Raw genomic sequence first — 62,675 nt, 5'->3', positions numbered from 1 at the left:
GCCCCGCCCCTCTCCGAGGTGCCGAAGCCCTGGCCCCTTGGCCCCAGGTTCGCCCCTCCCCCCAAATCCCATGGGACTCTCCCCGCGCCTGCAAAGCCCTCAGTGGCCAGGGTGGGCTTTGCCCGCCCATACAAGAGCTGGACCTAGATCCAGGTTATCAGGTAACTAGTGCCAGGGTTCTTTGCCCCCCCCCAAAGCAAAGGTAGGATAAGGGGGATTGTGGAAGATAGCAGAGAAAGCAGGGTAGTGGACTACAAGGGCAGTGAGATGTGGAGTTAGATGGCACAAAGTCTGCCTCTACATGTGAACAGGCAGTGGGGTCCTGAACTAAGTGAGTGGGCAGCTCTAAGGCTTGGTATCTTCGTCTGTGAAATGGGGACAATATCCCACCATGATGGTTGTGAGGAAAATAGAAATGTCTGTGACTGGGGGCTGGGGTCACCCACTCCTGCCCTTGGGGCCCAGCTCTCACCTCACTCCTGTCCTGAGAGCCTCTCCCCAAGAATTCTCCCTAGAGGCCTTTTCTGTCAAGATTGACAAGACCTCCTTCACCCCAGCTACCCATAGTGAACTGAGCCCTGCACTTGGCTTCTCAGCTCTTTGAAGGCTCCTTGAGCCAGGAATTTCCCAACACTTTTGTTTCCAGGCTTGTCTAGAAGTCACTATGTAGCCCAGGCTGACCCTGAATTCAGGGCAATCCTCTTGACTCTTCTCCTAGGCACTGGGATTAGTGTGAACTCCCAAGCTCTGCTCATCAGCACTCGGTGCATTCCAACTCTACTTTCTGCAGAGCACTCCCTCTTACACACCCAGACACTCCTGAGCTGGCTTCTCCCACCTTAAGCCCTGGGACCTTTCCTCCTGCCCCAGGATCAGCTTCTTAGGAGTCTTTTGGTTGTTTCCATTCTCTCTGCCCTTGCTAAGTTTGGCTGTGCTTTTCTCCTGGTTCCAGCTTAGGTTCTCTCAGAGTGTGAGCTGCCAAGACCAGGGCTCCAGCTTTGCTGGGTCAGAGCCTCCAAGTCTCACCACTCCTCTGGTCACAGAGAGAACTATGGAGACACTCCACAGGGCTGGTGGGCATACTCTCTTCAGCCTGTACAGCCTGTGGAGTCCTGTTTGCAAATCTCAACTGACAATAGGGCACTCTGGGCCCCCTTTCCATGTGGTACCCACCAAGGAGCTCCAAGCACCGACCTTGCAGTGGCCAACCTCCCTGTACCAGTCCAGAGAACATCCCAGAACTTAGGCTGCTCTCCCTCCCTGCTACTGGGTTGGGAAGTGGTGTGGTCACTTTAACTTTGCTGCTCTTTTGGCTCAGGCCTCTTCACATTCGGCTCTCAAGTAACCATCTGCTGTTCTGGCTCCTGCCTCCTGCCTAATTATCATGACTAATGCGTGTTTGTCTCAGCTAGGCAGCATCCCCAGGAGGTCAGGGTGTACATCTGGGACAGCTCCCTCTTCCAGAACCTTCTGCTTAAGAACAAATACATCTCAGCTTCCCCAGCCAAATAAAAGCATCATGAAAAGCTAGGGGTGGAGGGCTGGAGTTGGGAAAGGAGACCATCAGGACAGAGGGGAGGTCAGCAGGAGATGGGAAGTCAGAGGAGAGATGGGAGGTCAGAAAGAGGGGAAGTCAGCAGGAGGGGAGGTCAGGAGGAGAGAGAGGCCAACAGGAAGTCTGAAGTAGAGAGGGGAAGGCTAGAGAGAGGGGAGGCCAGCAGGAGCTTTAGGCAGAGCCATGAAAGGCACTCAGTTCATTCACGGCTCTGCCTAAAGCGACTCCCCTTTCTGCCTCTGTAGAGCAGATTGTGATTTCCTTCGGTTTTGCCTGAACCCCTTAAACCACCATGAACAACCATGTGCACAGCGCTCTGGCCAGGTGGCCTGAAACAGTCAGCATCCAGGTCTCAGGCTTGACTGTGTCTTAACTATGCCACCTAGAGGGCATGAATACTTTCCCAGTATATGTCATAAAGGATGGAAGCAGGACTGGGCCACAGACTGGTCCCAATCTGGAGATCTAAGCAGGCTGGCAGGTCACTGTGAGGTGGCACTCAGGAACTTCGTCCCAGACCCAGAATGCTCTGTATTGTTCTGGCTGACTGACCCCAACTTTGACCAAGCTCCGGGGCTGGTGCCAGCCTGTACAGTGGGAGCTCACACAGCCTCCTCTAAGGAGGAGTAAGGCTTCTGGCTCCAGCAGAACCAAGATGGCCTGGCTTGAAGCTTCACTCAGGCCTAGCCTCAGCAGCCCTGGGTCCCTGGGCTCCCACAAGATTGACAACACAAAACACAGCTTTACTCAGACAGGATTGGACATTTATAAAACAAGTAAATATTCATAAACAAACCATGGGAGAAACACACTTACATAGCAATAGCAAATCTTTATAAAGTGCATTTTGCCTGCGACCATCTCTTCCCCCTTGCAGGGTACCAGGAGCAGAATATGGAACACTACTCTGTGGCAGCTCCCAGAGCCACACAGGCAAGGCGGAGGAAGGCATGAAGACACCTTGGGACTCCAGGCAACTCTACCCCATAACTCTTGGAGGAATGGACTGCTCCTTTCCATTGGAAGGCTGTCCTGGAAATGGGCCAGCATGCCAGGGACAACGGAGAAGGGGAACCTGTGCCTTCAGAGGAGAGCCATCATCAAAACTGCAGGGAAGGGTACTTTCCCAAGAGCTGAAGGTACTGTGAAATAAATACTGGACCCAGCCCTCAGCCTTTGATCTTTCAGACCAGCTCTCCAGGCTGGTTCCACTATCCCTCCAGCAAAATTCCCTGGCTCTTTTCTCTTGGCTAGGGCTGAGGAACAGGGAGGCCCACACCCCAGGGTTCTAAACACACACCTATGCCCTGTTTCCCCACACGATTACAGGGTGTTTCTAGTGAGGGTGATGGACATATAACAACAGGTGGACTCTAAAGGCAGCTCTCTGCTGAGAAAACCCATCTCAGGAAGAAGCCTGTCATGTTGGACAGCTGGAGGAGGCAAGAGCCTGACCCCCAAGGTTCTGGTCTGAAGACAGACAGTGAGGCCAAGGCCAAGGAAGGTAATAACTCTGAGGCTAGGAAAGGTCACAGGGGAGGTAGAGAGGAAAAGGCCCGGAGGCCAGCTTCATGTTACATGTGAGAACAAAAATCCAAACAGGAATTAGCCTTTCAGCTGTACACACGTATACACATACACACACTCACTCACACATGCACGCACACATGCTGTGGCTCAAACGCAGGCCACGGGGTGGAAGGAAGACTTGCTCTGTTGACCACAGTCCTTCTTTTCATAATTCTTTTGATGATTTCTTTCTTCCCACTGCCTGGCAGTGGGAAGGAGAGTTAGACCTTCCTGGAATGCAAGGTTTGGCTTCTCTGGGCCAAACTTCCCACTGCCCCTGGGAAGGTTATGGTGTGCCAGGTGTGCTCTCTATTTGATCTCTGCCAACTGCCTAGGCAGAGCCCCACCCCTTAGTCCCTCTGTCTGAGTTCCTGTAGTCCAGCTGCTGGAGAGCTGACATGGCAGAGTGGGCACTGAACAGTCCAGGGTAGGCCCTGGAAACCTGCAGAACAAAGACTGGCCAGCTTCCTTGGCTAGGTTTCAGCAGTTCTCACTGAGCATGTGGCACCTTGGAGTGTGGCCACAGAAGTCAGGGGCCCTTAAACCACAGCATCTGGTTTCCTCCTGGTGGAGGGACCAGCTTGGACCCTGGCCCTTCCATAGCTCCTGGATAGGCCAAGACTGGCCTCCAGCTGCTAGGGAAGGCACAACAGACTAGGAGTCTATTCCTCACTTGGCTTCCAGGTCTGACAAAGGCAGAGCCGCTGTCTGGGCTGCCACAGATAGGACTGGGCACAATGCACACCAGCTGGGTATCTTAGTGCACTTCCATATGAAACTCTCCAGATCTGTCTACAGTTTTGTGCTAGTCCAAGATAGCTAGGAAAGGGTCTAGTAGACTCAGTGGCATAGGACTTGAAAATCAGAAGACTGGCCAGTGGCCTAAGTCTGGACAGGGATCATCTATGGCAGTCTGCCCTGCCAAGGGTCAGAAAGTGAGAACTCAGCAGGACTCTGATACCTGTAGACTCCCATGCTTTGGACAAGAGCTAAAAAATGTGGTCCTTTAGCTCTTCAGTCTGCTGAAAGGGAGAGACATCTAGGGAGGCAGAAACCAAATTCCAGCTAGGTTCCTACCACTATGTTCTACTGGGACGCGGAAGGGGGCTCTCAAGGGCAGGTCACTGTTACAGCTTCTAGCCTCATGTCTGGAGGTCTGGAAGCAGCACTGGTGGTTGGGATTCCTCCAAACCAGGCAACATTCCGGATGAGAGTGTAAACAGATGCATGCACACACAAATGGCACACCATGCCTTCCTTTGCACACACGCACACACACATTTCCTCCATCTCTGTTGGTGATGAGCTTCTCTTCAGGCTGCACTCTGTGGCTGTGGCAGCTTGGGCACCCAGGCTTTGATCACGGAGTAATGGCTCTGCAGCTGGAAGAGAAAAACAAGTGCAAAGAGGCATTCAGGAGGCTGCTCAGTTGCCCAGAGACACCAGCTCCTCTAGCTGCTTCCCTAGAGATGCTCAGACTGGGAATGGGAAAGGCCCAAAGAGCAAGCTGCATAGGCCACAGTCCCAGCAGCAAACTGCTGCTGCTGGGCAACCACAGGGGTGGCCGAACACTGCATCTATGATGTGTGAACTCAGAACAAGTGGGGTTGAGGGCAGTAGAGGACAGGGCTACATGGCTATCACATAAAACCTTCAGGGACACTTGCTCACATATGACAAGAGCATAGCTCTGCTTCCAGAGACAGAGGGTGAGAAAAAGTAGCTGCATGAGAAGTTGCCTGGTTCTGGTGGTTTTGTAGAGCGAGGCAATGACTGAGCTTAGAACTAGCAGGTGAGCAAATTCCTACACACAGACCCAAAAAGCCTGGTGCAGAGAACAAGAATGGGGAGCAGGGACATAGGGGGACTCATTTTTAAGATTTAAAACATCCTGTGTCTGGGGCAGAGGGAGAGATGGCCTCATCCACAGCAGGGTAAGCCTGTGGTAGTGCTGGGCTGCCTGTAACAACAGGCTGAGGGAGTGACTGCAGGTCACGCCTACACACTTGTCCCGACTTTCATGTGCTCAAGTCCTAACTCAGTACTCAGGCTGTGACCCTCTACTTTTTAAATGTTTGTTTTTGAAGACAGTCTCACTATGTCTCTCTAGCTGGACTAGAACCCTCTCTTTGGACCAGGCTGGCCTTGACCTCACAGAGATCCCCTGCCCCCCAAGTGCTTGGATTAAAGGTGTGTGTCACCAGGCCCAGCAGGCTATGATCCTCTTCAGAGAGTCTCTTCAATTAGGTAAAAATAGGTGACTAGGGTGACCATAAAATCCAATATAGAAGAGGAATTTGACCCAGACGGTGGGGTGGGGGGATTCATGTAAAGGAACAAGGGAGACGCCATGATCTTGAACTTGAGCCTCCAGAATTGAGGATGTGCTTCTGTAGTACTCAGCTATGGCGGCCATCACAGAGTAAGACAACTTGCCATCCCATTAGCCCTCCATTTTCATAGATCATGAAACTGAACTGGCAAGAGTGCCCATATATGACAGTCAAGACAGGAATGCCAAGGCCTTCCTGATTCAAACCTGTGGGGTTGCAGTGGCACACACCTTTAACCCAAGCACTCTGAAGACAGAGGCAGAGGTAGGCGGATCTCTGTGAGGTGGAAGCCACCCTGGTCTACCTAGCAACTTCTAGGCTGACTGGGACTATAGGGAGACACTGTCTCAAAACAAACACCCCCCCACACACTCCAACAACAACAAAACATCTGTGGTGTTGTTTGCTGTTGCTGTTTTGTTTTTAACCAACAAGGAACCTTTAAATTATATTATTCCTCACTAAGACTTTTATAAGGTGTAAAAAGAAGTTCAACATAGTGGCATAAAGATTTATGCTCAAGCAAATTAAATTGGGAGTTATTAGAAATGAGAAAATGCTCTTAAAAAGTCAGACACACTTGAAGATGTGAATCCAAATCATTTGATCCTTTGTTCACTTTTAGAGACAGGGCCTCATGCAGTCCTCATGCTCCTGCCTCCAAGTCCCAGGTTTGGATCACAGGGGTACGCTCATGTCATCCTTTTAAGGTGACATCTAAATCTGAAGCCAACTGTATCCTGGGGATATGATACTTTAGCCAGAAGCTGGGCAGCAGCAGAAATGGGCACAGGAATGGGCACTACCTGTGGTCAATTCTGAGGGTCTTAGTCTTTAAAGTCACTCTAACTGTCGACAGTCTTGCTGTTTAAGCATGTGCTGCGGTAACTAGCCATTCTTTTCTGCTACAAAGAAACCACTTTGTTGCTAAGGTCTACCCACATTTGGGAGACAGGCTGTGGGACACTTCCACACAGAGCCTCGCTGGTAACCCTGAGATGACTGTTTGGAAGCAGGAACTCCAGTGGGGGCAACCTCCATTTGTTTCTTCCACTCGAAGGGCTGGGAGAGGTAAGGAGTGCCTGCAGGTCCCCTAGAACGAGGGCTTGTTCTTGGAGTCCCTGAACCTATTAGGAGACCAAGTTATGGTAAGCATAGGGATGGTCCATGAAGACTGGAGTTATGGGCATATTTTTAAAATTAAATTCATTTTAATTGATACGTAAAACATAAAATTGTACATAATTATACATTATGGCATACTACATCGTTTGCTGTTATTTTTTGGTTCTCCCTCCCTGCTTTCTTCCCTCTCTCTCCTTGTCCCTTCTTTCTTTTCTTTTTGAGACAAGATATCTTTTTTCTTTTTTTTTGGTCTTATTGAGACAGGGTCTTCCTATAGCCTCAGATGGCCTGGAACTCACTATGTAGATGAGGCTAGCCTTGAACTTGCAGAGATCCACCTGCCTCTGCCTCCCGAGTGCTGGGATTAAGGGCATACACCACCATGCCCAGCTTTGAGACAAGATCCCATATACTCCAGGCTGGCCTTGATTTTGCTATGTAGCTGAGGATGACCTAGAAGTCCTGATCCTTCTGCCTCTACCCTTTGCGTGCTGGGATTACTGGAATGCACCACCATGCCTAGTTTATTATGTGATGTTTTCACACATGCATATATTGCTTAGGTCAGTTTAAGCCTATCTATCTCCTGGAACATTTACCATTCCTTTTGTAAAAAAAAAAAAAAGATTCATTTAAATTTTATGTGTATGTGTGTTTTGCCTGCATGTATATAAATGTATTGTGTGTGCAATGCCCACAGAGGCCAAAAGGGGGCTCCTGGAACCGTACAGGTGTTAGCAGTCATGTGGGTGCTGGGAAATGAAACTGAGTCCTCTGAAGGTGCAGCCAGTGTTCTTAACTGCTGAGCCATCTCTCCAGTCCCAACATTTATCATTTCTTTGTGGAAAACATTCAGATTCCTTTCTTACAACTTTAAAATATTCAGTGTATCAGTGTTACCCAGAGGCTCTTTCTGTGCATGCCAGAACCTACCTGACGAGCACCTGGGATCTGGTATCTACCTCTCCCTGTCCTCCCTCCCCTCCTCTGCTTCTCAATACCACTATTCTGTCAACTTGTGTGAACACGTGTAGTGCTCTGAGAGAAGCTCTATCTTCTACCAGCTTCTTCAAGATGTGAAGCCCATACGGTCTCCACTGAGAAGAGGGTGAAGTGCAGCCGGGTAGAATGCTTACTGGGACTATGTTGACTTGGGTATGGTTTAGTTTGGGGCATACTCATGATGGGAAGTACTGTGGGCTGGCCTCAGATAAGCCCTAGTCACCCAAGTCCCTTTGTGACAGATTCAAAGTCACTACCACAGACCACCAAGGTTCAGAGAGCAAGCCTGCCCATGTCTACACATCAAGTCAAAGGTCTGTTCAACTAGCTGCTCCAGCTGCTTGATCAGCATATAACTGCATTTCCCCAGTGAGGCAGGGGGCTGGAAATGATGAGCCTTACAGGAAAATGATGACAGAGGCACCAAAGGAAAGGGAAGACTAGCTAGGCCTGAGGCACCATGGGGGAAATCAACCCCCGGCTGTCCATTTTGCAGCTAGAACAGAAAGGAAGTTCTGACTGCCTCCCTCTGCACCCCGGGTGAGTTAGGATGGCCTCATGGGTACCTTGGCCCTCACAGCCCTTCCCATCCATTAGATGCTACCAAGAAATCCCAGTCTGTCAACCACCTTCCTTGAGGAGCACAGGTACAGAGTGCATTGCATGCATGAGCTGGTACCAGCAGAGGAACTTCAGCAGCAGGAGGGTGCAGGGGTCTTTGGAGACTGTCCTTGCGTCTCAAGGCTTCCTCTCTTACCATGTAAGGTGACGCACAGTGGCTCAGAGCCTGAGTACTGAGACAGGGCAGTCCAGCCCTGAACAGGGCAGAGAGTGAACCTTTCAGTCCCCTGCCAGTCACGCCCTCCCACTTCCTGCATCATACAAAAAAGGAAGGCCAGCAGTCAGTCAACAGCTACTTAGTACATGCCAGGGAAAGGGTAAGGGGACCTGGGTTCTCTTTTTCCCTTTCCAGATCAGGAACTGAGAATCAGAGAAGTGAGACAACTGAAGTCGTGTGGCTAGTGAGTGCAAGCCCAGGACGGAGACTTGGGCTTGAGTGCAGAGCCAGGGTTGCCTTGGCCTCCTATCAGAGCTGTGCCTGTCACATAGCAGCTGAGGGAGTATATGCCTGAACAAGTGTCAGGGTGACAGTGAGGGGAGCCTGTGAGTGAGGTGAAGCCATGGTGCTAAGGAAGCATGGCCAGGGAGGGGAAGGAGCACAGGCAAATGGAGAATATGTGCTGTTCCCCCATGGTAAAACAACTGGAGTGGTGGACAATTAGAGGCTAATGGAATCTGAACAGTCAGCCACTTGGGGATTATGGGAACCAGCTGACAAGATAGCTGTTTGGGATCTTGTTTTTTTTTCCCATTCAGATTAGTGAACATTGTAAAAACTAAATGCAGAACATTCAGTTGGCATGGGTTTGAGGTGAGCATGGAATCTACGGATCCCAGACACAGTTTTCTATGCTATCACTTTAAACTGTCAAACTGTCCATAATGTGCACTGTGACAAGCTGGAGGTACCAGAAACAGCAAGATCACAATGTTATGGAGCCCAGAACCTCAGATGATAGGAAAGAGGGATTGATATTCACACCTTAGCTTGTGGCTCAAGTCACATGGCTAAAACTAAAAGAAGGGAAGGGCACAGCAAATCTTCTCACCCATACAACACTATCCACTGGCCCATGGCCTCCTGTCTGTGGTCCACCAGTGCAGGGCAAGGTTCTGACTGCCATATAGTCACATGGTCAAAGTCACTCAGAAGTATGTTAGGTGACACTGTGCTGGAGACTTTTCAAATAGGGGTTTTCATTTTCTCGCCAATGTATGTACTACACACGGTGGGGCAGGTGACAAGATGCTATAGCTGTGATTAGCCATCACAGATGAGGTAGTTAATCTTGGTTGTCAACCTGATTGGATCTGGAAATCAACTAAGAGACAGGCCTGTGAGGATATTTCTTGAAAGGATTCACTGAGGATGACTCTCCCCAGAATGGCAGAACCTTCCAGAGGCAGCCCACACAAGGAAAGGCCTGAGGGAGAAGCTATGCTGTCTTTTTCAGGCTTCTCTTTTTGTTGGTGAACACATCTACCCTATTGCTGCTGCTGCCCTCCTTTGCTCACATCAGATCCCAGCTTCTTTGGCCTTCTAGTATGGACTGGAGACCAGTTGCTCTCGGGAATCCCCTGGGCTTTTGGCACCAGGTTGGGACTGTTGAGGCATTCAGCCTTGTGGACTGAGCAGCTACTGGATTCTCAGTCTCTCTAGTATGCAGATGGCTACTGTCCGATGACCCAGCCACCATCCTGTGAGCCAATCTAATAAATCCCCCCTGTAACACATACTCATGCTATAGGCTTGTGTGCTGGATAGCTTTAGTTTTCAACTTTACACACCTGGGTAGAGGGACTCTCAATTGAGGAATTATCTCCATTGGATTGACCTGTGGCCATGTCTGTGGGGTATTTTCTTGATTGTTGAGTGATGTGGGTGGTGCCACCCTGGGCAGGTGGTCTTGTATTGTATAAGAAAGCAGGCTGGGGGCTGGAGAGATGGCTCAGCAGTTAAGAGCACTGACTGCTCTTGCAGAGGACCGGGATTTGAGTCCCAGCACCCACATGGCGGCTACAAACTATTCTTAACTCCAGTTCCAAGGGAATCCAAAGCCCTCTTCTGACCTCTGTGGCATTGCACAACATGGGTACACTCACATACACACAGGCAATACACTTTTACACATAAAATAAAAATAATAAATAAAATATTTTAGAAAAAAGGAAAGCAGGCTAAGCACAGGTCAAAGGAGCAAGCCAGTAAGTAGCATTTCTCCATGGCCTGTACTTCAGCTCCTGCCTCCAGGTTCCTGTCTTGAGTGCGTACCTTGGCTTCCCTCAGTGATGAACTGTGACCTAGAAGACACAAGATAAACCCTTTCCTCTCCAAGTTGGTTTTGGTCAGTGTTTTTCTCACAGCAATTGAAAGAAACCAGAACAGCTCAGCTCCTCTGAGAACCCTGTTACAACAGAGGGTGCTCATCAACTCGAGGCCTAAATGACCCAGTCAGTGCACGGAAGGCAGTGCATTCTTTTTCTTTAAAGCCATGGGGCTCCCCTGTCTGTTTCAAAGGGATGTCTGCCCTGACCACATCTTCTGAGCTCTTGGTCCTTTCCCTATTCCACCTTCAAAAGCCTCACCTGGCCCAACTGCCCAAAGAGCCACTGTTTGAAGATGTAGAGCTCAGACTAGGAGAAGCAGACCCTGAGATCCCAGTAGGCCAACACATGAGCACCTGGACTAGCAGGCAAGAGACACTCCTCTGCACTGCTGTGACGTCACTTGGCACCAGCACCATGCCTTTCAAGTAGCTCTTGCCCACCTGGTCCTCTACAGGGCCCTGGTCCAGTGCTTAGTCTCCCCGCCCCCCCGCCCAGTGCCAGTCTGTATGTCCTTTTCCTCAGCTTCTTCTCTCCTACAAAGCCCCCAAGGGACCCCTGTGCCTGGGCTAACGGTCTTCAAGATCAATTAGACCAAGGAAAGAATAATCCTAATCCCCATCCCAGCAAGAGCACTGTCTGCCAGGACTTCTGAGCCAGGCCCAGGCTGTGCACCCTGTATACCGTGACATTATTGGTATTCACTAGGAGCTGCACTTCCTAGTTAACTCCACCTAGAGTTTGTTCAGGTGCCTACTGGGCCAGTCCAGACAACAAGCCACTGCTTCTCCACACAGTCCCTGGACTAGCAGCCCTTTTGACAAAACTGCACCCTCTCTGTGCCCAGGCTTTCCTATATTCTTATTCAACTTCATTCTTCCTTCATAACATTTATGGCCTCTTGATACTTAAATTACTGGTTTGTTTTCTTTCTGTCTCCTCCTCCTACCAATGCCCAATGGAAAGGAGAGGCTGCCAGTCCAGTTCACAACATACCCCAAGCCCAGGACCCTTCTTGTGAATTGGGAGCATGTATGTAGGTTAACCAAGTAAACGAGCACAGTCATCCCCCGTCCTCCTGTCCCTGCCTTGAAGAGGCACCAACAGTTGAGCTGCAAAAGCCAAGCCATCTCTGGGCCACCAGGCAATAGCCATGAGAACCTCAGGAAGACTGGCTTTGCCATCAGAGCCAGAACACCAAAGCTCACAGGATTCACCTCTGAGTCTCTTGTCAGCTAAGAAAAATTATCCCTGTGTATTTAAGACAAACAGCAGGCTGAGTGATCATTATCTGATGTGCTTGGGACCAGAGGTGTCTTAGATTCTGGAGTTTTTTTAATTTTGGATTATTCGCAGAGACTTTATTGTTGGCACTCACCAAACAGTTCTGGATTTCAGAGCATTTTGGATTTGGGAGTTTGGGTTTAGGGATGCTGAACCTGCACTAGCTGTCCCACACATTCCTAACAGGAACATCTGCATTTAATCTTTATAACAATCACCTGGCAGCTGGAGAGCTGGCTCAGCAATTAAAGAGTACTGGCTGTTCTTGAAGAAAACCTGGTTCAATTCCCAGCACCCACCTGGCTAACAACCAACCATAACTCCAAATTCAATGCCCTCTTCTGACCTCCATGGACACTGCATAACACAGGAACACTTACATACATGCAGGTAATACACTCATACACATGAAATAAAAATAATAAATAAAATATAAAATAACCTGATTTATAGGGAAGAAAGACGTCTCAGAGATTAACATTTACAAAACTGTGTAAACTTCAGCTATTTTTGTTACTGTTCAAGATACCATCTGCTCTGCAATCCAATTCGTCTTTCAGGCTCCCTGGTGCAAAGTTTTGTTTCATGTTCCATGATTGTACAGCCCACCAACAGCTCTCTTCTGTATTGTTTGTCTAGGATATTAGTAGGAAGGAATTGTGGGATATTAGTCTTCCTTTCATAAGCAAGCTGTTGAGTTGTTGTGAGCAGATCCCATGTTACATGCCAAACATGCGCTGGCAACAAGGCCATGCTGCTTTGAATGCCATCAGCTTGCTGTGCAACCTTGATTCCTACACCTAACCTCTCTGTTTTTTGATCTTGCATCAAAATCAGAGTATCCAGCCTGGCCAGTTCATTAGACAGAGTATTCTGCTCCACATCATATTGGCAATGCTGGCTTTTCCAGGGACAAGGCAGCACAACTTGTCTACTGGCACTATCTACAGGGTAAAAGTCCCAAATGCGCCCCAGTCCATACAAACCTACACACTGCGCAGACAGTCCCAGTGAGGCCCCAAAGTGCGAAGGATTGGAAAAAAAGACCAAACAGCTCCATGGAGAAAAGCACCTTCCAATCTACTGTAGTTGCAACACATAAGGTACAGCCTGACTGTGGTTCAGAGAAGATGGCTGTCTACATTTCCCCAAGTAAGCAGAAAAGCCCATCCTCCTTTGGGCAAGGAGGAGGAGACAGGGATTTTCTTTTCCTTTTTAATGATATTCAGGAAGCTTCCAGAAAAGATGAGCATTGACAGGGATGTGCAAAGCTGTGGCCTTGGTGGGAGGGAAGATGATGACAGGGTGTGCAAGGCCCTGACAGAAGGTGGGAAGCTGGGCCCTCTGGTCCTTCCAGGGCTGAGCCCTTTCCAGCTGGTTGAAGCCCGGTGCTGCCCTCTGCAGGCCCGTATACAGAGTACAGCCTCCGATCTGTCACAGGGCCACTTAACAGCTTCATATCCCAGGCTCTCATTTCTTTTGGTTGAATTTGGTTCACTTTAGAGGGTAGAAAGGGTAAGGAAATAAACACAATAAAACTGATCCCCTTTTTCTTTTTCCTCATTCAGAAAACAAGCAAAGGAGATATCAACTTTTACATTTCTTTCTTCCAAAATAAGCCCTTCTTCCCTTAAAAAATTTTTCCTTTTAAATTTTAGAAGGTAAACTGGGCATGGTGGCTCAGATCCGAAATCCTAATACTCAGGAGGCTGAGGCAGGAGGATTGCTACAAGTTTGAGGTCAGCTTTAGCTACATAGCAAGCCTGTCTCAAAACAAACCAAGACAAACAAAAAGGCCCAAAGATTGAAAAGTCAAAATGGTGAAATTTTTGAGCAAAAGTCCTACAGTCTTTTACTGGAGTTTAACCTAATTTACTATTTGAACTTTCTGCTGGCAAGTGGTAGTTTTCCAAACTGCACCCCACCTCTTCCACCTTCCTCCCCAACCAGGACTCTAAGTGGACAGCACTCACTCTCAGGCATCCTTGCTCAGTAGCTCTGGGGCAGGCAGCTCTGTCACCCTAGCCCGCTTGCTCAGTTCTTCACCAGGCGGCTCCTCAGCTGCTTCCAGCTTACGTTTGGGGGAAGCTGGGCCAGTAGACAGTGGTCTGGGGCCTATGGGGAGGCAAAGTGACAGGTTCAGACACTAGTCAAGTTGACTCCACATTGTGCAGCAGCTGCTCTTTGGGGACAAGGAGCCCTGCCCTGCCCTTCCTTTCAGCAGTGACCTTGCCTGGAGTTGTCTGAGGACATGGCCTGGCTTGCTGGCAGCAGGACCTGCTGGCCTCCAAGTTCCCCGTGGGCTCCAGGCCAGAAACTGATTTGTTCTGCTTGCTGTCCTTGCTCTGAAGTTAAGGCACTCCCTCTACAGCCCTGGAGCCACCTCTCTGAATGGCAATGAGCAGGGTCCAGTTCATGGTGTCAGGCTGGCGGGGCAGACGGGAAAAACCCTGGGAGTTCTAGCCACTTTTACATCATGGACCATTCCTGAGCCCAAGGGAAGAGGCTCAGGACCTCCTACTGCTCTCTGTTCATACCTTCTCCTGCCTAGATCCCCATGCCACTCCTTCCTCACTTCCTTGTCCTCACACTTGTTCCTCACTGTCCATGCAGTAGGCAGGAAGCCTTTAAAACCTGAATGGGACCATGCCCTGCCCTACTGGCCCCCTTCAGTGCATGAGGCAATGAGACTGGGAGCCAAAGCTGTTCTGCTTGGCCTTGTCCCCAGCTCATCCTCGCATGACACATCACACTGGCTCCCTCTGTTCTTAAAATGGGTTCCGCCTTTTCTTATTTCCTTTGTCTGAAATGTTCTTTCTCAGTTCTTGTCCTGCTGTGGGTAAGCAGTGCTCAGAGGTGTCCCTTAGCTGCTTCCATCTAAAGCAACCCAAAGGATCCCCTCCTCCCAGACGCTTTCCATCAAGCCTCTCAATGTTATCCCCCACCCCCAATTCTTATCTGAGTTGTTCTCATTTGAGTCCCTTACTATCAGTCTGCCCCAGGGGAACAAGTTCCTCAAGGCTTGTGCTCATTCTGGCCTCAGCCCTGAATGACTGAAGTAGAGGCACAGGCCACAGAAGACCAGGGAGGCTGCAAGGTAGGCGAGGGAGGGGAGAGGCCGCAGAAGGCCACACAGAGAGATTATGGGAGGCTGGACGGTGGGCCACAGAAGGCCAGGGAAGCCAGAGAGGCTGCAGGCCAACTGCTGCTACTCACCAGTGTTGGTAATGCTCCCAGGCTGGCTTGAGCTTGGCTCTGCCACTGGATGACTGAGATCTTCCACACAGGAAGGGACAGATGCCAGAAGACCTAGGGGACAGGAAACGGGTAATCAGAATGTACCCCACAGAACTGCAGAATGCTGTAGAGCATGAGAAACAGGAAAAGGAAAGGTGAGAATGGACAACAACACAGCTTCCACCTCCTCCTAACATCCCACACTGCTCCAGAAGCCCAATCTAACCCAGCCTGCAGTGTCCTTCAGCCTGAGGACAGCAAACATCTGGGCAGGCCCATTGATTTCCCTGCCCTCAGGTTCTGTCCTCCCCTGGGTGGGTAAGATGCTGAGTGAGGGGCAGGGGCTCCTTACAGAGTCCACGGTAGCGTGAGAGCTGCTGGTAGATCTGCTTCATGCGCTCAATGTTGAGCCGGCTGGTCTCAGCATGGTTGACCATGGGCCGTGGGTAGTCCACACCAATGATGCACCTGGCAGCCTTCTGAATGGACTCGGGAGCATTCCAGGGCTCATAGATATAGCGAGAGGGGAACCCTTTCAATTTGGGCAAGTATCGCCTGAAACACACCGGACGACCTGTCAGCACACTGTGGTTCTTCTTCAAAGGCTACAGGGTACCCCCAATCCAGGAAGAGGCCACAGTGGTCCTCACCGAATGTAGTCCCCACTGGGGTCCGTACGGCGGCCGAAGCCCACAGGGCAGTAGCAGTGGAAGAACTGTTGGAAGAAGGCACTGCAGGACAGCCACATCCAGCTGCCTGCGTTCACACTGAAGTCTGCATCCAGGAGCAGCTCATCAAACACCTAGAGGAGGGACAACCAGCCTCCTTAGGGACCTGATGCTCTGGCTCTTCCCTGGTCACTGTAAGGCCCCAAAGAGCCAAAGCCCTTCTTCTGAGGGTAGGGAGGATGTGGAAGGGATCTCCTGGACCCAGGGAGCCCACCCCATCCCCCAGCCCAGAAGGGGGCTGCCCTTGATTGGGCCTGATCAGAGTATAGGCCAGCTTCCACTGAGAGCACTCACCCGGACCCCGCTCTCCCAGCTGACCCAGAGGTCCCCGCGGGTGAGGAAGCAGGCCACAGCGTGCCGGGCCAGATGGTGGATCCAGCCCTCCTGCCTCAATTGGGTCATGATGGCGTCAATCCAAGGGAAGCCTGTCTTGCCCTCGGCCCACTTGGCCAGGGCCTCAGGGTTGCGGTCCCAGGGGATCTGGATGCAGATGGGGTTCCCCTCCATGCGGTCAAACCTGGGGTTGTTGGTGGCTGCCGTGTAGAAGAACTCTCGCCACAGGAGTTGTCCAAACAAGGAGAGGGGGGGTGTGCTGTTCCGCTTCACCTGAGGGGTGGGAGTAGCACATGGAGGTGAGCAACTACCCAGCTTTTAGCACTGTAATGCTCAGTCTCCCCCACAGAGGAACCTGGAGTGCCTCCTAAGTGTGGTGGCTTTGAACCCCCGAGACACACAAGGGGACTGCGCATAGAAGGCTCACAATGTGCTGAGAAGCAACACTCAGGTCCTAGCTATGCTGGGCCACTGCTCTGAGTAACAAGAAAGGCTGCAGAGGGCTGGCAGGGAAAGGCAGATTCTACAGGACTCTGCCAAACTCCTTAATACTGCACAGCATCCTGGTCCTCAGGGGTCCCTGTTGGCTCTACTTTCTAGAAAGCTGAAGGGAGTTATACATCAGCACACACTTATTTTGATTACTTAAGCTATATGCAACACTCTTGAGACACGAAGACTCCACGCAGATTCTCCTCCCAACACAAGTCTACCCACCAAACTGGCAAAGCTAGCCCGTGCCAGTCCAGATACAGGTAAGGCTGGGGAAGACATTAAAAAACAAAGGCACAGGATGATCTGGAGTCCAGAGACTCCAGAGTTCTCCGCTTCTTGGCTATATGGCATGACCCAGAATGTAGCCCCTTCAGGTTGGTCCATCACTGATGGGTACCAGCTCCTTAAAGTCTGGACACAGCCCAGAGAGGCCAGCAGTGCCCTTCAGCTTTGGACCATCTCTGGCCTCATTCTCCTTATTTCCTACCCTGAAGGTCTCTACACGACTCATCTGCTGTCAGTTGATCTACCTCCTCCAGGGTCCCTCTGAGGTCAACTTTTCCACTGTTCTTCAGGGCCACATGAGAATCTGGTCTATGCAGATCAGTGATTCAGTGTGCCCAGCTCTGCAACCTCTTGAATTACCCCTCCCCACACACACACTTTTCTGGATAGAATGCTTCTGGGACCCACAGACCAGTCCCAAGGGTCCAGGGTGACTGGCAGAGGGTGCTTGCCTGGAGCAAGCATGTCACACCAACTGCATCTCACCTTTTTATACAAGTCCCACAAGCGGTAGTAGAAGAGGCGGCAAGAGAGGCAGCCGAAGCGCAGGTAGGGGCTGAGGCCTGTGGGGCTGGCCAGCAGGGAATTGGCATTCATCCGGGGCCTCTCATAGTTGGCAACCCAGGCCTGGGAAGGTGACAGGAGCAAAAGTCTCAGTGTTACAGTGTTGAGAATTCTTTGCCTAGCCAAAGAACAAGGAGCCAGGACTTGAGCACTGCATTCCACTCTCAACCTGCAGACTTTAGGATGAAGGGAGGCTGGTGTTCTTGCCCTGGCTTTGCCCTAGTCTGTGGTATGACTATGAATGATTTCTTTAGCCCCTCAGCTACTTAGCTATTAAATAAAACATTTCCCATCTCTGGGGATTAATACAAATAGGAAAGAATTCTGAAGCATGAAACAGACCATAATTATATAGAAGAAAGAAAAAAGGGTTTCTATTCTACAGAAAAAAAAAATATTCCTCAGTCCCTGCTCTTGTCACCAGAGACCTTGGGCTGCTGCTGCATCACAGACACTCAGAGAGACAGAGAGAACTCCCAACCCATGTCTGGGGCCCAGCAGAGCCATTCACTTCTGATGCCATTTGTCATGTATCACTGGTCTTGTTTTATCATTTACAGTCAGTCCCTGGCACACAGCTCTGCTCTCCCAAGTCACTGTGTCAGGGATTCTTGTTTGGCCTTAACAAGTCTCAGAGAAGCACTCATTACATTATCTCTTTCTGAAAACATGAAAACTGAACTCAAAAGGCTTCTGTGATTCTCTTGGGGTTATGGCACTTGTAGAGACAGGGTTGCAGCTGGCCTAGTCTTCTCACTCGATTCCAGTCTCTTTCCACAGTACTCTGGCACAGTGAGTGCCCTCTCCTCCACCATTATTTCCACACCAAGAACATCAAAAAATGATCTCATTTCTCCTCTGCAAACAAAACCAAACCAACAATAAAACTTGTAGCCAGTGGGCTTCCACACTGTCCTTTCCTGCCTCACTGCCAGCCTGTCTCTACTACCCCTACCCCACCCCCATCTTCAAATCATTTCCCAAGCCCTCGCCACTTGACCTTGCTGGTGCCAGCAGCCTCCAGTGACCTCTAGCCACTGACTCCAGCAGGCACTGTGGTCCTTGTATTTTTGGGAGTTGTCAGCAGCACTGTACCATGTGGCCTACCCTCCCATTTCCTTCCTCCATTCTAAGGGCATCAGTGACTCCATCTGGCTAAACACTCTCCATCTTCTGTAGGCGCCCCTTCCTCTGCTCAACCTTCAACATCAGCAGCCCTGGGCCCTGCCCTTGCTCTTCCAGGACCATCCCAGCCATTCACCAGGTCTGTATCTGTGGCCCAGCCGCATCTCTCCAGCTGCCTTATGCATAACTTGCTCTTTCTTTAAGCTCACCCTTGTGATGGACTATCCTTCTCAGAAAGGCACCATTACCCACCTTGTTCCCCCATGGACAAGCCTGGCCATCACAACCTCTCCCCTTCACCATGTCCTCAACAACTGGACTGCCCAAACAGTTCTCAAATGTGTCTTGTTCATTCCATCCACTACTGTTAAGTACAGACTGGATGATGGTGACTGCTCCCTCTAGTCCACCTTCCATACTGAGGAGTACTAGTGCTATTCAGAGGACTGAGTCCCAAATCTTAAAGAGGGTCTGCAGAGCTTAGAAGCACCCATGCCACCCCAGCCTCTCCTCAAGCACCATGTGTTCATTGGCAGTGTGCTTCATCCAGCACTAATTTTCCTTAGACTTTTACTTAAGTTCTCACCAGCATACATACCACCTTGCCTCACTTATCCTTTCTTCCTGCAGTTTCAATCTTGTAAAATTTTTTTCAGTGTTTTGTGTTTATGTGTATGCATACATGTGTGTACACGTACATGGGAATATGGAGGCCAGAAGAGGATGGTGGTGCCCTCCTCTATTTTTTCTGGATTGATGCTTTTTCTTGGCTAGGCTGATAACCAGAAAGCCTGAGCCATCCTCCCAACATGGCTCATGACCAGTATGTGCCACCACACCCAGCCTTAAAAAGCTAATTTCAAATCTATATTAAACTACCAGCTTTTTATGTGGGTGATGGGGATCTGAACTCAGGTCCTAATGCTTGCAAAACAAGCACTTATCCACTGAGCCATCTCCCCAACCCCGATCTTTCTATTTTAAATGAAAGACAGAGAAACTCACACAAATGTGTGGCTTACTGAATTCTTCTTAGGCAAACATCAGGCAATCACCAGCAAAGTTCTAGAAACAAGACTCTGCCAGCCACCCAGGAAGCTGGTCTATGTGCTAAGTCCACACAGGTCCCTTCTCTCCCCCGACAAGTGACAGCAGCCCCAACTTTTATAATAATTACTTCCTGCATTTTTGAAATGTTTACATTTTTCTGCTTCCTTCCTTGCATTTTTAAGTACCTACTTTTTACCTCACCCAAATGTGTATCCCTTGCCTTGGCCAATTGTAAAGCTTTCATATTTAAGTTTCTTTCAGTCACACACTTCCTGTCATTTCCTCTTTTGCTTCCCATTTTTTCTGTGGAAGGACTCAGGTCACTGGACTTGTCAGGACAACTAGATAGTCCAGTTTGACATGACCCTCTGTCCAGTGTATTGCCTACAAATTGGTGGCTGGTCCTAGAGATTGGACTGGACTTGGGTTTGATCCTCTGGGAAGTCTACAGGGGATGCACAATTCCTGGTGGAGGCTGTGGTCATTAATGTATGTGTCATCACTGAGGTTTGCAGAATGGTGGTTCTCTTAATTCTGTCTTTTTGTTGTTGTTGTTGTTGTCTTTTTGAGACAGGGTCTCCCTGTAGCCCCAGCTGCCCTGGAACTCACTATGTAGACCAGGCTGGCCTTGAACTCACAGAGATCTGCCTGCCTCTGCCTCCCAAGTGCTGGGAAAAAGGCGTGCAACCACCACGTCATTTAAAAAATTTTTTTTAATTTATTATTTTATTTTTATGTATACAACTGGATTGCCCGCATGTGGGTGGGTGTACTTATGTTGTACAATGCCTGCAGAGGTCAGAAGAGGGAGCTGAATGCCCTGGAATGGGAGTTTACAGACAGTTGTTAGCTGCCACGTGAGTGTTGGGAACCAAACCCAGGTCTTCTGCAAGAGCAGTACGTGTTCTTAACTGCTGAGCTATCTCTCCAGGCCCAATTCTGTTATTCTTTTATACTTAATACTCAGAATACCATTACAGAGAGACCAAGGGTGAAGAACATGCCCCCTTTTTTGTTAATAGCATCTCATGTTCTTGGAGCACCAGCCTTCTTTAATTTCAGTGCTGGGGCTAGAGAAATGGCTCAGCAGTTAAGAGCATTGACTGCTCTTGTAGAGGACCTGGGTTCCATTCCCAGCACCCACATGGTGGTTAACAGCTATCTGTAATCCCAGTTTGAGGGGATCCAATGCCCTTTTCTGACCTCTGCAGGCATTGTACGACACGGGTACGCTCACATACATGTAGGCAATACACTCATACACATAAAATAAAAATAATAAAATGAAACATAAAAAATATATAATTTATTTATTATTTTTATTTTATGTGTCTGAGTATATTGCCTGCATGTATGTAAGTGCACCTGTGTCGTGCAATGCCCGCAGAGGTCAGAAGAGAGCTTTGGATTCCCCTGAACTGGAGTTAACGATGGTTTGTAGCCACCATGTGGGTGCTGGGAATTGAACTCCGGTCCTCTGCAAAAGCAGTCAGTGCTCTTAACCACTGAGCCATCTCTCCAGCCCCATAAATCATATTTTTTTGAATAAAGATTTAATCTCAGTCCTAGTGACTGAAGCAGAGCTAAGTCTACTTTCCAACTCTGGGAGTGGCCAGGGAAAACACCCCATCCTTAGCCACAGTGACTGAGCCAGGGAAGGGAACATGGCCCAAGTCAAGCTGATGAAAACACTTCTAGGATTTTCCTGAAGCTTCTGATAGAAGTATACCTGTTCCTTTGGTGTGCTGAACAGACAGAAAACAAGCTGTGGGACCATCCTGAACAATGCTCAAAGGAATCTGCCTGAGAGTGAGCTCATGCAGAGGAAACACAGCTAACAGATGGAGGATGTCTGCTTCTAAACATTCTTGTGACACCTGGATCCAGCTATACCTGAAAGCTACTTCTCAGACTCCTAGTTATGTTAGTTAAAAATTCCCCTTTGGGGCTGGAGAGATGGCTCAATGGTTAAGAACACTGGTTGTTCTTGAAGACCTGGGTTCAAATCCCAGCACCCACATGGCAGCTAACAACTGTCCATAACTCCAGTTCCAGGGTATCTGACAGTCTCTCCTGTCCTCTGAGGGCACTGCACGACACAGGTGCACTTACCTACATGCAGGCAATATACACATACACATAAAATAAAAATCATAAAATAAAATAAAATAAATAAAATTTTAAAAATTCCCTTCTTTGGAGAACATCAATTGATGGTCCAACCCCAGCTTCAAGGCCTAAAACCACATCAATGACTAGGACAGCAAATGATGTTGGTGCAGTAGTGGCACTTTTATCTTGGGATAATCAACAGCTACTTAATTGGAATTAAAGCCCACTCAATGGGAGGAAACATGTGTGGTACTATAAACCTAGCCAAACACATATAGCTAGAGAGGTCATAGATCTTAGAGAAAACCCCAAGGCTGTCACATCCCTAGACAAATGTAATTTCTTACTATGTGCGAAATATAGATCCTTAAATTTACAGACAAGTATCCCAGTCACCACCCATCAAAGAAACTTCATATTCAACAAACAGATTATTACAGAGTTCACACACAGAGATTCTCTGTGAATTGCCCAAGCCTAAGTAGTACATGTATGATGCAACCTCTACACCTAAGGCTCACAGAATATAGAACAAGGGGTGAAGAGAATACTAATGCATTTTTCAATTTTCACCAATGAAGCTTCCTCGTGCAACACAGGGCCAGGAACACAAAAGGTCACAAATGGCCAAAACATAGAGAATAAGAGTCTACAGAGTGTGGGTCCTTGGACAGGACTCCTATATTAAAATCCACCCACCCAGTGCTCAGGGACCATTGTGGAAGAGTGGGTGGAAAGACTGTGAGAGCCAGGGAGGAGGTACATGACCATACAGAAATAAGAGTCCTACAGACTCCTGGAACTCTTCTTGTATGAACCTACAGTAATGGTGTCAGCATGCACAAGACCCATGCAAACTCAAGCAGACAAAAACCAAGCATAGAACTGTGGAAATGGACATCAGGCCCCAATCTTAGTTGAAGGATTATTGGCAGCTGATTATTGCTGGTGAGGAAGAGAAGTATGCCTGAAAGCTACTTCTTAGACTCCTAGTTATATTAGTTAAAAAATCCCCCTTTTTGGAGAACATCAATCGATGGTCCAACTCCAGCTTCAAGGCCTAAAATGACATCAATGACCCTCCCTTCTTAAAGGGAGGGACTCTAAATAGGCTGACTAGACCTCAGTGGATGAACTTGCACTGAGGGACATCTGGGGGGTAGGGGAGGGGGCCAATAGGGAAGGGAGTATAAAGACAATTAAGATATTCTGTATGAAATACACAAAAATTCAATTAAAAAAAGACACATAAAAATCCCCCCCGCGACTTTTTTTTGAGACAGGGTCACCCTGTAGCCCCAGCTGTCCTGAACTCACTATGTAGACGAGGCTGGCCTTGAACTCACAGAGATCTGCCTGCCTCTGCCTCCTGAGTGCTGGGATTAAAGGCATGTGCCACATGCCCGGCTAAAATTCCCCCTTATAAAAGCCAGTTACAGATAAGACCTCATTAATAATTCAGCCTGATGCTCTTTGCTCCACAACCCTCTTATAACCTCTCCTTTCTTAATCCTGTAAATAAGCAGACTATGTTTTTGGAGACTTCTCCAGATCTGGCCTGATGTAAATGGCTGCTCACTTCATATCTGGAGAACCAAAAAGGTAGTAAATCCCCTTGACAGGTACAGCTCCTTCAGCCCAACCCCTCCACGTGGGAAGGCCCTCCAGGGTGTATGGAAAGGAGGCTCCTCATTTGGTGATTTGAGAGCAATCCTCTAAAAATTACTTATAAAGTAATAAAATGATAATCCATCAGGCCACAGCTTAACTCTTACTCTTTTCTTTGTTTTTTTCTTTGTTTTTTTTTTTTTTGAGACAGCGTCTCCCTATAGCTTCACCTGGCCTGGAACTCCCTATGTAGACCAGGCTGGCCATGATCTCACAGAGATTCACCTGTCTCTGCCTCCCAAGTGCTGGGATCAAAGGCGTGCCCACATACCCAGCTAGCTCTTTATATTCTTGTCTTTTTTTTTTTTTTTTGGTCTTTTTGAGGCAGGGTCTCCCTGTAGCCCCAGCTGTCCTGGAACTCACTATGTAGACCAGGCTAGCCTTGAACTCACAGAGATCCGCCTGCCTCTTGCTCCCAAGTGCTGGGATTAAAGGCATGCACCACCACACCCAGCTCTTGTCTTTTTAAAAAAAATTTTATTATCTTTTTTAATTTAATTAAAAAAAAATTTTTATGTGTATGCATGTATTGCCTGCATTGTAGGTAAGTGCACCCGTGTCATGCAATGCCTGCGGAGGTCAGAAGAGGCTGTCAGATCCCCTGGGACTGGAGTTATGGACAGTTGTTAGCTGCCATGTGGTGCTGGGATTAAAACCCGGGTCTTCTGTAAGAACAGTCAGTGTTCTTAACCGCTGAGCCATCTCTCCAGCCCCTATATTCTAAAGTATTATTCTCTTCCTGCCATCCCATTTGTCCTTTCCATCCTCTACCCCTTGACCCAACTTTAATGCCAAATTGAGCTTAAGAATCTCTGGGAAAAGTTCGGCCCCTCCACCCCATGCTAGGGATGGAACCAGGGTTTTTAGCACACTTGAAAAACACTCTACCACTGAGCTACAGCCCAGTCCTGGGTAAAGCTCTTGATGTGGACAGAGAAAGCTGGTCCCCTTGTAGCCATTGACACTGGGCCCCATCTTTCAAATCTGAAGGACTTGCTTTCAAGTCACAGCTAAGAGAAACATCTAGATGGGATCATCAAGGTTTGCTGGGTTGAGGGAGGCTGAAACTATCAGCATAGCCTCAGTGCTGGCTGGTGGACACTTCAAGGCTAGAAAAGCACCCTTCCCAAGTGGGTCAGCCTTGTCTCCTTGTTCCGTTGCTATCATCCAGCTGCTAGGCAAAATGCCTTTCCACTGAGTGGAAACAAAACAGCTGTTCCTTTAAGGGCCAGACCATAGCCAGACCATAGGGCTGTGGAACTAAGCTCAGAGCTCCAGTCACCAGAGCCAGCTCTGCTCCTCTGGTCTCAGGGTGCTGACCACAGGACACTGCTAACAGAGCCTCGGGGCCTCTTTCTTTCCTCTTGCCAATTCCGATGGCATAGAAAGTAGCCATTTGCTCTCTGGGTATGAGCAAATGGAAAGTAAGGCCCTGGAGGAGATCAAGCAAAAGATAGGGGATGCTTGACCCCAAATGATTGATCTTATGGACTGAATCTTTACATTTTAAAAATTGATTTTTTTTTTTTTGGTTGTTTTAGAGACCAGGTTTTACTCTGTAGCTCAGGTTTGCCTGTAACTCAGAGTGATCCTCCTGCCTCAGCCTTCTTCAATGCTGGGATTACCAGCATGAGCCACCAAGCCTAGTTGGATTGCCTTGTAGTATAAAGAACCTGCCCACAGAAGAAAGGCAATCTGGGCATAAGTTGTGTGATCACATGGAACTGCATCTACCTTCACTATTTACCAACTGCGTGAGTTCAGGCAAGTTACTCAACCTCTCTACGCCTCAGTTCTGTAATTTGTTCGATGGGAACCCCAATGCTTGCCTTGTAGGGCAACGGAGAGATGAAAGGAGTTAATACAATCAGGCTCTTAACCAGGGGCCAGCACGAGGAAAGGACCCTAAACGGGAGCTGCTGTTGTTGATGCTGATGTTAATTCTGCCACCAGGAGGAATTTTCAGTTTTAATAGATGGGAGCAAAGAGACTCCAAAGGACATGAAGCTGACCCACATGCCCTGCTGTGTGGGCTCCAGTACTGGTAGTTCTATGGCTCAGAAACAGGATCATACCTTCCGTTCCAAGTGCTTATCCAGGCGGGCCAGAGCTTCTGTCTCTCCTCCTTGCCAGACAGCTGGGCCAAGTCCTTCAGTGGGGAAGCCTGTAAGAGGGCAGCAGGTCACAGGCCTGGAGGTCAGGCCACCTCAGAGACAGCTAAGAAAATGCTTTTAAGGTCGCTCAAAATCCTAAGAATTATAATTTCCACTGTTCACACTGATCTGGTTCCTTAAATTCTGTGAAAAGTTAAAACAGTCCTTGAACTTGGTGCTACTGGAAACTGAGAAAATCCTCGAAGTAAAAAAGGTAATTTATTTGGATGGAAAGATGGATGGCAAGGGAATGGAGAAGGAAGAGTGGGCTTGGCACCAAGAAAACAATACTAGTTACCCTAGTGCTAAGATACCCACTGATCCCAGCACCAGACAGTATCTCTACTGTTGAGTGAAGGAAATACACAGAGCAGTCCCAGTCAGAAAAAGACTGTAGGAATGCAGGCAGCAGACTAGAAGGACACACTCCAAACTTTGTGTGGTCATCCTGGGGGTGGGGTCATATCCTTTGTTATTTACAGCTTTGCTATTCCATATCTTCTAAACCGTTTTTTCTGAGACAAGGTTTCATGCAGTCCGAACTGACCTGTTCCCCCTGCCTCCACCTCCCAAGTGCTGGATTATAGGCATGTGTCACCAGGCCAGTATTTTCTGTAACAATACACCTTACTTTGATAAAGAAGGTAACAATCAAGTCACTTGCCACAACCAGAAGCAGGAGCCAGCCATGGGGCAGGCCCTACGTACCCAGCTCCTCTAGGGAGGGCACACCATAGGTGTCATCATGGTTGTCCTGGATCTCAGCCCTGCAGCTCTCCATCTGCTGGCTAGTCACAGCAACCACTGGCTTCTTGGGCAGCTCCATGCGGCTGATGATGGCTTGAAAGCGCTTGTAGGTGAGGGGTGGCTTCTGCCCGTTCAGATCGATGATCCTGGGGAGCCCAAAGCACACCAACAGTCACTTATGAGGCCTTTTAAAAGAGCCAAGACTCAGAAGCTCTGAGGGTCGCTCTCATCAGCTCATGGTCCCACCCGAGTGCATCTCCATTTTACCGGGAGGGAAAACGAAGCCCAGGGAGCTGGAGCAGGTACCTCAGGTAATGGAGCAAGGCAGGGCCAAAGCTGGGGCCAATCCAGGCTCTCTGGTGTCCACATGGAGCTACCTAGAGACAGAGACTGACCATATCTCTCTAATGACACAGACCACTCCCCAGCCCCACCATGGGCCTCCTGGGCACTGGGCCTATCTGACCACACTATAGGTTTCTTTCTATACCATGGTGAGCCTCTGGTGAGGGTTGAGACATGCTCCTTTCTTGGAAGATTTAGCCCTAGTTATTAGAGCAGACAGGTGGAGGCCATCTGATGCTCCCTAAATCAGAGACTGGGATTGCAGTAAACAGAAACATAGAGTACTAGACTTGAAGCCTATAGAAGAGAATGGAACTATTTATATGAGGACAGACTAGAACAGTGTGCACAGAGATTCCTGGTCTCTTCTTGGCAGAGGAGGAACTTATGCAAGGCCTGGCTGGCTAGGTGAGCTCATTTCCCAGTTTGTTCTCTCTGCTCTGCCCCCATTAGCCATGACAGAAACTGGCTGATGCCTCTGTAGTCCCTCCTCTCCTCTGGCACGAAAAAAAAAAAAGTGGCAGGGAAAGAATTCCACACCCAGCCTCTCCTCCTGAGGGCTTGGTTCACATGCACAGTTGTGTGACCCAGCCTCCTGGCAGCTAGCCCTAGGTTGGGGGAGGGCAGGGAACAACAGCAGGAGGGTGACAGCTCCAGCAGGCAGTGGAGGGTGGAAGCAGAGACTGGTCACTGGGGAAGGAGGCTCTGCTGTGTTTACCAGTACCTTACCTAGGGCTCTCCAACAGCACCAAAATGCATGACTTGGAAACCCAGACAGGAAGAGCAGGCCTAGGAATTCTAGGGATGGAAACTGGGCCCATGGGAGCAGACAACATGAGAAGGGTAACAGACAGGGGTGACAGATGGGGTCAAGGTCAGAGGACAGTTATTCAGGGGCACAGTAGAAGTAGGGAGCATGAGGCACAATGGGACTTTGGCAGATTTATGGGGACCAGAATGGAGATCCTTCCTGCTTCCAGAGCTTGGATCTGACTAGACTTTTTGTCATTCAAATTGGGTAACCTTTTGGAGACTTCAGCCCCCAACTTTGGCCCATTCTTGCCCAGCTTCTAGAAAACACGGAATCTCATGAGCCAGGTTGGCCTCTTGTTGAACTGGTTCAAGTTCTATTCAGTAGGGCCCCAAATCACCAACCCTCACTATGGGCAACCTAACCCAGGGCCCCATCTCTCACCTGTCCAGGTCGTAGAGGGTGTGCGAGTTCTCAGTCACCACCTCCACACCAGCCTCCTTGGCCATCTTCATGATGGCTGCGTCCCTCTCTTTCCCAAAGGGTTCAGAGTCATATTCAAAGGTCAAGCGGGTCACTCCCCATTCCTGTGGGGAGAGAATCTGTTATGCTCAGTAGTTTGAGGAGGAGAGGGATCTAGGCACTCAGCTCTTCCCTGGGAGCTAACGGAGCTGGTCTTGAGTCAAGTTAGAATGACTACAGAGCAAACCAAGGTCAGCGAGCACACAACAATTTAAAATGGAAAGTAAAGAACCTGAAGCTGAAAGTATGAGAGGACAGCCAGGAGGGTGAGACCAACATGGAATCAGTAGGAAGGCTGTGTACACTTACTGTGGCCTTGAGGTGACAGAATGAAACTATAAATACACTGCTCCCAGGGGAGCTCCTGGCCCAGAGATAGAGACTGACTCACAGTGGAGACAGTTGGGGACAGGATGGCCACCTCCTACCAGCTCTGCAAAGCTTTCCCAGGCCTCCTTACAGCCTGCAAACTTGTGACCTAGTTTTCTTGGCAGACTTGTGCTATGTGAAGTATCTTAATGGTTTCCACAGCAACACTCCTGAGGCCAGAAGCAAACAGAGCTAATAGGCTTCCAGCTCTCAGGGCTGAGGAGGGAGAAGCTATCCTTAGTCCAGAGGTTGGAGGGGCCCTAGGTTGAGAAGCTTTCTGTCTTCAGTCACTTCTGCTAGGAATTTCCTGGTCTCCTAGCAACAGCAGGAGAAAGTTGGCCTAGTGAAAGGCTTTCCAGACAGCCCACAGAAAGCCCTACAGCATGTAACTAGTAAGGAGGAAAACAAATTCTAACCAGTCTGTGGTCGTGGTCCCCTAAGCTTTGAGCTCATGGGCAAAGGGACTGATTTAACCCCTTGGGGAGTAGATCTAAGCATGTATACTGAAGTTTTATTGAGCTCTTACTATGTTTAGTAGTTCACATAGATGACATCATATATACATACATAACCCTGAGGAAGGTTATGACTGAGGAATGACAACCCACCTAGGTTGGCCTCTGAGCTGCTGGGGGAAAGAGGAACAGTGTGTAGGAATAAGAAAGGAAAATGGCTTTTGTTGTCATCTTGGTTTTTTGTGGTGCTAGGGATGGAACTGAGGGCCTCATACATGCTAGGCACGTGTTCTGCCACTGAGCCACAACCCCAGCTCAGCGAGTGTACTTATATGGTATGGTGAGAAAAGACACAGCTCTGGGTCAGAGCCTGAGACTACTGTTTCCAGGCCACAAGCACATGTGGGTTTCCCCTCAGGACTGGTGTGGGGTAAGTGACTACACGTTAGCCTTTGGCACTGGCTTCACTCACAGTTGGCCCTCAAAATATGTCCAGGGTGTGTGCATGGTTATGGGCAGTGGTGAGGGGATGTGGGAGTGAAGAGAATGATGGTGTATTAATTACGAATCTATTTACTCTGGCACCAAACTTTCCCTCTTGACATGGAGTTGGAGTGGAGAGGACATAAAACTACTGTGTGCTACTGAGGATGAAGAATGCTCTAGAATTATATTCCATGAGAACTTATTCCTCTGCTTGGGTCCAAAACATGCTTTTTAAAGGGGCTGGGAAGAAATGGGCTGGTCCCCAAAAGAGGATTTTATTAATTGCTTAGCACAGGGAAACAGGAACACTCCCTCAGAAAGGATGACTGACATTTTTCCTGATAAGCAGAGCAAATCACGGTAGGCAGTACCCCTTGTTAGACAGGAAACCCCACCCTCAAAGTCCTGGCACGAATGAGCCCTAATAAAAGGTACTGGCTTAAGCTAAGAAAACATTTAAGGAAGCCAGCAGCAGCCAGGGTGGAAGGACTTACCACATCACATGTCTGGGCTGAGCTGGGGCCTTTCCAACAAGACACTGGTTTCACAGAATTCTTTTCCTTAACACAGTTTCCATTATGCCCACAAGCTGACCAGCTAGCTGCCTTTGCTTTGGACCTCTTAGCAGTCATTTTAGTCAGACTAGACTGGTTATTTCCATTTTGTCAGTCAGAACAGTATCACACTGGGTTTGTGGGAAGACTCTAGGCACAGAATCTCCCTCTCCTCTCTCAGCCCTTCACACACACTCACCTTGAACAGTCGTGGGAACACGTCAGCTGGCTGTCCCCGGACCACAAACAGGCGGGAGTTCAGTTTCCTTAAGCTTGTGTCCAGATCTTCCAGGGACTGAAGTAGGAACCTGCAGAGTCCATACAGGCCTTATGAGTAACAAAGGGGGCTCCTTCCTAAGGAAGCAGGCAGACAGACAAGTGGTGGTGACAGACAAGTGGTGGTGGGGAACGCAGGACTGGAGGCCTGGGTTCAGCCCAGGAGTGATGGGGGTCACCTTGCTGCTGACTAGCTGTGTGATATTAGGCAGCAACTTAACCTCTTCAGCCTGTTTTCTTATCTGTGGTATGGAATTACCACCAGTGCCTGCAGACCCGCTAAGATATTAGTACTCACAGATTTGGTAAGAAAATAAAATCAGGTAACACAAGGAAAACTTGGCACAGAGCCTGGGCATAGAATTCATGAGATAAATGTGAGCTGCTTATATTGCTGTGTTTCTGTGTGCATGCCTAATGCTACAGCCACACATGCAGTCTGGGCTGTCCTCTGGGACTTTGGTAGATGGCTTCAGGCCTCTCAGAGTCCCACAGTTCCTTGAGCCTCAGGTATGGTATGCATCTACCTGCCCAGTATGAGGTTGCTGTGAGAATCACACAGAAGGGAGAGAAGCCAACTGTGCAGAGTGGCACACAGTGACAAAGTTCCATAGCCCTGGGGAGTCCTAGCTACCCTGCTCCAGCCATCTCTGTGTCCTCTCTGCATTCATACTGTGTGCTATAAGGCTAGCCTTGAATGCACCATCTTCCCACCTCCACCTCTGGAGTGCTGGATGCAGGCATGAACCACGATGCCTGGCTCGGGCTGTAGGTATTTCTAATGCTATAGCCCAGTACACAAGCTAGTCTCTACTAAGACTTTGTTTGGCAGATGGTTCCCTCTTCTGACCTCTCCATTCCTCTGGCTACCAGGCTCTCATTCCAAGAGCGACAAGTTCTTAGAAGGTACCTCTGGGTGGTACTGTCACATGCTTGGGTGAGCTGGGTCACGAGGGAACAGGGAAAGCAAATGAACCTTTGTTGAGTCCCTTCAGTGTCTTAGCTTTAAATTATATTAACATTTTAACCAGCTAACTATTCATGTGATTCAAAATCCCAATGACAAGGGCTGGAGAGATGGTTCAGCAATTAAGAGCACTGGGTGCTATTGTAGAGGACCCAGGTTCAATTCTTGCACTCACAGGGCAGCTAACAACTGTCTGTAACTCCAGTTCTAGGGGATCTGATGCCCTCTTCTGACCTCCATGGGCATTGCACAACATCAGTATACATACATGCAGGCATACATTTATGTACACATAAAATTTTTTTAAAAATTTAAAAAAGAAGAGGGTGTCAGATCCCCTGGAACTGGAGTTATAGGCAGTTGGTAGTCATCCTGTGGGTGCTAGGAACTGAACCCCGGTCCTCTGCAAGAGAAGCCAGTGCTCTTAACCACTGAGCCCACTCTCCAGTCCCTCATTTCTAAACATTTCAGTGGCAGGGCTATGAGACTCCTGACTTAGAATTCCTCATCCAGGCAACCCACAGGCATGCGTATCTTCCTCCTTGGACCCAAGCCCGGCTAAGCCAGCATACCTTGATACTGGAGGCTTACAGAGACTGCCAAGCAGAACCAGCCCCTGCTGCTGCCTCTGACAAACATGTCACGACAGCATCCCATGGCCAGTACTGCAGGCCCACATTCGAGCAGGAGCCCCGCCCAGAGCCCTGCCCAGAGAGCATCATGTTAGCTAAAGCACAAGGAGGCAGGCCCACTAAAGTGCTGGGACAGGAGACTCAAGCGGAAAGATATGGACAGCATACCCCAAGGTCCCCTGCTGCAAATTTCTGACTTTTGAAAACCTGAAACCATCTGAATGCTAAGTGATCTGCAAGCACAATCTCCTTGGTTTCCTCAGGCCTCACAGCTCTGCTCCTCTCCCAAGAAAAATAAGGAAGACTCAGAGGAACAGATAGCATCAGTCACTGAAACAGGCCTAGAAAGTAACCATTTAAATTCCATAAGCCCAGGACTAATGGTTCTCCACAGAGGCCCCCACAAGTGTCCCAAACATACACTGTGAGGGGCTCTACCTTCAGAGCCCACCAAGATGCAGAGGACTTCGCTTCAATCTCAGCTAAAAATAACTCAGAAATGCACAGAAAATCTAGGTTCTAGAATATGTTGCAATCTACTTTCTACAGAGCTTTATTTTTAGGCCTCATTTAGTAAAAGAGCTTCTTACAGCATCGTTAAAGGAGCGCTGACTGCCCTTTTCAGTACTGACAAGAGCCCTCTACTGACAAGGCAGAAAGCAGAAGGGACTATAGCAGCAACCAAACAATGGTGACATTTAGTAAGCACTTCACTGAGCAGGGCACTCTACTTGCTCTACATGCATTATCTCAGTTAATTCTCAAACAGGCCTGTGAAGTAGGTTGCCATTATGGCTCCCATTTTACAGATGAGGAAATTAAGTAACTTCCCCAGCATCATCTACCTTGTAAGTGGCCACAACTCAAGCCTGGGGACCCAAGGGTTCAATGTGTGTTCTCAGCCACAAGTTCCACTGTCTCTGCAGGGAGCACATCCATTGCTCTGAGCAGCACACTGAGACAGGCAACACAGCATAGGGCTCAGCCCTTAGGGAGCACCAGAATCCAATTCAAAGGCTGCCAAGTCTTTACTCCCCAGAGTGTGGTGGGAGGCTCAGCAGTACTGGCTGTGAACTACCAGAAGCTTGCTAGAATACAGGTGCTCAGGCTCCATCCCGAACTGCCAGAGTCAGAATCTGCACTTTGGTATGATCACCTGCATGGCTCTAGAAGATAGACTACACTCTTAGACTCAGGACAGCTTCCCAGAGGGCAAGAGGAAGGAGACCCAGGAGGACCAGGAGGACCTTGGGTAGCCTCCAGACAGTCAGAGAAAGGGAGGCCACTGCTATGGCACCACATTTCAGACCTGCCTAATGACAGCTTTGTATTGCTCCAAAGGCACTGGAAAAACACTGCTACTAGGCATGCTCACCTGCAGGCCTAAGCTTCCTTACCAGGGAGAATCCTGGGCCTTCCTTCTGTGCTCTCTGAGAGCCCCCCACCTCTGCAGGCAGCCAGCTTCTCTTTACTCCAGGAAGGGGGACTCCAAAGGAAAATGGCCTGGGCACTGGAGGTGGTGGCATTGGGGCCTGACCTTCAACCTTGCTCCAAGTGCAGCTTACATGGCCACAATCCAGAGCACACGGTCCTATGGGTACAGTCAAGGCTCACCCTTCAGATTAAACAACACCCTTCAGATTAGGCACCAGAATTACATTATGTAAGTTCTCAGGAGCCAGAGGCAAACAGAATTGGAGAAAACCAAATTGGCATTTCCCCAAAATAGAGAAAAAACTGCCATCCATTAACTCTATGAGGCTAGTCCTTCAGAAAACTGCCATCCATTAACTTTATGAGGCTAGTCTTTCAGAATACAATTACATACTCACCAGCACCTTCTCTGGGGATGGCAAATTCTGTGTTGAAAAACACTTGGTTTATTTGATGTTAATGGAAAGGAGGGAGGTCCAGACTGTCCTTGACCAAGTTCCACTGCTTCAAGCCAAGGTTATCTAACCATAATGATGATACTAAGGGCTGGCAGACTGATAATAGATGATATTAATAGAAATTCACTTCTAAGTAATTAAGAGAGCTTACGCTTCAGGGAAAAGGACAACCCAAACCCAGTCTGGGGCGGGGACTGCTTCCTAAGTCTCATTCAGACTTTTTGTCTGAAAATAGTTATTTTTGCCTAAATTTCAAAGAGAGAGATAGTTTTCACTTCTCTTGGGCACAACATGCCCTCAGCAACAAAACAGTGAAGCCCTTTGCTTGAGTCACAGTGAACAGATCAAAGAAATAGGAATGGCTCCACTTCTACTACAGATCCCATCCCTTCTGCTGCCCAAGTTCTGAGGTGGAATGACCCACTTCCACAGCCCAACAGTGTTTGGTTCCCAACACTGGGGAGATGCTCGTTCTCACCAGACAGCTAACAGTTCCCTGCTCACAGCATTTACTAATTTTGAGAGAAATGGCTGAGAGAACATATTTTATTTCTATCAACTCTGTCCTGGAAGCTTCTGAAAGAAGTACCACATACAGCCAGGGACAAAATGATTTCAATCAAGTAGGAAGAGAAGGTTGTCAGCATCTATCTACATTGTAGCAGAGAGAGGGGGTGGGTAACTGAAAATGGCCTGAGTCTGGCCCATTTTAAAATCTAGAAGCTGTTCACAGTTTCCTTTTGCTGCAGTTCTTGCCTTTAACACCTCCTTTTTAGATGCAACAGATTTGGGAAACAAGGGGTCAAGGAAAATGGCAAATTGATGCTAGAAAAAAAAAAATTCCTGAGGTCTGTATAGCTTCAATTAGTCCACAGATTTCCTACAATCTCCAAGGCAAGGAACATGGTAGCCTTCTATGCCAACAGATACATGAATTTCTTGACTGCCTTTCTCTTTAACTGCCACCATGGTTATTTTAATCTGATCCCAATAGCAGAAACTGCTGTGCAGAAAGGAGTCAGTGTAGGAAGGCATGAGTGTGACACAGGATAGATTTTGATCCCCCACTTCTGGCTGAGGGACGCTGCCCTTCCAGAGAGGCTTTTCAGAGTCAAGTTACTGAAGCAGTGGAGCACAGGGCCATGATGCTACAGTGCCCCATCCTCTCTGATTCCTTCCAAGCTCCAGAGGCAGTGCTGGAAGATTACACATACGGTAGCTATGCAGAAGTGCAGCTGGTCAACACCACGGCTCCCCAGCTGCCTCCAACTCAGTGTACCAAACAGTATGCAGCCCTGTCCTCAGTCCATCAGGAGCAAGGGCAATGGATGGGCTGCTCTGAGTTTGTCTGCTGCCAGGCCCCTGGAGCAGTTACCATATTTGATCTGTTTTGCATTACTTCACCTCTTTCTCCTCAAAGCCAAAGCTAATTAGGCTTCCTGCCAATGCACTGCAGCAACAGACTTTCCAGGTTGCTGGCTCAGCTCTGTGGTTCTTTGGTACAGTGCTTTGAAAGCTAGGCTGCTATGGTGTTTTAAAACACCCAGGGCCCAAGCTAGGACAACTGACTCAGAAATGAGGGAGGGAAACCAGGGCAGCTTTTAAAGATTCTTAGGTAATTCCAATGTGAGGCCAAGATTTAAAAACACTGACATAGTTTGCCCCCCATCTTCTTTGTTACATGGTAGTTGGTTTTCCTCCATTACGGTTGTTTACACGTCTTTCTCTACCAAAATGCAGGTTCTAGGAGTGCTGGGAACAGACCTACACCTGCTTATTTGCTGTTGGGCTAGCAGCAGCCACAGCCCTGCCTGGTAAGTATTGGGCAACTCACTAATCACCATTCAATGAACATTTGAATTCTGACATGGCTTCTGATTTGGGGAGATCTCATGCAGGCATCTAAACTGCATTTCTTTTCTGCATTGTTCTCTTGAAAGGCCGATCACAAAAGTATAACCCACCCCCCAAATCCATAAACACCAAGTTCCTAGTAAATCAGAATTCACTCAGCAAGAGTTTTTTTTTTTGTTTTGTTTTGTTTTTTTTTTTTTTTGTATTTTAGGAAAGGCAGATGGTTGTTAGCCACCATGTGGGTGCTAGGACTCAAACCCGGGCCCTTTTGCAAGCACAGTCAGGGCCCTTAACCGCTGAGCCATCTGTCCAGCCCCTTAAACCCAGTATTAACCACTACTCATACTCTGCCTTTTCCTCAATACCTGAAGTAACTAGTGCATCAGGGCATGCCGTGCTATCAGTGTTCCTCACTTCCCAAACGACTGGCATCTTATTTGACGATTACTTTGTTCACACTGCACTTACCACTGATACTGATTTTTTCTTTTTTTTTTGGTATTTTTGAGACAAGGTCTCTCTGTAGCCCCAGCTGGCCTTGAACTCACAGAAATCCGCCTGCCTCTGCCTCCCAAGTGCTGGGACTAAAGGCGTGCACCACCACGCCTGGCTGCCCTTCATTTTTTACCTCCGCTATCACAAAGGAATATAGACAGTCCCAGGCAATGTTCCCCAAATCCCAATAAAAGAAGACCCATCTTCATGACAACCTAACAAACATGTAGTCAGATTCTATTTACTCTTCACAGACTGGCACACTGCCAAAAGGAGGGAGGAGGGCAAAGTCTGAGGCTTGGTTTAATGTCCACACTAGAGATGGCCATTTGTCAAACTCAACCTCCTATCCATGGAAACTGGAGCAAGACAGAGCAATTGAGCAGGCTGAAAAGAGTGTGGGCAGGCCCCATAGAGACCTATCTTTAGTTCTCTTGGCATAAATGGGGCAGGGGCATTTAATAGACCTGCTGCTAGAAGCACTCTCTCACCTAGCAGGACACACTCCTCCTGGAGAGGAAAGAATGAGGTGCTGAGAGTCGCTGTCTCCTGGGAATGACCCTGCCTATCTGTGCAACAAGGCCACAAGCAAACATCCCTCTGCACAATGCAAACAAGCCAAGAGACTGCTGGGAGGCATTTAAAAAGAGTGATGGGTACACAGTATATCACAACTCTTTGCTTTTTGAACACTGGCTACAGAGAAAATACACCAGCCACCTAGTAATTGTTTCCCATGATGTTGGGAAAGGACTCCACCTCCTGGAAGTCATGCGGAAGGGGTGGGGGCTCTTGATATCATGTTTTTCTTGCTTCTTATCCTTTTATCAGTTCCAAAACGTCTCATCTAGAATGGGCCACCTGTCCTCTAAAATCATTTCAGAACAGAGGACGTGGGGTGGGGGGTGATAGGTGAAGCGATTCTCTAATAAACGTTTTAAAAGGGCCAGTGAGAAGATTCAGTGGGTAAAGGCACGTGTCTCCAAGCCTGACATCCCGAGTTCGATTGTTCGATCGGTGGAAGGAGACGTCCACAAACTGCCCTCTGACCTCCATATGCGTGCCGTAGCACGCCCCCCGCCCCAATAAATAAATTTAAATAAAAAATTTTTAAGGATTAAGGAGCATCCGAAGATGCCTTTGGGGGTCTTTACAATTATGGTTAATGCCAAGCCAGGATTGGTAGACACCTCCAGGACTGCCCAAATGGGGAAAAAGGGAGGATTCAAACAAACCCGAGGCTTAGGGAAGACCTTCAGGGGCCCAGCGCGGTCCCGGCCCTCACACCACGTCTCCTTTCGCCCCTCCCAGGGCACACCCCTAAAAGGCCCGGACGTCCCCATTCTGCCAGGTACCGACCTCAGGTCGGCGGCCAGGACAATCTCCGGTCTCTGGGGCTCGAGAGTCTGGTCTGCCCGGGATGGGGGGGGTCATGACCTGCGCCTCCAGGCGTGTCGCGGGGCCCGAGAAATGGGCCACGCGAGGCGGAAGCGCTGTCAGCGGTGGCCGCAGACTGGGGACGCAGGGCTCCCGCCCCGGCTTCACCACTCGAGCCCTCAGCGTTCCGGCCCGCAGCCCGGGGTCCACCTCACCTCCATCGGTTGATCCCCACGGATGATGAGGCCGCGAACCACGGGTCGAGGATGTAGACGCAGCGCACGCAGCGCGCCCCGCGCACGGCCGCCAGCAGCGAGGGGTTGTCGTGGAGCCGCAGCCCCTTGCGGAACCAGTGCACCGAGGACCCGCCGTCCACAGCCATAGCCGGCGCAGCGGACGTCGCCACCACCACAGACGCCGCCGCCATCGCTGAGCTGTCTGCGCCCACCACCACCGCCGCTCCGCCCCTGTAGGTGCCGCGGGCTCCGCCCACCACCCGCCCAGTGACCTATGACTTCGCCGCTCCTCTCCTAGGTCCCGCCCCCTCGAGTCCCGGAATGCCTCTGTGATTGGCTGGGAGCCTCCCGCCGCACCATTGGCCCGGAGGCGGCGCGGGCCCCGCCCCCTCACGTTCCCACCATGTGTGGTCCAGCCCGGGAGCAGCAGGGAGCCAAGCGAGTGACGCAGGCCGGCACTTCGTCGGCTCCGCGTGGGCTGCGTCTCGGCGGACACCGGATCCCTTACAGGCGTCCTGCCCAGGGCCTGTTTCTGGAATGAGCTGTCTGGGCAGGCAGGGGTTGTGGTGACTGTCAGAGCTGACGCGGCCTCCCTGTATCACCTCACCAGCGGCATCCTATACATCCTATGGCCCTTCCCGTTCACTGAACGCTACCCTGTGATTTCCATATAGAGACTGCCTTATTTTCTCTTCTCGGTGCAACCCGGTTACATTCGTTCAACAAATCCCAATGAAATAGGTGCCTCTTAGTCTTATTCTACAGATGAAGCAAGCTTAGGGCGCTCCAGTTTGAATGAATTGCTCAATATCATAACGCTCGTCAGATTCGATTCAGTTTCTCCCGATTTCCAAAGCTTCTGCTTTCAACCCACGAAGCTACCCTTCAGTACTGAGAATTCTGGCATTTGCATGGAACAGAGAGAGAGCCTGGGGTGAGGAAGTGCAGAAGTGGGCTTGGGAGCAGAGGCAGGGTTTGCAGAGGATTTGAGTTGAGGTAATAATTAAGGCCTCAATTAATTTGTTTTCCTCTTCTCTGTGTTTAGTAGCTCCAGTGGCGTTATTGTGCCCAAAGCATTGAACTGAATTCCATGTGGGATTCAGAGATATGGAGGGCACTGTCCCCTCACCTCTCCTTGGGGGAAACCTTCTGATTTTTCTAGAGTCTAGTACAGGGTGTTCTGATTGACTGCAGCAAGGTGTTGAGCATAGGCTAAAATGGCCTGGTTAGGCTGGAGCTCTGGAGCTAGCCAGTGGAGAACTGTTTCAATTTGTTCTTATGTTGATCCCATGCTCAGAACCCTTGGCAAACTTGGGAAAGCACAGTGAAGGAATTTAGCAATTTAGTCAGCAATTTACTGGCATTAATTGGCACCACTTTCTGAACCAGGGTGTCATTGCAATCCTAGGCATTCTCTCATTTCCAGGGCTTCCTACACACTGTTCCTTCAGCATAGATCACATGTCCCACCCTTTCTAACTTTGGTTTACTCTGTGGCTCAGGACAGATGTCACCTTCTTGCTGCCTGGGCCCAGCCTACATAGGGTTCCATCTCGTTTGGTGTTTTGTCTGATCACTGGCCTATTAGCGCAAGAGTGCAGACTGTAGCTTAGTTATAGTTGCATCTCCCTGGTCTAGCACTGAAGGATTGTATGAGTCAAAGGGACTAACGTCTCAGATTGGCAGGCTCCTTAAAGATCTGTGCCAGTCTTCTTGCCTTACCCTGACCTTCATTTGCTTTGTTTTGTTTTGCTTTGTTTGAGACAGTGTCTCACTGTGTAGACCAGGCTGGCCTTGAACTCACAGAGATCCACTTGCCTGTGACTCTGGAGTGCTGGGATTAAAGGTGTACACTACTGCACCTGGCTTGACCCTAACCCCCTTTTTAAATCTCTTCTGCAAAGGCCTCTTCTGATGCCTGCCATTACATTTCTTTTGAGGCATTACTTCCCTCCTTGTCTACCTCCTCTGGTCCCCACAAGACTGATGGCTTGCTAGGAACAGAATAGGGAAAGTAAGGAGGTGGTTCTTTCTTAAATAGTCTCAAAGGTGATGACTCTTCACTTTTTCTTCTCTGAACTCCCATAACACTGTATCTATAAACTGTGAACTCTGTGAGGACAGACTGGGCTATTTTATTTGTGTATTCCCAATATTTACTCTGGTGCCTGACGTGTAAGTAGTCAGCAAATATTTGCTGGATGATAAATGTGACTTGTCCCTTCCTACTCATTAGGCTGTCACCAGAGGAAGTGCAGTGGGGTGGTAAAGGCTGACTTCTTGTAGTGGCTGAGCTCAAATTCTTGTTGTTTTTATTCTCTGTGACCTTGGATAAGCTAGGTGGCCACTCTGTTCCTCACCTTCTTAATAAATGCAGTAGGGATGGTAATAGATCCTTGGACATAATGAGTGCTTACACCACACTAGCAGCTGCTATTCTGAACAGCAGGATCTGTGTTCACAATTTTGTCTTGCCTGGCCCTGATTCTTACATAGAAGTGATCAAGTGAATAAGATTTGTATTCATTTTTTAAGCCCTCAAAATTATAGTAATAATAAAAAGCAAAGATAAGCCTAACAACTCAGTTATTTCTCATGGATACTGTCCGTAAACATCCAAGCTGAACAGTTTCAATCAAGACAGAGGGGCAATACGGCCCTCTTAGACTTGAAACACTGGGTGGTTCCATGTTGCTTGCTGTGTCATTGTCTTTGTTCTGTGTAGCTTGTGTTATCAAGTTGATAAGGATGAATCATTTTACCAAACAGCTGCCTAGTGCCTGGGTGATATTACCTGGGCAACATTCAGAACCAGGAAGTCAGTCTGGCACTGGAAAGAATACTGAAGGACAAAGTCCACTTTGGGATTTTAGGTAAAAACAAAGCTGTACATGGCTGGAGAAGTGGAAAATTCAAGTCTTGTTTCCGCCACCTCATAGCTCCACACCTCACCTCCCTGTTTACAAGCACCTTGCAGGTTGCTTGCTACACGAATGCCACTAAAGCCAGAGGGAAAGAAGAACCTAAGGGGAGACTTAGGTGATTTAAGGATGAGACAGATCCGCTAGGAAATGGGTGCTTTCTTTCCTGAATTTTTTTTTTTCTTTTTTTTTTTGAGACAGGGTCTCCCTGTAGCCCCAGCTGGCCTGGAACTCACTATGTAGACCAGGCTGGACTCAAACTCACAGAGATCCACCTGCCTTTGCCTCCCAAGTGCTGGGACTAAAGGCATGCACCATCACATGCGGCTTCTTCCGTGAAGATCATTAAAATACATCATTCCTGTTTTGGTTTTTTTTGGTCAAAATCCTCTGTAGAGACTGAAGGATGTAACTTTCCGCTTTGCTTGTCCCTGCGCTTTGTGCAAGGATTAGATGATTCCTGGAAATGTCACCACACAGAGGGCGGGATTGGCGTGGCGACTTTAAGCTACTCATGCCCTCTAGTGGTAGGACTGGGAAAGCGGCGGTTTCATTGGAGTTTCTTGTCTTTAGGGCAGTGGCCAAGGGCCAGTTTCTAAGATTGCACTCAAACCTGTATTCAGTTAGTGACTTTCAACTACTCAGGTTGAGAATCCAGTAAGCTTTTTGAAAGCACCGAGCATAAAACCAGGCGTTTCCAGATCTGCCATTAACCAGTTGTGCTGGTTAGTTTTTGGCAACACAAACTAGAGTCATTTGGGAAGAGAGCACCATTGAAGAATTTCCTGTATTGGATCACCCTGTGGCCATGTCTGTGAGGCATTTTCTTAATTGTTAATTGATGTAGGAGGGCACAATCCACTCTATATAAGAAAGGTAGCCAAGCAAGCCTGTAAGCAGCATTCCTCCGTGGTCTCTGCTTCAGCGCCTACCTCCAGGTTCTTGCCTTAACTTCCCTTAATGATGGACTGTAACTTGGAAGTGTAAGATACAATAAACCCTTTCTTTCCCAAGTTGTTTTTGGTCAGAGTGTTCTATCACAGAAATAGAGAGCAAACTAGAACCCCAGTAAATGGCATATTTACTTAGGCAAGCTCTTTAACTTCTCCATGCCTCAGTTTCCTCATTTGGAAATAAAGTGAGAAGGACTGCAGGTGCTGTATGGAACTGGAGCAAGACAGACAACTAGTTCAAAATTGAGAATTCAGCAGATCCATAAGAATCTGTGGACATTTTATTCATAACATGGTGTTTTTGTAAAGTGGGAGAAAGTGAGTTTTCTATAATGATAATGGACTCTATCTCCCGACATTCACATGTACTGACTCCATGCCTAACATAACAAAGTAAAATGTCATACAAGTATTTCTTCACCACGTTGGGGTGTGGAGAAAAATTTACTGAACAAGACATGAAAATCACTATCCATAAAAGGAAAGGTTTAGTCTGGACTTTAAATTGCTTAAATTTGAGAACTTCTCCTCATCAGAAAACATTAGTGAGAAAGTGGGAAGGCAAACCACTGAATGGGAGAAGATGTGGTAACACTAATAATCCTTAAAGAGCTCAAGGTCAAAGCTGGGTGCTGGGATCCCAGAACATGGGAGGCCAAGGCAGGAGTGTCACTAGTTCAGGCTAACCTGGGCTACATCAGGAGACCCTGTCTCAAAAAACAAAAAACAGGGGCTAGAGAGATGGCTCAGCAGTTAGGAGCACTGGCTGCCCTTGCAGATGACCCAGGTTCAGTTCTCAGCACCCACATGGCATCTAGCAACTATCAGCAACTCCAGTTCCAGAAGGATCTGAAACCCTCTTGTGGTCTTTTCAGGCACTGCATGCATGTGGTGCATTTATATACATGCAGATAAACATTCATATTAAATCAAATAAGTAACTATTTTTTAAAAATATTTTATTTATTATTTTTATTTTATGTGTATTGCCTGCAAGTATGTGAGTGCACCCGTGTCATGCAATGCCACGGAGGTCAGAAAAGGGCTTTGATTTCCCCTGGAACTGGAGTTAAGGACAGTTCGTAGCTGCCATGTGGGTGCTGGGAATCGAACCCGGGTCCTCTACAAGAGCAGTCAGTGCTCTTAACCACCGAGCCATCTCTCTAGCTCCTAAATCAAATAAGTAACTCTTTAAAAATAACCTTTAGTCCCAGCACAGGACTTCCAAGAGACAAGTATTCCACTAAAAATTTCTAAAATGAATTTGGTTTTTCATTAATTTATGGGGTCCTTTTTTACATGAATTATGTGATTGGCTTAGTGCTTATGATATTTTATTTATTTATTTTTTAGACGGGGTCTTACTAGGCTTCCCTGGAACATGCTATATAGACCATGTTGGCCTCAAACTCACAGAGATCTGCTTGCCTCTGCCTCCTCAGTGCTAGGATTAAAGGCATATGCCACCATGCCCAGTTTGTTTATGATATTTTAAATAAATATATCTCTTGGCATCCATAGTGAAGTAACTAAGTTTGTAAATTAAAAGCCATAATAAAACTTACCTATGGAGGCTGGAGAGATGGCTCAGAAGTGGTTAATAAGCAGCTCTTGCTGCTCTTCCTAGGGACCCAAGTTTAGTTCCCAGAAACCAGGTGGCTCACAACCACCTGTAACTTCAGCTCCAGGGGATCTGATACCCTTTCAGATCTCTTCAGTAACCTACATACATGCAGCATACACATACATGTAAATAAAAATGAATAAAAAAACCACCATATGGTTTTTGGTATCAGAATGGTAGTGTCCACTGATTCAAGAGAGCTGGATGGTGTGGGAGCACCTACAGGAGTTTCTAGACTAGCCTATCGTTCTATGTCTTGACCTAGAAGATGCTTGCACAGGTGTATTCATTCTGTGGCACCCACTGGGATAGGTGTGTGTGTGTGTGTGTGTGTGTGATTTGTCCTTATGTTTGTGTACGTGCTGGACTTACATTTAGAAGCTTAAGAAAAGAGGCTATGACTGATGTTCTGGTTCAGAACTCCACTCATATGTATTTATTTTTGCTGGCAGTGGGCCTCTATAGGTGCCCAGGATTCTGCAGAATGGAGACATCCCTGGCTCCCCATCCATATAGAGTCTAGTTTGGTTATTTTTGTTTATGTTGCTGATGTTCTGAGACAGTCTTTCTGGATGGCCTGGAACTTGCTATGTGTCCCAGACTAGCTTTGAATCTTAGGGAGCCTCATACCTCTACCTCCCCAGTGTTGAGATTACAGGTGTGTCAGTACGAGCTTCTTTTTAAATTTCTTTTATTATTTTCATTATATGTGTATGAGTGTATTGCCTGCATGTATGTGAGTGCACCCATGTCATGCAATGCCACAGAGGTCAGAAGAGGGCGTCGGATTCCCCTGGAACTAGAGTTAAGGATGGATCGGAGCCGCCATGTGGGTGCTGGGAATTGAACCCGGGTCCTCTGCTAGAGCAGTCAGTGCTCTTAACCGCTGAGTCATCTCTTCAGCCCCCCCTTTTTAAAAAAAAATTATCTATTGGTTTTATTCTATGTGTATGCATGTATTGCCTGCATGTATTTGAGTGCACCCATGTCGTGTAATGCCCACGGAGGACAGAAGAGGCTGTCGGATCCCCTGGAACTGGAGTTACAGCTGTTAGCTGCCATGTGGGTGCTGGGATTCAAACCCGGGTCTTCTGCAAGAACAGTCAGTGTTCTTAACCACTGAGCCATCTCTCCAGCCCCCAAGTTGAACTTCTTAAACTGCAGGTCCATACCCACACCCAAATAAAGAAATAAAAATAAATAATAAGATGGAACAAAAATATTTAAAATCAAATTAATTTTGCTTTGGAGTAAAACAGAATTTCCAACAATTTCTGAAATGGTGTTAATATGCCTCTGCCATGTTGTATTGTATCATATTGTACTGTACTTATTTAACTCAGAATTCTCAACATTGATGACTGTTCCTGAATTATGAGACAAAATACTGATCAACTCTGAAAAGCATTGAAGATGCTCTGCATCATGCAGAACCACTCAACCAAGATTTAATTCTTTATGTAAAAATAACCAAGTGCATCCATCTCATTAATATGCAAATTTGCTTTTGTCTTTAATAAGTGTTAAAATTATATATATATATCAAAGGATTGTTTTGAAATAAATTTCTTTATGATTTGTAATCAGTAATATTTGATTTATATACCTATTTTTATTTAATATTATTGTGCATGTACATGATGTGTGCATGTGGGTGCATGTGTTATGGTACAAGTGTGAAGGTCAGAGGATGACTTTGTGTTGTCGGTTCTCTCTTTCCACCTTTACAATGTTCTGGAGATCTAAATCAGTTTATGAGGCTTGTACAATAAGTGATTTTACCCACTGAGCCATCTCTCCACCCCCTGAATACCTATTTTATATAACTACATAGCCAGTATTGTGTGAGCATTTCTTAGGTGAAAATAAATCTCAAGTGGAAAAATCCAGAAGACCCGGTACAAGGATTGGGGTGCCCTGGGAATTATCCTAAGAACCCATGAAGACTGTCGTGCAGGTGACAGGAGTTGAAGGAGCTGGTCAAGTATTAGGGCTCCCGAGGGGGGACACAGGGTTTCACCCAAGGCAGGAAGCATCCAGGAGTGGCTTTTTGTCAGGCCACTCAGGGCTTGTGGTACTAGTCAAGTATCTGGGGAGGTGGCCATAGTCAATGAGATTGGCCCTGATCTCTGAGGCAACCTCAGCCTCTTCTGACCTTGAGCAAAGGCCAAGGACATAGACAAGTTTCTGCTTTTCTGATCTTTGCCACATACAGGAGGTGCCTTTCAGCCTAGGTGTGGCCACTAGATGCTGGGGCTGGTGGGGGAAGGAGCAGGAGGCTGTGTTCAGATCTCTCCTGGGAGTGAACTCTTGCTTGACTCCAGTGCTCAAGAACGCTGCACTCAGTTTCTCCCCTGAATGACAAGGAATGGGCCTGGACAGTGACCCCATCATTAACAAAGAGTTAACACAGTAAAATAAAATAAGGAAGAGGGCCTCCAAAGAACAGCCTGTGCCCGTGTTTCTTTTCTTTATTTATTCATTTAATTTTTTTATTGATTTATTTCATTTTATGTATATGAATGTTTTGCCCGCATGTATGTAAGTTCACCAGTGTCATGCAATGCCTACAGAGGCCAGAAGAAGGCATCAGATCCCATGGAATGGTGTTACAGATGGTTGTTAGCCACTATGTGGGTGCTGGGAACAGAACTTGGGTCCTCTGCAAGAGCAGCCAGTGCTCTTAACCACTTAATCATCTCCCGCCTCACCTTCTTTCATTTAAGCCAGAAATTTCAGGGGTTCTTGTGGGAGAGAATTGTAGCTGCTGTCTCAGCCCTGGGGAGGAAAGAGAGATGTGTGTATGGATTCACACTCCTGATCTGTCCTCATTGGATAACTCAGGGCAGAGCTCTTAACTTCTTTGGGTAGCAGCTTTTGGTATCTACAAAACAGAGCTCATAATCTTACCTCCTAGGGCTGTTAAAGGGATTATGTGTCTTTTCTAATTAATTAATTAATTTTTTTGGTCCTTCTGAGACAGGGCCTCCTTGTAGCCCTAGCTGGCCTGGAACTTACTATGTTGACCAGGATGGCTTCGAACTCACAGAGATCTGCCTGCCTCTGCCTCCTGAGTGCTGGAACTAAAGGTGTGTGCCACCATGCTCAGCTTGGGATTATGTTTCTTTTTTTAAAAATATTTTATTTATTATTATTATTATTTTTTAACGGAGCATAGGGTAGGGGTTTATTTACAGAAGAGTAGGTGCCCCACATTTATGGCTATGCCATAAAGTCCACACTCAAATACAGACCCTGTGACCTCCTGACAGACACACAAAATGGTGAGAGAGGTGTCTCTTGGTGTTCTCGGCTTATATATCCTTTGCCTCTCTCCCCACATGCAGCTAAAGGGTCGACAGATTGGGTGGGAGGGGTAACTGACTCTCCCTCGACTCTTTGATGGGCATGGGAAGGAGGTGTGACTATAGCTTGCCAGCGTAGTGGTTCAAGGACACTTCCAGTTAACACTCCACCCCTTCCTCTGGCTCTTAGATTCTTTCTGCCAACTTCTTCCTCAAAAGTCAGATTGTTTCAACACACCCTGCCCTGTACCTGGAATTAGAATGATTATGATCAAGTAGGTAATTAGGGATTATTAGGTGACCTTAGGCATGTAGTTTTTCCCAACCTTGGTATAATCAATCAATCAATCAATTAATTAATTTTTGAGAGATCTCACTATGTATCTCAGAGTGGCCTTAAACTTACAGAATCCTCACCCTGCACAACATTGGTAGTTTGGACCAGACTTCTTGTCACTTGGGAGCTATTTTGAGTACTGGTGGGGTGTTGAGTAGCATTTTGGGCCCCTACCCAGCAGGTGTCCTAACAATCTCTCAAGCCACGACAGCACCTCTAGATTGAGAACTATTGAAATAGAGGGTGAAGCCAGACAGATTGAAGGAGCAGCCATGGATGTGGGAGATAAGGAAAAGGATGTGCTAGGGCTTAGGGAGCAGAATGGACCAGAGACTCCAGAAGGACTGAGAGCAGCAGCCCCTGAGCTGTGTGTTGAAAAACCCGAGATACTAGGGCCAACTGTTACAACTGGCTGTTTCTTTTCTGATTTTGTTTGTTTGAGACAGGATCTCCCTATAGCCCCAGCTGGCCTAGAACTTGCTATGTAGACCAGGCTGGCCTCAAAATCACAGAGATACACTGCCTAAGAGATACGTGCTGGAATTAAAGGCATGTATCACCATACAGGGCTCAGCTCCCCTCTTGTAAGTGGAGTCAGACAACCTCTGCCTTTTGTTGTCTGATTTCTCTCACTTAGCATGTTTCCAGTCTCAGTGATGCATTACTTTCTGAGGGTGAATAATATAGCCACCAGCCACATAAAGAGGTGTGGGACAGCAGCAGACCTCACAGAGTACAATGGTAGTCCTAGAAGCTTGTAGTGGAGCTGGATAGTTCCTAACCCCCAGTGATATTGTCACTTGTGTAACGCACAATGCGGCTTGTGGAAGCACAACATGTGTGGTGCTGTTGATGAAAACAAACCACTGTGCCACTGTCACATAAAAGCCCAGCACACTCAGTTATATATGGGACACAACACTTGGTAAGGATGACAAAGGACCTTGTTAATGATTTCTCTGTAGTGCTTTGCATCTTTATTTTGGAATGCACCCCTCCACTGTACAGAAGATGTTACTGCAGAACTGACAAAGCCTCACACATATGGTGTGAGTCAGGAGAACTTGGAGAGCATGACCCATGCTGAATAGCTGATGTTCCCACAGTGATGACATAGATTGCCTAAGGAGGCCTTGTTTCTCAGAACGCACCCGTCATTAAGTGATGCTCAAGTGTGCTTAGCTATATGTACGCACCCCATTTTGTTTAACCATTCATCTGTTGACAGACACTGAACTGTTTCCTCTCTGGGCTCTCATGACTAGCTCTGCTATGAACATTGGTGTACTGTTCTTTTCAAACAGCTCTATTGAGACATAGCATATGTATAAAAAATTGCACCCACTTGAATGTACAAGTCAGTACTTTTTATTATATCCCAGAGCTCTGCAGCAACCTCCACAATCTAATTTCAGAACATCTTCCCTCACCTCCCACCCCAACTGAGGTAGTGAGTGACAGCCTGAGGCAGCCACCCATCTATTTCCTGTCACTAGAGATTTGCCAATTCTAGGCATTTCACATGAACACAATCATATACGTCCATGTGCTCTTTTGTACCTGTTGTCTTGTTTTGTTTTGTTTTGAGACAGGGTCTCATGTAGCCCAAGCTGACATCAAATTTACTATGTAACCAAAGGTAACCTTGAACTCCTGATCCTCCTGCTTTCCCCTCCCCAGGGCTAGACTTACAAGTATGTACCTACAGACAGTTTATGGAATGCTGGGATTGAACCCAGGGCTTCCTGTATGCTAGGCAAGCACTGTATCAACTGAGCTACACCCCCACCCCCATCATCTTTATTTAGCATAATATTTGAAGGTTCATCTAGTGACACTTAAAAAAAAGCTTTTATGACATTTTTATTCTCTGTGCATGGGGTGGAGCGAGTATGTATCTCAGGGCAAGTGTGAGGTCAGAGGACAACTTGCTGGAATCTGTTCTCTTTTCCAACATATGGGTCCTGGGGGATAGAACTCAAGTTGTCAGGCTTGGGAGCAAGCACCTTTACCCACTGAGCCATCTTGCCAGTCCTGAAGACACCTGTGATCTCAGCATTGGGGAGGCTCTCAGGCAAGAGAATCCTAATTTTGAGGTTAGCCTGGTTTACACAGCAAGGCCCTATCTCAAAGAATCAAACCAAATCAAACAAAAACAAATAAGACAGTGCTAGGGGAAGGGACTTGCTCTGGCCAAGTGGCTCAGCATGGGGACAAGGAACTCCCAAGGCTCTTGGCAAACTCCTGCAGGCCAGAAGGCGAGTACTTTTTCATTTTCTCCCAAGATGCTATCAGTGGTTTGTGTGGCTGCAGTCCTCTAAAAATACTAAGAGCCCTCTATGCACGTGCCAGTTAACCAGTACTGGCTAAGTGATGAGATGCAGGGGAGAGAGAGAGAGAGAGAGAGAGAGAGAGAGAGAGAGAGAGAGTTTGAGGGCAGCCTGGGATCCACAAGACTCTGTCTCAAAACCAAACTAAAACAAAACATAGGGACATTCAAGAAACTGTTTGCCCAAGATCTCAGGCCTAGAAAGTGTCAGAGCTAGGATCTGAACCCAGGCTGTCTGGCTTCCCAAGTTAGGCAGAGAAGGAGGGCTTTTCTGAGGGAGTACTGCAGACCAAGAGTTTTCTGTGCCTGTTTTTCTTTTTTCATTTTTTCAGACAAGGTCTCCCTGTAGTCCCAGCTGGCTAGAACTCACCACATAGACCAGGTTAGCCTCAATGTCTCAGAGATCTGCCTGCCTCTGCCTTCTGAGTGCTGGGATTGAAGGTAAGCACCACCACAGCCAGTTTGGCATCTGCTTCTTACTCTTTGCTTTGTTTTGATCAGACCCTGCTCTGGCTTTTCTCTTCCCAACAGGCCCCTTTATTCTGCTTGCTGGATCCTGGAGCCCAGAGTCTGGAGCCCAGAGCCCAAGAAAGCACAGAAGAGAGTGGAAGCTGCCCCCAACAGCTGCTGCAGGGAAACCCTTCTGTCAGACCCCCTTGGCTATGTGCCTCTGCATATGGGCCTCTCTCCACAGTCTGCTCACTGCTTTGGGACCCTCCCTTGTCAAAGAGAACCCTTCCTCTCTGTTTTGATGGTGGTGGGTTTCTAAGACCAGAGCATCCTTCTTATTGTTATGTCCTCTTGTCTTCCCTCCTTCTCTGGAGTTATGATTGGTAAATAAAAATTTTATATATTGGGACTGGAGGGATGGTTCAGTGATTAAGAGAACCTGTCCAGAGGACACAGGTTCGGTTCCCAGCACTACGTAGTGGCTAATAACTATCTGTACTCTAGTTCCAGGGGATCTGTCGCCCTCTGTGGGCATTGCATACATGAATGCGCACTTACGTACGTGCAGGCAAAACACTCAGACACATAAAAAATTTTAAAAACTTACATATTATTGAAGAAGCACAATGTAATGTTTTTTAAATTTTGTTTTTGATTTTTTAATTTGATGTATATGACTGTTTGCCTGCAGGTATGCAAGTGTACCTGTGTACCTATGCATGTGATGCCTGCTGAGGACACAAGAGGGTGTCAGATCCCCCTGGAAGTGGAGTTACAGACCATTAGCTGTGGTGTGGGCACTGGGAACTGAACCTGGGTCCTCTGGAAGAGCAGCCAGTGCTCTTAACCACTGAGCCATCTCTCCAGCCCAATGTGATGTTTTGATACACAAATATGTTATGAAATGATTATTGCAATCAAATTGATTAACCTGTACATCATCTCATCTAGTTACCTTTTTATTAGAGGTAAGGATATTTAAGATTTGCACTCAACAAATTGCAAGAATACAGTATCATATTGACAACAGTCACCATTTAACAATCTTTCCAACTAAATTCCCTCCCTATCTAAGTCTGTACTTGTTTTTATTTGACAGTGTTTGATCTGAGATCAGAGAGGGCAATAGGTACTAACTACCCAAAGAAAGGAAGATACTGCTGGCAGAGGAACAGCATGGGCAAAGGTCTTGGGGTGGGTGGAAGTGTCAAGTACTGATGCAGGATGGCTAGGGTGCATAATGAAATAAGTATCAGGTTAAGTACCCATCTTCCCCTGTCCTTCTAGTCATCCATCCTGTGTGTGTGTGTGTGTGTGTGTGTGTGTGTGTGTGTGTGTGTGTGTGGTGCCTCCCTTAGAGCAGCAAAGGGTTATCCAAACTCTTCCTTCTACATAGGAGGGGAAAATAAAGGATGCCTCTCCACCAAGATACCTCTTCTCAGGGTTTGTTGGCCAGAGCTGCATGCTAGCTGCCTTTGCTTAGACCAATATGCAGGGATTAGAGATGTGATTCAGACCAATCACAGTTTACCCCTGGGATTGGGGCAGGGCCTGGCTGCAGGAGGGCAAGGAGTCACAACTCTTGAATAAGTGGGGCACTCTCAGGCTAGGAATTGTGGGTAGACCGAAGTGCTGGTAACAGAGGACCATGCCTTTTGCACCTACTATTAACACTATTATGAGACTGTAGGATTTCAGGAGCAAACTGATGGGACAGAATTCAGCCTTTGACCTGCTCAGAATAAACATTAAAGCACTCTTTACAATAACAGACAGCCTTGTCACTGAGACTGTTCTAACAGTGTTACACAGAATCAATTCTCTAGAGTTTCCTACCATATAGCAAGAAAACAGTAAAGAAAGGTGTGGAACCTTTTGACCACACCCAAAGGGTCTGGAATTGTTATCCTAAGTGCTGAAGGAAAATGGAGGAAGCAATCAGAGAGATCCTTCTCAAAGCTTGTCTTTTGTGGAAGTGAAGAAAGAAGGTATATTACCTGGGACAGGCCATGGTGGCTGTCTCATCAGCCTGTTACTACCTTTGTCACATAGATCCCATGTCCAGCTCAAACTCTCCCAGATTGGGTTTTTTTTTTTTTTTTTTTTTTTGTCTCTTTTGAAACAGGGTCTCCCAGTAGCCCCAGCTGTCCTCCTGGAACTCACTATGTAGACCAGGCCGGCCTTGAACTCTCAGAGATCCGCCTGCCAGTGCTGGGATTGAAGGTGTGAGCCACCACACCCAGCCGCTTTCAAAGAATTTAAATGCTAAGCACGAAGCTGTGAACTGGAGCCCCGGGGTGACAGCAAACTTATAGGTTTGGCACACAGCCCACATCACATCTTATAAATTTGAGCTTTGTTTTAAAATTAAGAGACTACACAGTTTCAGATTTCCATCTAATCTCACAGAATGAGCAATTCTAGCAATCTAGACCTGCCACAATTTAGAGATGATTTGTCCCAGCAAAAGTCCCTAGTGGGAAGATATGGACAAGAATGTGAAGGTTGATCATGATCACCCTCATGCAGGGATGAATGCTAGTCTTGTGGAGTAGGTTAGTTCCCACAGGAGTTGGTTGATAGAAAAGAGAGTTTGGCCCCTCCCAGTCTTGCTTCCTCCCTCTCACACAGCTACTCTTTGGTACACACCCATCATATGATGTCATCTGACATGTGACATGAACGGGGGGGGGGGGGGGGGGGGGGCAGGGGGACAGGACTCTTGCCAGATGCCAGGCTGTTTAAGTCTTCCAGCCACCAGAATGATGAGCCTATGAACCTATTGTCTTCATACATTTCCCAGTATTGGGTATTTTGTTACAGCAACACAAAATAGATTAAAGCAAGGTCCATGTGTCCAAATGATTAAAAAAAAATGGTGGGAGTTAGGTAGTGGTCCTGACAGTCTAGAGCCATCTCGTTCATTGAAGTCTCCATTTAGTCTACCATGTATGTAGTATGTAACTGGTTGTGTCAGGTAGTGTTTTCATTAGGAATTCAATTCTATGCTAATTGTGTTTCATCTTCATGAGATGGTGGAAGCAGGAGGGAGGGAGTGGAGATGCATTTGGGAGGCTCAGGCAGTAGGTGTGGATGCAGCACCTGGGTCCAGGGTTCTTGGCCCCCACCAGGGCAACTCTTCCCCAGCAGGCTAGAAGCTGCCCTGGCAGGCCTCCCAGCTGAATCCACAGGCCAGGGCAGCAGAGGGGACAAAGTCTGGACGAAGTCACATGGCTCTTCCTGCTGTGAGCTCCATCTCCTCAGTCCTGTGCGCCAAGTATACCATATGTGTCATCTCTTTCTGTCACTGCACTGCCCTCTGGAATAGAGGTCAGTATCGTGCTCACTCTACAGATTAGGCAACCAAGGTTCAGAAATGTCAAGTCATTTGCTTATGGTCACACAGCCAGGAAGTAGCCAGGAAACAGGCTACAACAGTGGGCTTTGCTCAGGCAGCCAACAGATGGTGGATCTGGGGTTCTTCTATGGTTTAGGCCTTAAATGTCCCCCAAAGGTTATCTATGTGTTGGCGGCTTGGTCACCAGCATGGTGGAACCCTTAAGCAGGGGGGTCTAATAGGAGGTCTTTAGGTCATTGGGGTGGGCCCTCCTTTTTCTTTGGCTCCTTGGCTGTGAGTTGAGTGATTTTGCTCCACCACATGCTCCCACCAGGATGTGCTGCCTCACCACAGGCCCAAAGCAACAGGGTCAACTAGGTCATGGAATGAATCCTCCAAAACCATAAGCCAAAATGCTCTCTCCACACCCCACTAATCTTGCTGTCTACCACAGGCAGTCCTCAAACTTGGCAATCCTCTTGCTTCTGTCTCTCAAATGCTGAGATCACAAGCAGAGCTGTCATGCCCATCCAACTATTTCTCTTTATAAGATGATAAACTCAGGTATTATGTGAGATAGTGACCAAAAGCTGCTCAGACAGATTGCAATTGGGGCTCAGCTGACTTCAAAATCTAGAAGTTCAAATGGGTTTGGTCAGTAGCATTTTTGAAGATTGGAAGTCAAGGCCTTTTTCTGGGTTCCCTGGTCCCGAGTTTTCCACCCAGATGAGAATGCATGGAGTTATTACTTCAGAGTTTGCTATGGCAAGGGAGTTGACCACCCTCATTTCTTCAGTAGCTTGAAGGCAGCTATGTAGAGGGGTAGGGAGGCTGGGTGGGGATGAAAAGGGAAGGCTTCAGGAGTGCTGTCCTTGGAGGGTGGGCACAGGGAGATGGGCAGCCTGTGGGATTGCTAGTTCTGGCTTCAAAGTGTTGATGGCAGAGGTGGAACTAGAAACTGGTCTGTCACTGACCAAGTCCTGACTGTCCTGGGTCAACCCTGCAGAGGTGGTTTGTTTTCTGAGCCTGGTGACTGTCAGGCTGTGGGTCAGAATTTTATAGCTGTTGATGATTCAGTCACTGTGTGCTCATGGGACATCTCAGTGTGTAAAGAGGATGCTTTCCTTGTGATATGGGTACAATAATGTGTTCTCTGTGCCGGAGAGCCCTCTCTGTGGTGTGGAGAGTCTGCCACAGATTTTGAACATGTGTCAGTGCTGAGAATAGCACCTGGCACAAGATGAGCATGCCAACAGACCTTATTAATCAGTCATTGTTTGGGGGTATATATGCTCTTGTGGGCAGACGTGTATGCATGGAGGCCAGTGGTCAATCTCAGGTATTTTTCTTCAGGAGCCATCCAACAGTTCCTTTGAGACAAAGGAGACCCCCCTTCTTGTGGGGGTCTGGGACTCCAGGCTAGGCTGGTTGGCCATTGAGCTCCAGGGATTAGGCTAGCCTCGCTGGTCTCTGCCTTTGCAGTGCTGGGATTACAAGCAAGGGCCACCACACATGCCTTTTTGACATGGGTCCTGGGGATGGAACTCAGGTTCCTGAATATATGCAGCAAGCACTTTACTGACTGAGTCATCTCCTCAGCATCATAGTCATTTTAAAATATTTATTCATTTTTATTTTACGTGTATAAGTATTTTGCCCACATGTAAGTGTACCCATGCATGCAATGCCTGAAGAAGCCAGAAGAGGGTGTCAGATCCCCTGGAAATGGAGTTACAGACAGATGTTAGCTGCCATGTGGGTGCTGGAAACTGAACCCAGGTCTTCTGCAAGAACAGCCAGTGTTGTTAACCTCTGAGCCATTTCTCCAGTCCTGATAGTCATTTCTAAGATGACAGCTATTGCTATGCTCAGTGGAAAGGGTACTGGCATGGACGATGGCTCTGGGTAGCTCTGGTTCTGGTTCTGACTCATCATCCTGTAACCTTGGTTCTTCAGGGCCTCAAGCTAGCTGGGAGAATCTGGAATTCATGACCATCTCTGACGCTAACGCTTCCTCATGGGTGTCGGTGGCAGCCTGTCACTGCCCCACCCTGAGCCCTGTGTCCCTCCCTCATCCCCATACAGCTAAGCTCCTGGTACCTCCCTCAAAGCAGGTGCTTCGTCCCTATTCCCCGTTCATCTGGTTTCAGGTCTTAAATTAGTTCCTTCACGGAAGTCCAGGTGCATGGGTTGAGGGCTGCATCTGGGGAGGTCAGTGTGTTTATTGGCTTTGTGCTGCTATAACAGAATACTGGACAATGGGTAAATTTAAAGGGATAAGACATATTTCTTACAGATCTGAAGGTTGGGAAGTCCAAGGTCCATCCAGAGGCCAGCATCTGGTGAGGGTCTTCTTCTTGTACCATCCATAGCAGAAAGTGGGAGGTGAGAGAGAAGGGAGGGAAGGGGGGAGGGAGACAGACAAGGAGGGAAAGAGACACACAGAGACACACAGAGACAGAAAGAGACACACAGAGAGACAAATGGAGGGATAGAGGAGAGGACAGAGAGGACAAGAGGGGGCAGAATGAATCTTTCCTGCTGGGTGTGGTGGCACATGCTTCAATCCTAGTACTGGGGAGGCAGAGACAGGCGAATCTGTGAGTTCAGGCCAGCATGGTCTACCTGGTGAGTTCTAGGCCAGCTGGGGCCACAGGAGATCCTGTCTCAAAAAGCCAGAAAAAAAAAAGAAGAAAGAAAAGAAAAGAAAAGAAAGAAAGAAAGAAAGAAAGAAAGAAAGAGAAAGAAAGAAAAGAAAAGAAAAGAAAAGAAAAGAAAAGTGCTGGAGCTAGAGCGATGGCTCAGCTATTGAGAGGACTGGTTGCTCTTGCAGAGAACCCAGGTTCAGTTCCTAGCATTCACATGATAGCTAACAACTGTCTGTAACTCCAGTTCCAGGGGATCTGACACCTTCTGGCCTCCTTGGCCACTGCATACATGAGGTACACTTATATAAATGCAGGCAAAACACTCATACACATAAAATAAAAATTAACCCATCTTTTAATAAAGATAAAGAAATCCACTTCCATATCCCTGTAATCCCAGCACACAGGAGGCTGAGGCAGGAAAATTGTGAGTTCCAGGCCAGCCTGGGCTACATAGCAAATCTCTGTCTCAAAAACAATAAAAAAGCCCTAAATAAACCAATACGTGTTCTAACAGCACTAATTGGACACAGCAGGTTATCAGAAAAAAAAAAAAAGAAGACACAAAGTTGGGAGAGGAACTTGGTGGTAGGGGAGGCTGGGAGGAGTTAGATGGGGTGAGGAGAGGAGTGGTGGATATGATTAAAATAACTTGCACACATGTATGACATTATAAAAAAATTAAAAAATATTTTTAAAAATTTAACTTGGGCTAGTGAGATGGCTCAGTGGGTAAAAGCACTGGCCACCAACCCAGATGACCTGAATTTGATCCCTGGGACCCATATGGTGGAAGAGGAGAACTGACTCCCTCGAGTTGTCCTCTGACCTCCACATGCATACTGTGGGACACATGAGCACACGCACAAACATGTGCACAAAATAAATAATAAACAAACCCAAACCCCCCACCCACAAAAAATACCATAAAAGAAACCAACTCCCAAAATAATAAACTCACTCCTACCACAATGATATAACTCTATCAATGAGGGCACATCCCACACACCAGCACTGTTGTGTTGGGGACTAAGGTTCCAACACATGAACTTAGGGGGCTGCATTCAAACCACAGTAGGCAGCTGCTCCATCCATGTGCAGCATGGAAGGGCCAGGAGGGCCAAATACTGCATTGTTTTGTAATCAACACACTGGGCAAGGCATTAGGGCCTTTGTTTTCTCACCTGGGACTAAGGTTCACATAGTTTGATTCCTTAAGTCAATCTGCTGCCTCTTAACCCAGAACAACTTTCTTTTCTTTCATACAAGAAAGATCAAAGAGGTTACATTAGCTTTCTCCTTCCTATGACAAAAACCTGACATAAACAATTAAAGGAAATTTTATTTTTATTTAGTGTGTGTCATTTCAGTACAGATGTCAGAGGAGGGCCAGGGTGCCCTGCTCCATCGCTCTTCATTTTATTCCCTTGATACAGGGTCTCTCACTGAACATAGAGCTTGGTGTTTTGACTAAAATGGCTGACCTGACCATCAAGGCCCTCAGTGATCCTTCAGTCTCCACCCTTGACAGTACTGGGATTACAGGAAAATTGCCTGACAGTTTACATGGGTGTTGGGAATCTGAACTCAGATCCTCATGCTTTGGCAGCAAACACTCTTTCCTACTGAACCAGCCCAGGACGGACTTATTGTAGCAGAGTTTCAGATGTGTCAGTCCATCAGGTGGGGAGGCCAGAGCAGCTTACCTCACGGTACCAGGAAGCAGAGTAGAGATTGCCTGCACTCACTAGCATTCAAGTCCCCAGTCTAAGGGATGGTACCACACGCATTCAGGACAAGCCTTCCCCTTAGTTAATACTCTCTAAAAATACACTCACAGCACACCCAGAGATACTCATCTCCCAGGTGTCTCATAATCCAGTCGACACTCAAGATTATAACCATCAGAAGTTAAGTGATTTGGCTAAACCCACTCAGCATTGATTCTGAATCTTTTCATATTAAGACAGACTCCTTTCACCTTTATGTAACCCCACCCTTACTTTTGAGATTATTATAATACACAAAGAATGTTTTTAAATTTTATTTTTATTTACGTGTATGTGTGCATGTTTATGTATGTGTATACCAAGTATGTGCAGGTACCCTCAGAGGCCAGAAGAGGGCATTAGATTCCCTGGAGCTGGAGTTACGGGCAGTTATGAGCTGCCTAATGTGGGTGCTGGGAACTGAACTTGGGTCCACTGGAAGAGCAGCAAGTGCTCTTAAGCCATCTTTGTAGCCCCAGATAATTTTTATACTCAAGAAACAACATAACAGAACAAAGTATATGTCTAATTAAGGTTTATATATAAAGGAACAGTGTGGCTTATGATTGAGAGTCTGATTGCCTGGGTTTAACTCCTAATTCTGCCCCTTGCTGACGGTGTGAGCTCAAATCATTCAATCTCTCTGTGCCTGCTTTTCTTGTCTGTGAAATGGGAGATAACAACTATGAGGATTAAATATTTGTTAAGACTTTTAAAAAATATTTATTATTTTTATGTGTATGCATGTATTGCCTGCATGTAGGTAAGTGCACCTGTGTCATGCAATGCCGTGGAGGGCAGAAGAGGCTGTCGGATCCTCTGGAACTGGAGTTATAGATAGTTGTTAGCTGCCATTCAGGTGCTGGGATTCAAATCCGGGTCTTCTGCAAGAACAATCAGTGTTCTCAACTGCCGAGCCATCTCTTCAGCCCATTGTTAAAACTCTTTTAAAAATATGTGTGTGTGTGCATGCACACTCATTTGCCACAGTATGCATGTGGAGATCAGAGGACAATTTGCAGTTTGCTCTCTCCCATCTTGTGGATCCTAGGGATTGAGCCCAGGTTATCAGCCTTGGCAGCAAGTTCTTTTACATACTGAGCCTTCTTGCCAGCCCTGTAAAGACTCTTTCAGTAATGTCTAATAGCTAGTAAGGTTCAAATGATGGCTTAATTAAAATAATAGGATGGGGAGACAATTCGCTTAGTAAAGCACCTGTATAAGCGAGAGGACAGAGATTTGACCCCCAGAACTTCCGTAAAAAGCCAGGCACGGTGGTATGTGCTTGTAATCCCAGTGCTCGAGAAGGTGGAGACAGGATTCTGGGACTTAATGGCCAGTTAGCTCAGCCCCAGGTCCCAGTGAGAGACTCTGTCTCATAAAACAGACACAGAGAACAGACTCCTAAAATTGACCTCTGCACGTGCACGTGTGCGCGCGTGTACACACACACACACCCTACCCTACCCTACAATCAGCCTTGGTCCTTGAGTCAGCAGAAAGCACTTTGGATCTGGATCATGGCATACCTGTTCTATTTTGGGACCAGACAATAATTTCCTCTGTGACTTCAGAAACTCCTTTTAACCTTTTTATGCTTTGTTTTCCTCAACTGCAAAATAATGGGCTTGGGCAATTTCAACGACAAACAGCATTTTTTTTTTTTTTCTTTTGGATCAAAGAAAGATCAAGTGAAGGAAGAAAAAAAGCTTTTGGGCCTTATTTTCTTATCCAACAGAGTTCAGCATAGGGAATATCTCTGGGTGGGGTGCTGCCTGGCTGCTGAGGGCCCTCTGCAATGGTCTGGGTGATATACTGTCCTTGCTTAGGGGACACCTGACCCAGTCATACCTGTCTCCCAGGAAGTGGAGACACATGGATGTAAGACTGAAGTGCATTCCTGGTTGGAAGAGCCTGCTACTGCTGGCCACAGGATTCTGGTTGCTGCCTTCTGTTGGTGCGGCTACATTTTTTAAGGAACTCATTTCCTTCAAATAACTCATACCAATGTATCAGGAATATATTGCTGCAAATGAAGCCACCCTGAAATTTAGAGGCCTAGGACAATTTGCAGTTTCTCTAGGTGCTATAGGTTGGGTGGTTCTGGTGTGGCATGGTGGCTGCATCTGCCTATTTCAGGGAGGAGTTGCTAGTGGTGGGGGCGGGATCTTGATTCTCCTCTATGGGGCCTTTTTACATGACTCCCTCAGATGTGCACAAGGCCCAAGCCATTTATTACCAGAATCCCTCACTCAAGGCATTTATTCCTGTATTCTGTTGGTCAGGGTGAATGAATTAGAAGGTCAACCCTCAAGTTGTTTTGTCAAGTATTTGGGCATGGTGGTGAGAGAGATAATACAACCTTTTTGATCCTCTTTCTTATATGAAAGGCTAGGTGCTCTAGGTTGGGGCGGCAGGCATCCTTCTGAGCACCTACTGTATGCCAGGCACTGTGGGAGGGGGTAGTTCAGGGCACTGCCGAAGGCTGAGTTCTCACTCTGGATTCTGATGCCACTTTTCTTCCTGAGCCTCTCTGTCCTCATCTGTAAAATGGGGGGTGAGCGATGGCTCTCACCCCACAGGGTGGAGATGACTGTAAAGATAAGTGACAGATGGTCAGCACTCAGTACCAGGTCTGGCCCCCAACAAGCACATAGCCAGTGGCAGTTGGTACTAATGGACATTTGAATTCTGACCACCCACTTCCTGGAGTAGCTATTTGGACCAGCCATTGTCCTAAGAGATTTCAGGTTCAGGAAGGCTGCCTACCCCAGCTGGGCTCAACTCTCAACAAACCTACAATCTGCAGGCGTGGCTCTGAGGGCCCCACAGGTCTGTGTACCCCACTCAGTCTCACTCTTACTTGTTAAAATCACACGAAGCTCAGAAACTTCATTAGACACACCTGGATTTGTGGGAGGCAGGAAGTGGAGGCTGAAGCCTCAGTCTTCCCAGCTTTTCACTATAGAGACAAAAGGTCATCACCCCAAGAGATGGTGGTACAAAAGGCCCAACAGAGAGATGGGGGCAGTGAAAGTCACTCTGTGATGTGGGGGTGCCATGGTCTATTTGTGTCCCACAAGTTCATGTTGGAATCCTTTTGCTGAAGGTGGTGAGATTTTGAGGGTGATCAGGTCATGGAGTGAGGTCCTCCCAAAAGGGATCAATGCTCTTATACAAGAGCCTGAGGGAGCTTGTCTGTGTTTCTACCACAGGATGCGGAGAAGGGGCCACCTCTAAAACTGGATCTACGGGTGCTTTCATCTTGGCTTTGCCGCCTCTAGAACAGTCAGAAATCCACTTTGGCCACTGGGTCTAGGCTATTTTGTAACAGGAACCTGACAGGTTAACACTGGGGACAAGCAGGTTCTTTCAGCCCCAACCTCAGGAAGGAGAGAAATGTCTACTTCCTTTATGAGACCCAGAACCCAGGCTCTGGGGCTGAGTACAGAGAAATGAAACCTATGAGCAGGCCCATCAGCCTACTGCTGATGGAGGTACTGAGGGAGGATGACAAGGGAGAACAGCAGCTCTCTGGTCTGGCTCCAAGTCCAAAAAGCTGTTACCTGAGCCAGGGAGCTATGCCAGGTGCTGGAGACCAGAAGGATGGTGGGTGGTGCCTAAGGGCCAAGAGGAACTAGGCAGGTAGATCTAGGGTCAGGGACTGGGAAAGTGTTCATGATCCTACTTAACCTATAAAGATGTGTCGTTCTCTGTCCCATTCGAAAGCTGCAAATATGAAATACGGAGGTGAACATTTTCTCACCAACCACCCCTGGGTGCAGCTCACATGTACAGTTGAGCCTTCACACCATTTCAGGGGCCTGATCTTAACACATGTCAGACCAGCCCATATCCTCACTCCAAAGGCAGGTTGGGGTCCTTCTGGATTCAATAGCACCTACACTGCCAGCCCAGGGCACCAGAGATGAGGATTCGCACAGTTCCCTTTAGCTGTCTGTGACCTCCCCTGTGTAGAAAGGCAAGACATCACTCAGTCAATCCTGCCACTTAAAGCTGTGCTGGTCCCACTGTGCAGAGAGAGAGGCCTCCTGGGAAGAGGCAGGAAGGGGTGCCATTTCCAGTAGGGTTTTCCTGAAACAGGATAAGGGGGCAGACAGGAGGTTTAGCAGCCTTCCAAGAAACACCCAGCCCCTCCTGGATCATCATATTCTGACCAGGTATGTAAACACTATTGCTCAGGGCCACACCCAGCCACTCAGGGCCATACTGAGCCAGCTCCATGGGGCGGCCTTCGTGTTGTGCTGGCCCCACTTGAGCTCGACCCCAGGTCCTAAAGGAGCTTACACTCCCATAGCACTCTTCTCATCCTCTTTGGGGCTGGGGTCCTCCTGTGTCTTCTTCATCTCCCAACCCCTGACCCACGTGTAGGCTGAGGAGCCACCCAGCACCATCAGGTTGCTCGCCCACCACAGGAAGCTCTTGGTCTCTTCATAATACAGCACAGCCAGCACCGTCTGTGCACAGGCCTTGGCTGTGCCCGACACGTTGTGGGTTAGGGGACTGGTGAATTTGATCTGCAGTCCCGTCACATAGCCGATGGCAAAGCCAAACAGGCCGCCAAGCGTCATCATGACCCAGAAGTGGGCGCTGTCCAGCTGGGCAAAGTTGAGGAGGGCTTGGAGCTCACCCAGCATCAGCATCAGAGGCAGGAAGAGCATGCAGGCATTGACATTGTTATAGAAGGTCAGGCGCCATATGCTGCCATCCACTGCGGGGAGCACTTTCTTAGTGTAGATGGCGTTGAGCGAGACACAGAGGCTGGCCAGCACCCCGAAGATGGTTCCTGTCAGGGACAGGGTGCCCTCCGCTCCTTCTTGGTCCACACCCAGCCAGAACCCACCTGTAGTGGGACAGAAGGATGACAAGGACAAGAGGGATGAGGACAGGGAGGGAGAGGGGCAAAATTCTCACCATCTAGCCTTCCTCATCAACATACTCAAGATCCAAGGTCTCACCCCAGCACAAAACAAGAGGGGTGGTTCCAAAAAAAGCCACTCCTCAGCCAGAATTCCAGCAGAGGGGAAAGGCAAAGGACAGAGTATGACCCTATTACCTCTTTTTTTTTTTTTTGGTCTTTTTGAGACAGGGTCTCCTGTAGCTCCAGCTGGCCTCAAACTCACAGAAATCCGCCTGCCTCTGCCTCCCAAATGCTAGAATTAAAGGTGTGCACCACCAGCTACCCTATTACCTCTTTAATAACAAGTGTAATCATTGAAATGAGGGTCATAAAACTGTGGTTCAGGTGACCTTGAGCAAGGGACAGGTGCTCTAGTCTCGGCTTCCTCTTCATCAGTGCGAACCTTAGGTTGGAACTGCTCCTGGCCTGATGTCACTTAGACAGTCACTCTATTCACTTTTGGGGCACCTTCTGCTCAAAGAGTATGTGTGGCTCCCCAGCCTGGCACACTGAGCTTCCTGGGTTCAGCTGGCCAGCCCTTCCTTGGCTCTGTGATGGC

General features: G+C 47.8%; 2 protein-coding genes across 5 annotated transcripts in view; both read right to left on the bottom strand.

Annotated features, from left to right (window-relative positions):
• Positions 1–2,302: 2,302 nt before the first annotated feature.
• Cry2 (cryptochrome circadian regulator 2) lies at positions 2,303–37,755 on the bottom strand. 2 transcript variants are annotated; one of them, XM_008834149.2, is made up of 12 exons: positions 37,502–37,754; positions 29,993–30,101; positions 27,852–27,994; positions 26,273–26,457; positions 25,487–25,575; positions 17,379–17,519; positions 16,074–16,385; positions 15,702–15,853; positions 15,404–15,606; positions 15,031–15,123; positions 13,788–13,929; positions 2,303–4,506 (listed from the first exon to the last, which is right to left on the bottom strand). In XM_008834149.2, exons 1-11 carry the CDS (start codon positions 37,711–37,713, stop codon positions 13,790–13,792), a joined length of 1,779 nt encoding a protein of 592 aa, XP_008832371.1. In that variant the 5' UTR covers positions 37,714–37,754; the 3' UTR covers positions 2,303–4,506; positions 13,788–13,789. The 2 variants fall into 2 exon arrangements, with proteins under 2 accessions (XP_008832371.1, XP_008832372.1); XM_008834150.3 differs by lacking the exon at positions 2,303–4,506 and adding an exon at positions 12,870–13,311 and having other exon boundaries at positions 37,502–37,755.
• Positions 37,756–58,099: 20,344 nt separating this feature from the next.
• The window catches only part of Slc35c1 (solute carrier family 35 member C1), a 10,329-nt gene continuing 5,753 nt past the window's right edge, over positions 58,100–62,675 (bottom strand). For 2 of the 3 annotated variants that reach the window (XM_008834148.3, XM_008834147.3), the window contains one exon: positions 59,656–62,059. In XM_008834148.3, coding sequence (XP_008832370.1) covers positions 61,500–62,059 — 560 coding nt within the window. In that variant the 3' untranslated portion in view covers positions 59,656–61,499. Of the gene's footprint in view, positions 62,060–62,675 lie in introns of all 3 variants that reach the window. The other variant, XM_029564066.1, reaches the window with a different exon arrangement.

This window comes from Nannospalax galili, unplaced genomic scaffold, assembly GCF_000622305.1.
Source record: "Nannospalax galili isolate Female #2095 unplaced genomic scaffold, S.galili_v1.0 scaffold697, whole genome shotgun sequence".
Classification (NCBI taxonomy): Eukaryota; Metazoa; Chordata; class Mammalia; order Rodentia; family Spalacidae; genus Nannospalax; species Nannospalax galili.
The sequence above is the reverse complement of the archived record's forward strand: the minus strand, read 5'-3'. Positions and strand labels throughout refer to the sequence as shown.

Coding starts and splice junctions, on each gene's coding strand:
- Cry2 (XM_008834150.3), bottom strand. CDS start 37,713: ATGGCGGCGGCGTCTGTGGTGGTGGCGACGTCCGCTGCGCCGGCTATG. Junction 30,102..37,501: donor GTGGGGATCAACCGATGGAG/GTGAGGTGGACC, acceptor TGGACTCTGCAG/GTTCCTACTTCAGTCCCTGG. Junction 16,386..17,378: donor TGTGGGACTTGTATAAAAAG/GTGAGATGCAGT, acceptor CCCACCCCTCAG/GTGAAGCGGAACAGCACACC.